General features: G+C 52.9%; 2 protein-coding genes across 4 annotated transcripts in view; both read left to right on the forward strand.

The window, feature by feature from the left end:
* Positions 1–10,000: 10,000 nt before the first annotated feature.
* On the forward strand, positions 10,001–43,097 carry FGD3 (FYVE, RhoGEF and PH domain containing 3). Its single transcript, XM_033123689.1, is given in 19 exon segments — positions 10,001–10,164; positions 14,587–14,763; positions 15,096–15,234; positions 15,631–16,189; positions 21,600–21,689; positions 22,378–22,514; positions 24,187–24,343; positions 28,283–28,421; positions 29,173–29,231; positions 32,115–32,261; positions 32,421–32,513; positions 34,345–34,424; positions 35,806–35,836; positions 37,047–37,154; positions 37,993–38,055; positions 39,646–39,768; positions 40,026–40,169; positions 42,144–42,219; positions 42,222–43,097. Coding segments are annotated over 17 exon segments (2,286 nt in total). The 5' UTR covers positions 10,001–10,164; positions 14,587–14,763; positions 15,096–15,106; the 3' UTR covers positions 42,374–43,097.
* A 14,088-nt stretch (positions 43,098–57,185) lies between these two features.
* Positions 57,186–70,233, forward strand: part of SUSD3 (sushi domain containing 3) — a 24,436-nt gene continuing 11,388 nt past the window's right edge. The window contains exon 1 of one of the 3 annotated variants that reach the window (XM_033124025.1): positions 57,186–57,603. In XM_033124025.1, coding sequence (XP_032979916.1) covers positions 57,453–57,603 — 151 coding nt within the window. In that variant the 5' untranslated portion in view covers positions 57,186–57,452. Of the gene's footprint in view, positions 57,604–57,727; positions 57,854–70,233 lie in introns of those variants that run through there. The other 2 variants (XM_033124024.1, XM_033124026.1) reach the window with 2 other exon arrangements.

Below are 70,233 nucleotides of genomic sequence, written 5' to 3' on the forward strand. Positions count from 1 at the left end.
CCTCTGTCTGGGACATGTTCCCTCTGTCTATAATGCTGTTCCCTCTGTCTGGGACATGTTCCCTCTGTCTTGGACGCTGTTCCCTCTGTCTGGGACATGTTCCCTCTGTCTTGGACGCTGTTCCTTCTGTCTGGGACATGTTCCCTCTGTCTTGGATGCTGTTCCCTCTGTCTGGGACATGTTCCCTCTGTCTATAATGCTGTTCCCTCTGTCTGGGACATGTTCCCTCTATCTGAGGTGCTGTCTCTCTGTCTGGGACATGTTCCCTCTGTCTATAATGCTGTTCCCTCTGTCTGGGACATGTTCCCTCTGTCGTGGACGCTGTTCCCTCTGTCTGGGACATGTTCCCTCTGTCTTGGACGCTGTTCCTTCTGTCTGGGACATGTTTCCTCTGTCTGAGGTGCTGTTCTCTCTGTCTGGGACATGTTCCCTCTGTCTGCATGCTGTTCTCTCTGTCTGGGACATGTTCCTTCTGTCTATAATGCTGTTCCCTCTGTCTGGGACATGTTCCCTGTCTTGGACGCTGTTCCTTCTGTCTGGGACATGTTCCCTCTGTCTGAGGTGCTGTTCTCTCTGTCTGGGACATATTCCCTCTGTCTTGGATGCTGTTCCTTCTGTCTGGGACATGTTTCCTCTGTCTGAGGTGCTGTTCTCTCTGTCTGGGACATGTTCCCTCTGTCTATAATGCTGTTCCCTCTGTCTGGGACATGTTCCCCCTGTCTTGGACGCTGTTCCTTCTGTCTGGGACATGTTTCCTCTGTCTGAGGTGCTGTTCTCTCTGTCTGGGACATGTTCCTTCTGTCTATAATGCTGTTCCGTCTGTCTGGGACATGTTCCCTCTGTCTATAATGCTGTTCCCTCTGTCTGGGACATGTTCCCTCTGTCTGCATGCTGTTCCCTCTGTCTGGGACATGTTCCCTGTCTTGGACGCTGTTCCTTCTGTCTGGGACATGTTCCCTCTGTCTGAGGTGCTGTTCTCTCTGTCTGGGACATATTCCCTCTGTCTTGGATGCTGTTCCTTCTGTCTGGGACATGTTTCCTCTGTCTGAGGTGCTGTTCTCTCTGTCTGGGACATATTCCCTCTGTCTTGGATGCTGTTCCCTCTGTCTGGGACATGTTCCTTCTGTCTATAATGCTGTTCCCTCTGTCTGGGACATGTTCCCTCTGTCTTGGACGCTGTTCCTTCTGTCTGGGACATGTTTCCTCTGTCTGAGGTGCTGTTCTCTCTGTCTGGGACATATTCCCTCTGTCTTGGATGCTGTTCCCTCTGTCTGGGACATGTTCCTTCTGTCTATAATGCTGTTCCCTCTGTCTGGGACATGTTCCCTCTGTCTTGGACGCTGTTCCCTCTGTCTGGGACATGTTCCCTCTGTCTGAGGTGCTGTTCCCTCTGTCTGGGACATGTTCCTTCTGTCTATAATGCTGTTCCCTCTGTCTGGGACATGTTCCCTCTGTCTTGGACGCTGTTCCCTCTGTCTGGGACATGTTCCCTCTGTCTTGGACGCTGTTCCTTCTGTCTGGGACATGTTTCCTCTGTCTGAGGTGCTGTTCTCTCTGTCTGGGACATATTCCCTCTGTCTTGGATGCTGTTCCCTCTGTCTGGGACATGTTCCTTCTGTCTATAATGCTGTTCCCTCTGTCTGGGACATGTTCCCTCTGTCTTGGACGCTGTTCCTTCTGTCTGGGACATGTTTCCTCTGTCTGAGGTGCTGTTCTCTCTGTCTGGGACATATTCCCTCTGTCTTGGATGCTGTTCCCTCTGTCTGGGACATGTTCCCTCTGTCTTGGACGCTGTTCCCTCTGTCTGGGACATGTTCCCTCTGTCTGAGTTGCTGTTCTCTCTGTCTGGGACATGTTCCTTCTGTCTATAATGCTGTTCCCTCTGTCTGGGACATGTTCCTTCTGTCTATGATGATGTTCCCTCTGTCTGGGACATGTTCCCTCTGTCTTGGACGCTCTTCCCTCTGTCTGGGACATGTTCCTTCTGTCTATAATGCTGTTCCCTCTGTCTGGGACATGTTCCCACTGTCTTGGACGCTGTTCCCTCTGTCTGGGACATGTTCCCTCTGTCTGAGGTGCTGTTCTCTCTGTCTGGGACATGTTCCCTCTGTCTTGGATGCTGTTCCCTCTGTCTGGGACATGTTCCTTCTGTCTATAATGCTGTTCCCTCTGTCTGGGACATGTTCCCTCTGTCTTGGATGCTGTTCCCTCTGTCTGGGACATGTTCCCTCTGTCTAAGGTGCTGTTCCCTCTGTCTGGGACATGTTCCCTCTGTCTTGGACGCTGTTCCCTCTGTCTGGGACATGTTCCCTCCGTCTTGGACGCTGTTCCTTCTGTCTGGGACATGTTCCCTCTGTGTATAATGCTGTTCTCTCTGTCTGGGACATGTTCCCTCTGTCTTGGACGCTGTTCCCTCTGTCTGGGACATGTTCCCTCTGTCTATAATGCTGTTCCCTCTGTCTGGGACATGTTCCCTCTGTCTATAATGCTGTTCCCTCTGTCTGGGACATGTTCCCTCTGTCTTGGACGCTGTTCCCTCTGTCTGGGACATGTTCCCTCTGTCTTGGACGCTGTTCCTTCTGTCTGGGACATGTTCCCTCTGTCTTGGATGCTGTTCCCTCTGTCTGGGACATGTTCCCTCTTTCTATAATGCTGTTCCCTCTGTCTGGGACATGTTCCCTCTGTCTGAGGTGCTGTTCTCTCTGTCTGGGACATGTTCCCTCTGTCTTGGATGCTGTTCCCAGTGTCTGGGACATGTTCCCTCTGTCTATAATGCTGTTCTCTCTGTCTGGGACATGTTCCCTCTCTCTTGGATGCTGTTCCCTCTGTCTGGGACATGTTCCTTCTGTCTATAATGCTGTTCCCTCTGTCTGGGACATGTTCCCTCTGTCTTGGACGCTGTTCCCTCTGTCTGGGACATGTTCCCTCTGTCTGAGGTGCTGTTCCCTCTGTCTGGGACATGTTCCCTCTGTCTTGGACGCTGTTCCCTCTGTCTGGGACATGTTCCCTCCGTCTTGGACGCTGTTCCTTCTGTGTGGGACATGTTCCCTCTGTCTATAATGCTGTTCTCTCTGTCTGGGACATGTTCCCTCTGTCTTGGACGCTGTTCCCTCTGTCTGGGACATGTTCCCTCTGTCTTGGATGCTGTTCCCTCTGTCTGGGACATGTTCCCTCTGTCTATAATGCTGTTCCCTCTGTCTGGGACATGTTCCCTGTGTCTTGGACGCTGTTCCCTCTGTCTGGGACATGTTCCCTCTGTCTTGGACGCTGTTCCTTCTGTCTGGGACATGTTCCCTGTGTCTGAGGTGCTGTTCTCTCTGTCTGGGACATGTTCCCTCTGTCTTGGATGCTGTTCCCTCTGTCTGGGACATGTTCCCTCTGTCTATAATGCTGTTCCCTCTGTCTGGGACATGTTCCCTCTGTCTTGGACCCTGTTCCCTCTGTCTGGGACATGTTCCCTCTGTCTTGGACGCTGTTCCTTCTGTCTGGGACATGTTCCCTCTGTCTGAGGTGCTGTTCTCTCTGTCTGGGACATGTTCCCTCTGTCTTGGATGCTGTTCTCTCTGTGTGGGACATGTTCCTTCTGTCTATAATGCTGTTCCCTATGTCTGGGACATGTTCCCTCTGTCTTGGACGCTGTTCCCTCTGTCTGGGACATGTTCCTTCTGTCTATAATGCTGTTCCCTCTGTCTGGGACATGTTCCCTCTGTCTGAGGTGCTGTTCTCTCTGTCTGGGACATGTTCCCTCTGACTTGGATGCTGTTCCCTCTGTCTGGGACATGTTCCCTCTGTCTGAGGTGCTGTTCTCTCTGTCTGGGACATGTTCCCTCTGTCTTGGACGCTGTTCCCTCTGTCTGGGACATGTTCCCTCCGTCTTGGACGCTGTTCCTTCTGTCTGGGACATGTTCCCTCTGTCTATAATGCTGTTCTCTCTGTCTGGGACATGTTCCCTCTGTCTTGGACGGTGTTCCCTCTGTCTGGGACATGTTCCCTCTGTCTATAATGCTGTTCCCTCTGTCTGGGACATGTTCCCTCTGTCTATAATGCTGTTCCCTCTGTCTGGGACATGTTCCCTCTGTCTTGGACGCTGTTCCCTCTGTCTGGGACATGTTCCCTCTGTCTTGGACGCTGTTCCTTCTGTCTGGGACATGTTCCCTCTGTCTTGGATGCTTTTCCCTCTGTCTGGGACATGTTCCCTCTGTCTATAATGCTGTTCCCTCTGTCTGGGACATGTTCCCTCTGTCTGAGGTGCTGTTCTCTCTGTCTGGGACATGTTCCCTCTGTCTATAATGCTGTTCCCTCTGTCTGGGACATGTTCCCTCTGTCTTGGACGCTGTTCCCTCTGTCTGGGACATGTTCCCTCTGTCTTGGACGCTGTTCCTTCTGTCTGGGACATGTTCCCTCTGTCTGAGGTGCTGTTCTCTCTGTCTGGGACATGTTCCCTCTGTCTTGGATGCTGTTCTCTCTGTCTGGGACATGTTCCCTCTGTCTGAGGTGCTGTTCTCTCTGTCTGGGACATGTTCCTTCTGTCTATAATGCTGTTCCGTCTGTCTGGGACATGTTCCTTCTGTCTATAATGCTGTTCCCTCTGTCTGGGACATGTTCCCTCTGTCTTGGACGCTGTTCCCTCTGTCTGGGACATGTTCCTTCTGTCTATAATGCTGTTCCCTTTGTCTGGGACATGTTCCCTCTGTCTGAGGTGCTGTTCTCTCTGTCTGGGACATGTTCCCTCTGTCTTGGATGCTGTTCCCTCTGTCTGGGACATGTTCCCTCTGTCTTGGATGCTGTTCTCTCTGTCTGGGACATGTTCCCTCTGTCTATAATGCTGTTCCCTTTGTCTGGGACATGTTCCCTCTGTCTGAGGTGCTGTTCTCTCTGTCTGGGACATGTTCCCTCTGTCTTGGATGCTGTTCCCTCTGTCTGGGACATGTTCCCTCTGTCTGAGGTGCTGTTCTCTCTGTCTGGGACATGTTCCCTCTGTCTTGGATGCTGTTCCCTCTGTCTGGGACATGTTCCTTCTGTCTATAATGCTGTTCCCTCTGTCTGGGACATGTTCCCTCTGTCTTGGACGCTGTTCCCTCTGTCTGGGACATGTTCCCTCTGTCTATAATGCTGTTCTCTCTGTCTGGGACATGTTCCCTTGTCTGAGGTGCTGTTCCCTCTGTCTGGGACATGTTCCCTCTGTCTGAGGTGCTGTTCTCTCTGTCTGGGACATGTTCCCTCTGTCTTGGATGCTGTTCCCTCTGTCTGGGACATGTTCCTTCTGTCTATAATGCTGTTCCCTCTGTCTGGGACATGTTCCCTCTGTCTTGGACGCTGTTCCCTCTGTCTGGGACATGTTCCTTCTGTCTATAATGCTGTTCCCTCTGTCTGGGACATGTTCCCTCTGTCTGAGGTGCTGTTCTCTCTGTCTGGGACATGTTCCCTCTGTCTTGGATGCTGTTCCCTCTGTCTGGGACATGTTCCCTCTGTCTGAGGTGCTGTTCTCTCTGTCTGGGACATGTTCCTTCTGTCTATAATGCTGTTCCCTCTGTCTGGGACATGTTCCTTCTGTCTATAATGCTGTTCCCTCTGTCTGGGACATGTTCCCTCTGTCTTGGACGCTGTTCCCTCTGTCTGGGACATGTTCCTTCTGTCTATAATGCTGTTCCCTCTGTCTGGGACATGTTCCCTCTGTCTGAGGTGCTGTTCTCTCTGTCTGGGACATGTTCCCTCTGTCTTGGATGCTGTTCCCTCTGTCTGGGACATGTTCCCTCTGTCTGAGGTGCTGTTCTCTCTGTCTGGGACATGTTCCCTCTGTCTTGGATGCTGTTCTCTCTGTCTGGGACATGTTCCCTCTGTCTTGGATGCTGTTCCCTCTGTCTGGGACATGTTCCTTCTGTTTATAATGCTGTTCTCTCTGTCTGGGACATGTTCCTTCTGTCTATAATGCTGTTCCCTTTGTCTGGGACATGTTCCCTCTGTCTTGGACGCTGTTCCCTCTGTCTGGGACATGTTCCTTCTGTCTATAATGCTGTTCCCTCTGTCTGGGACATGTTCCCTCTGTCTGAGGTGCTGTTCTCTCTGTCTGGGACATGTTCCCTCTGTCTTGGATGCTGTTCCCTCTGTCTGGGACATGTTCCTTCTGTCTATAATGCTGTTCCCTCTGTCTGGGACATGTTCCCTCTGTCTTGGACGCTGTTCCCTCTGTCTGGGACATGTTCCCTCTGTCTATAATGCTGTTCTCTCTGTCTGGGACATGTTCCCTCTGTCTGAGGTGCTGTTCCCTCTGTCTGGGACATGTTCCCTCTGTCTGAGGTGCTGTTCCCTCTGTCTGGGACATGTTCCCTGTGTCTGAGGTGCTGTTCTCTCTGTCTGGGACATGTTCCCTCTGTCTTGGATGCTGTTCCCTCTGTCTGGGACATGTTCCCTCTGTCTATAATGCTGTTCTCTCTGTCTGGGACATGTTCCCTCTGTCTTGGATGCTGTTCCCTCTGTCTGGGACATGTTCCTTCTGTCTATAATGCTGTTCCCTCTGTCTGGGACATGTTCCCTCTGTCTATTATGCTGTTCCCTCTGTCTGGGACAAGTTCCCTCTGTCTTGGACGCTGTTCCCTCTGTCTGGGACATGTTCCCTCTGTCTATAATGCTGTTCTCTCTGTCTGGGACATGTTCCCTCTGTCTGAGGTGCTGTTCCCTCTGTCTGGGACATGTTCCCTCTGTCTGAGGTGCTGTTCCCTCTGTCTGGGACATGTTCCCTCTGTCTGTAATGCTGTTCTCTCTGTCTGGGACATGTTACCTCTGTCTTGGATGCTGTTCCCTCTGTCTGGGACATGTTCCTTCTGTCTATAATGCTGTTCCCTCTGTCTGGGACATGTTCCCTCTGTCTTGGACGCTGTTCCCTCTGTCTGGGACATGTTCCCTCTGTTTATAATGCTGTTCTCTCTGTCTGGGACATGTTCCCTCTGTCTGAGGTGCTGTTCCCTCTGTCTTGGACATGTTCCCTCTGTCTTAGATGCTGTTCCATTTGTCTATAATGCTGTTCCCTCTGTCTGGGACATGTTCCCTCTGTCTTAGATGCTGTTCCATTTGTCTATAATGCTGTTCCCTCTGTCTTAGATGCTTTTCCCTTTGTCTAGGACACTATTTCCCCTGTCTGAGCTCCCATGTGTGGTGGTGATGACTGGTCATCCTGGCCTACAGTGAGGTGGATGGTGACCAATGGTACAAGTGTGCCCTGGGGACTTAGAGGCCCACACGGAAGCTGTCAGCGCCTCGGACACAAGACTCATTCAGTGCAAGTGTGTGGCTTTGGGAGAGTGAATTGCCCTCTGGCCTCCCTTTCACTGTAATAACTTGGTGGGGTGCCATACAGTTAAATGAGACGTCCTGGGGCAGCCAGGCCAGACTCTAGAAGGTGGGGTTTGACCTTCCATAATCTACATTTGGATATTTTATTTTCAAAATTTGGACTCAGCAGTGCAAGTTTTTGTATGTGTATGAAAAGTACACTTTAGAAGGGAAATAAAGGCTGTGTGACATGTTGATTCAATTCATTGATTCATTTATTCACCAAAATGCTTACTGGGTCCTGTGTGGGGACCATGTGAAGGAAGCGAGGTTTCCATCGGTGTGGCCAACGTCCCGGTGGGGAGTGGAGTAGACAGGCGTGGGTGCCCTGGGGAGCAGGGCGTGTAAGGTAGCACATGCCCGTGGCCAGGCTGTTCCCTGAGATGGCTCCTGAGAAGCCTGAGCCCTGGCGTGTGTGAGGGAGTGGCAGATTTCAGTGTCGACTGAAGCTTTCGGAAGGTTCCCGTTTGTTTCATTTCATTACTTTTTTTTTAATGTATAAAAATATCCAACATAATCAAAAATAGACAGAATTATGTAGTGAGCCCAGGGTGGCTAACAGGGGAGGTCGGGCTGGACTCCTGGAAAGAATGGACCGAGGGGCCTCCCTCCTCTCCGCCTCAAGTGTGGGTGCTACAGGGGTAAAGTTTTCCCCAAAACTTTATTATAAACAAATTTCAAATATACAGCAAAACTCTAGGAATTTTGCAGTGCCCACCCCTAAAATTTGGCTTGATTTGTCACACATCTAGCTACTTGGACCAGGAAGGATTTGTTTTTTTATTTTAAAGGTTGTGATTTTATTTTTCTAGTTGCTTTTTTTTTATATGGCAATGGACAGTGACTACAGTGTTTATACTCCTTCTAGATGAAAGGACAATAAAAACAAACAAAACAAAATAAGTATAAGAAATTTAAAACTAGAAAGTAAAAATAGGTAGTAAAAGAAAAATATTAAGTAAATATGTAAGTAAAAGAATTAGGTAGGAGCAGTGGGCGGGCTCCCGAGCACCCCAGCCCTTCCAGCAATGTGCCAGGCCTCCTTGTCACAGCGCCCCCAGTGCCTTCATGGCCTTGTCACCTGGGAGCTTCTGTTGCTGCAGCCTTGGGCACCAGTGCCCATTACTGCGGGGAGCTGACCAGGCCCTGTGACAGGGACCTTGGAACTTCGGGCAACACTAAGGGCCATGTTTCTCTTTACACAGGACGTGGCCCTGGAGGGGGGTGCAGTGCTGTGCGCTGCATGGGGCTTTAGGGACTTCACAGGAATGTTGTGTCCATTTTACGGACAAGCAAACAGAGACTTGTTGAGAGTGAGCTTACCTGGGTGCCCAGCTGTAAGAGGTAGAAACCGATCAGCTGGACGCACAGCCTTGGGCCACTGCACTGCTTCCTCCCCAGATTCAGGAAGGAGGGCTTGTAATTTGTTGTGCAGTCCGTGGGGGCTGTTGTGCCTGAGGGACCCAGGGGACAGCCTGAGGCCAGAGCAGGGAGGAGTCCAGGCTCCAGGCTGGGTCTCCTCTGGGGCAGGAGGGGTCTCCATGCATCCCCTCTTCCTGCTGGAGTGCCACCTAGAGAGGCGCCAGAGTCTCTGGGATGCAGTCAACCAGGAAATCATCCTATATTTGTTACAGGCAGTGCCAGATCCAGGCCAGGCTGTGTGCTCCAGGTGGGTGTGTGGAGAAAAGGCCCAGGTTGAGGCCCAGGGGCCAGAGGCGTGGGAGGGGGAGTAATTTTTAGGTGCTTTTGAGTCACTGTCATCTTGGCGCTAACTCACAGAACTTCTGATGAGAAGCTTTCCACAATGCTTTTTTTTTTAAAAGCTTTTAAAAATTGTAGTAAAATGCACATAACAAAATTTACCATCTAAACCATTTTTAAATGTCCCATTCAGTGGCATTAAATTCATTCACTTTGTTGTGCAACCATCCCCACCACCCATCTCCAGAACTTTCTCATTTTCCCCAACAGAAACTCTGTCCCTTTAAGCAATAACTACCCCCGCTTTCCCTCCACCAGCCCCAGCAGCCACCGTTTAACTTTCTGTCTCTAGGATTTCACTAATCTAGGGACCTCATATAAGTAGAATCATGCAGTATTTGTCCTGTGACTGGCTTATTTCACCAGGCATGTCTTCAGCGTTCATCCAGGGTGTAGCGTGCATCAGAATGTCCTTCCTTTCTAAGGCTGAATAATATTCCATTGTGTTATAGACCTCACTTGCTTATCCTTTCATTGTTGATGGCACATGGGTTGCTTCCACCTCTTGGCTGCTGTGAATAGTGCTGCTGTGAAAACAGGTGTACATGTATTTATTTAAGTCTTTGCTTTCAATTCTTCTGGAAGAAATGCCTTCTTGAGGACAGTGACTACATATTGGGATTTGGTGTTGAAACAAATGCAGCTTCTCAAAGCAAAGCTGCAGCACACCTGGGAGTGTTAGGACCCCCACCTGACTGTCTGGCCTGCAGGCATCTGCCCATTCACAGGCACGACAGCAATTTGAAAAATTTTCCTTTTTTCATAATTCCTACGTTTTCTAAAAAGGACCCATCACTGATACAGTTTTCAAAGTAACAGTAACTTTTGAAAGTGATGGTGTGAGCTGTTCGGGGGTCCCAGTAAGCAGAAAGGTTGCTGTGTTGATCCATCTCCTTTCTTCCCCACTCAGCTTGCCCCGGTGCCCCTTCCCACGCTGGGGTCCCACTGACCTCCATCCCGAAGCATGTGGCCCCTCGCAGCACCTGCGTCCATGTCCGAGTTCTCAGCACACAGGATGGACACCCCGGGCCACAGAGGCTGCAGCCAGAGCACTTTGCAGGCTGAGGCCCCAAGGCAAGTATCATGCTTCCAGATCCTGACAGTGGAGGGAGGGTGCCTCTGGATCACTGAGTGGCTTTGCTAACGGGCTATTGGCCATTCCATCTGGCATGGCCTTTCTCACTGCTGACATGGCCTCGGTTTCTGTAGCCTCAGCTCCCACTATGTGACCTGTATGCAGATGTGTGCCACACGGGGCTTCCTGGTGTTGTCCTGTGGCACTTGCGGAATTATTTAATTACCTCCTAACTTGAACCACCTGAACTTGGTGGAGTAAAGAGCAATCCACTGAGCGTTGTCATCTCTTACAATTCTGGGGCTGGCAGGGCACAGCTGGGCGTCTCTCACTCGGGGCTTCTCTGGGGCTATTGCCAGACAGTGCTGGGACAGTTCCAAAGGCTTCCTCTCTCAGGCTCACACCTCTGGCAGCTGCTGTGGGCCGTCAGCTGGGGCACCGTGTGCCAGGGCACTCAGGACATATCAGTGACCAGATAGGGGAGGTCCCTGCCTGTGTGGGACTTCCAGGGTGCCAGATGACAGGTAGCAAGTGAGACGGGTATGATGGCGGTTTTAACAGGGCTCCTGCACTGCTCCCGAGGAGACGTCTGGCAGAATGTGGAGCTGGGTGGTGGGAGGCTCGTGGCCCATCTTTAGGACCAGCCTGTCCTGACTCCGGCTGCCACCAGCAGTGCAGGGTCTCCAGGGTAGAGAACACAGCATTCACCTTACTCCGTCTGCTGCTGCTGCGTATGGAGCCACTTAAATGGTCCACGGTGCCCTGGAGAGTGGGGCAAATTTAATTTCTCCATACTCTGCAGTCCTTGCACTTCCCCCAGTCCCAGTGCTGGGCCTCTGATGCTGGGTGACGGCAGCCTCAGGCGCTGAGGGCCCCGGGCCCTGGCTGAATCCTGCAGCAGGCACAGCTCACGCGGGGTTGGTTCACCTGGGGTAGGCAGTGGCCAGCCTCACTCAGCTCAGGCTGCTCAGGGCTTCTAAAGGGAGAGCTGACTGTCCAGGTAGAGAGAACTGATAACTCTTTGGCACCTGCGTGGTGACAGGTCCCCAGCCCTGGGAGTGTCATATGAGCCCGGAGCCCAGTCAAGGGGTTGAGAGAGGCATCTCTGAGGGGCCCAGGGCCCAGGGGCTGTTTCCCTGCAGTGTAGTGTGTGGCCAGGACCAGCCTCAGTGCCCTCGTCTGAAGCATAACGTCACCCACTTCAGTGACTGTGACTGGACAATGGCCCAAAAGTGCTCAGCCTTCCTCCTGGCACATGGTGTGTGTGTGTGCGTGACTGTGCGTTTCTATGGACTTGGATGTGTGCAATGTGTGTGTTGTGGAGGCATGTGCATATGTGTGTTTGTGTGAACATTTGTGCACAGCCCCGCCTCTCCTGAGCAGTGTGGAGGAGAGGCTGGAACTGGACTGGCCCTGCCTTGGTGCTTACGCTGGCCTGGGAAAGGGAGCTGGGAGACCAGCCCTGAGCTGAGGGAGGCCACGGGCTGCATCCCTCAGCTGCCTGAACCGTATCTGGGTGGTCTCGGCCGTTCCCCCTCCAAGACCTCCTCAACCCTGTGTTCTGCTCCCTGAGCCCTGGGCTCTCCTGTCTGGCCAAGCATTGTTTGGCTGCCCTTGCACGAAAGCCCTTGGAAGATGAAATGGTCAGGGCTTCAGGGCCTCCAGTGGTAGTGTGCACCCCTCTCCTCTGCCCTGCTCGTGCCTCCCCAGGTTGTGGGCCTGCCACACACCTAACCACCATCCTCTGCGTGATTCATTGTCCCTTCTGTAATAAGAAAAATGATACTGGGGAATGTCAGCAACTCTCCAAGTTCACACAACTCAAATGTATCACCTTCTATGAGGCATAAGTGACACCCAATAACTGCGTGTTTAAAGTGTATAATCTGATGTTTTGATATATGTGACAATGTGAAACTATCACCACCGTCAGAATCGTAAGCACTTTTGTCACCCCTGGAAAGCTTCCTGTGCTCCATTGTAAACCCCACACCTCACCGTGTCCACCCGTCCTTCCAGGCAACTGCTCTGCTTTCTGACACCAGATTAGCGTGAATTTCCTAAAATTCTATGTAAATGGGAAACAAGTAGGTACTTTCTCTTTTGTCTGTCTCCTTTCACTCGGCATCATAATTTCTAGATTAATCCATATTGTTGGGAAGCATTCTTTTTTTTCTTGAATGTTCTGAAAAGGTTTGTGTACAGTTGGCATCATTTTTTCCTCAAATGTTTGATAGGATTCACCAGTGAAGCCGTGTAAGCCTGGAGTTTTCTGTGGAAATATGTTTAAATATAAACATTTCTTGTGCTTGGTATTTACTGAGCTTCTTAGATCTGTGGATTTATAGTTTCCATCAAATATGGAAAAACTTTGATTATTATTTCCTCAAATATTTTTCTAGCTCACTTCTTTTTTGAGACTTCAGTTACATATGGCGACTCTGATCACACATATTATACTGCTTGAAGTTTCCCTGTGTCACTAATATTGTCTGTCTCTGTCCCTGAGTCTCTCTCGCTCTCTCTTCTTGGAGACCTCCTATTGTCTATCCTAATTCAATAAATCCTCCAAAGCGTTTCATCTATCATCAGTCCCTTCCGGTGGGTCTTGATCTCACATTTCGTGGGTTTCACTTCTAGAAGTTAGGTGTGCATCTTTTCATATCCTCCACGTCTCTGCTGACCTTTTGAACATGATGGAATGTGGGTACCATGGCTACCTTAACATCCAAGTTCAGTGTCAGCTGAAGGACAGTGTCACCTCACTGACTCTTCCTCCTCACTGTGGTTGTGTATCCCTGTCCTCTGTGTGCCTGGTAATTTTTCACTGGGTGCCAGACACTGTAAATCTCACCTTGTTGGGCGCTCAATATGTTTGTGTTCCTATAATTGTTCATGAGCATGGTTCAGGGGTGCAGTTGAGTTGCTCGTAAACAGATGGGCTTCCTGTTAAGATTCGTCAACATCAGTTAGGTAGGGCTGGATCAGAGATCACTGTAGGGCGAATTGTTCCCCACCCTGAGGCAAGAGCCGTGCAGGTTCTCTAACGCCCTGTGAATCCTGGGCTTTCCCACCTGGCCCTTCCCGGTGGGGACAGGCATGTGTCCTATCTGTGTGAAGGCCAGCTGGTGTTCCCTCCACCCTCAAAGGAGTTTCTTTCTCCAGGCTTGTGGTTTCTGCACACCTGTGCTGAGCCATCCCGAGGGCCCTACTCAACTCTCTTCTCTCTGTGCCGTGCTCTCTGCCCCAGTGCTCTGCCCTGTGACCTCCAGCTGTCTGGGTCTTCCTGGATTCTCAGCTCTGTGTCTGCACTCAGGTGTCTACCTGGGGTCCCCTTCCCCGAGAAGAAAGCTGGGGAGACAGAGGGTACACTACACTGGTTACCATCTCTTAGGAGCACGGGGATTTTCTGTCTAGTGTAGAGTATCTCTCAAGCTGTTGTTTTATATGTTTTATCCAGGTTTGGGTTATTTTAGGCAAGAGACTAACTCTGGTTTCTGTTACTGCCCCTTGACCAGAAAAGTAGGAGAGTCTGAGGTGAAGTGGGGTTGCCGCAGGCTCTGCCTGGTGCCAGCCGCCTGCATTTGGACGCACTGAAGCTGAGTGCACGGCCCACATTCCAGCTGGCATATTTTTACTGCTCTGTCATGTCTGATTTCTGGAAACTTGAGTTTATCTCCTGTGCTATGAGAAGAATGCAGCAAACCATGTATTTTCTGTTTAGAAATCTTAATATTTCTCCCCATTAAGCTTGTTAAGAATGTGGCAGTGGCCAATGATACACGCATATCCTGCAGTGGTTTGGGTGTCGCTTAGAGAAGGGTCTGCTCAGAAGTAGCCTGGCCACAGGAGAGGGGAGGAGGCTGTCGCAGAAGCTGGAGTTGGTGCTCGGCCACCTGGGCTCCTGCTTCACTTCCCTCTGAGCTCTGCCCGGAGGCGTTTCTGCCGGTGACGTGATGTGTGAGTGGCAGGCTCTGGGACACCTGTTGGTTTGTGTGTGTGAGACTTGCATCTCCATAGAGTGAGGAGGGGAGTGTGTGAAGCAGCTACTGGTAGCACAGAGGGAGTGTGTCTGGGGGGGGGCGTCAGCGAGGTGTGCAGGGTGTGCACTGGGAGGTGCGTGGCGGTGCCCGCCGGCTCTCCGTACACTCGGTGGGCTCTGCCTCCCTGGTGTGGGCACTGTGTGACCAGGGACAAGCTCGGTTCTGGGCCCAGAGCTTCAAGCCAGGGCCCTAGGAGCTGCCGCACACTGCCAGCCGTTGCCAGGGAAGCAGCGTGCTGCCTCCACCCACAGGCCCTGTCACCTGCCTGGGGTCCGCCACGCCCTCCCACCCTCTGTATTTAGAACTGGGCCGGTCGCCCTGGCTGCTGCAAGTGCCAGTGGAGAAGGTGGCTTTCATTTTCCTTTCATGTTCTTGTAGAACCTCCTGAACTACTCTGCTTCAAACCTGCTGGACAAGAAAGAGATTTTCAGCGAATCCCTTCAATCCCCGAGAGTGGTCTTGGACGGCCAATTGAAACCCTTGGAACTTGGCCGTCAGGGAGCCAGGCACCCTCCCTCCAGCTCAGCAACCTCACTGGGTGCCTGTGGGCATCAGGTAAATGGCCTGTCCCTCAGGAATAAGTGACTGTCACTCTTGGTCCCTGTCCTCCAGGGCTGCACTGCAGGTTTAAGAGGAAGATGTCAGGGAATGTCAGTCTCACGCTGGTCCACTCTTGACCCGTGTAGGCTGACCTGTGCATTCTCTGTGCACCTAGAATTACACTTGCACTTGCCTCTCCTCAGAGAGGGCTTCCACGTGAGGCAGGTTTGAAGGCATGTCCTCCAGTGCACGTGGGGAGGAGGAATTTGAGGCAAAGCCCCTCTGGCCCCGGGTACTCTAGAAACCCGGTCACCAGTGTGACAGATCGTGGCAGCGATGTTTTCCAGGAGGTGTTCTGATGGGGGTCCTGCCACACCTCAGAGCCACATCACAGCATAACAAGCAGTGTGGATGTCGCAGCACATTAGAGACCCGATCCACCGTGCCCCTATTGTGCACATGTATTTTGAATTCATTGAGCAGCAGGTAGCATCGTACTATAGGATCCCTCCCTCTCCACTGCTCCCTCCTTCCCACTCCTCCTCCCCTCCTCCCCCTCCCTCCGTTTCCCCTGCCTCCATCCTTCTCCCCTCTTTCCTCCCTCCCTCCTCCCTCCCTTCCTCACTCTCTCATTTTCTCCCTCCCTCTCTCTCTTCCTTCCTTCATTTTTTTAATGTAGAAGAAATTTTTATTAAAATGCAGTGCTTTCCATTAGCCATTGCCCAAAAGTCTGACTAGATAGGAGCAGCTGAAGCTGGCTGGGCACTTCACTTCACACAAGGCCTAGCTCACCTCCTTCATGTTGACTTTCTCTGGGGAGGCACACCTGTGGGCTGGTCCACGGCCTAGCTGGCATTGACTGTGCTCATTTCTCCCTGACAGGAAGCACCCCCAACCTGGCCATCCCTCCCCTTCCCCTTCCCCACAGAGCTCAGAGAGCTCAGCTTTGAGGATGGAGTCAGGAGGAGGGTCTTCAACAGCCCTGGGCCCCGTGGCCGCCCTGGGTGGGGCAGGTGCTGGGCCTGGCTGCTCCTCCCTGGATCTGCCCAGCACAGATCCAGGGAAGCTCCGAGTACTGCCCATCAGGCCTGGAGCCCACAGTGAGGACCATACCTCTGAGAGCCCTAGTGGTCAGGCTGCTGTGGGGGACGGCCCCCCAGACCTGGGCTCCATGGGGGAGCCGAGCTGCGATGCTAAGATCCCTAACCGGGACAGCGGGATTGACAGCCCATCCTGTAGCATGGCCTGTGAGCCCTTCCCCCGCAAAGGAGACAGTGAGGCAGGCCTGGGCCCCACCGTCCTGCAGCTGCACCCAGAGATGGCCCCAGACAGCAAAGCCTCCGGGGAAGAGGCCGACAGCGATGTGGGTGAGGACAGCAGTGAGGAGCCCGAGCCGGAGAACAGCTCCCCAAGTGCCAGCGCAGACCTGGCCCCAGCCAAGGTAGGCTGCCCTCCTGCCTGGCGAGGCAGGGCTCCTCTGGGGGTCGGGGGGTGAGGTTTGTAGTGCTAGTTATCTGGTGCCCACACAGACACCACGCTTGGAGAGGCCCCTTCGCTGGGTTGGTGGGCAGGACCTGGGGCAGGACCATGCAAGCTGGCACCCTGACATCTCTCAACAACCTCCCTCCTGCGCCTGCTTTCCACGGCTGCCCAGCGGCACAGGAACCGCACCCCAGGGTGGCCTGGCCATCAGTCTGAATGGTAACAGTGCCGATATCAGTACCCCTTGCCCAAGCTTGCTGCTCACCTTGCAGAACCCCTTTGAGGAAGGTAGAGTGAGGGTCACCCGTTTTATGAAGGGTTTCACCCCAGAGTTGTCCACAGGGTGGGCAGAGGCAGGAAGAGAGCCTGGGCACATGCGTGGAGCCCTAGGCATGCGTCCAGGAGAGCACCTGGGTCCGAGGTGTGCTGGATTGGCCCTGACAGAAAGCTCATATGCATCCCTTTAGCATCCTGGGCTCTGGACAGGGAAATAAAGCAGATGGCCCCTGGCTCAGAGAGACCACCTGTGCGTGGGGAGAACACCCTGGATAAGCTGCAATGACTGGGTCCCAAGATGAACCAGGTGGTGATAGATGGGTCAGGCCTGCAGGCTCCTGGGTGGAGAGGTTGCTGGCTAACATGGCAACAGGAGGAGATAGGCTGGGAGGTGAAGGGTAGCTGTGTGCCTGCACGTTGTGAGCCAACTTCCTGGGGCTGGGCTGGGTTCAGTTTTAATCTAGGTTTATCATTATTTGAGTGTGGTGAGGCCAACAGGTCAGGAGAGGATGGCCACTGAGAGCTGGTCACTCACAGTTCCCCAGAGGAGGGTCATGCCACCCCCCAGAGCCAGGTGGGGAAGCACAGCGTGAGACAGGAGGCCGAGTAGGTGGGGGAACGGAGGGCAAGAGCCTTTGCTGTGGTTTCTGATGGAAGGTATAGGTGGGGCAGCCGAGCAAAATTAGGATTGGCCAGTCTGAGTAACTTCAGCAGGCTCTGCTCTGGCATCCAGACCTGGGTGATTAGAGCAGGAGGATGGGGACTAGCAAATATGGAGGTAGTTGGCATGTGGGCCCTGGATGGGTTGGTTTGCATATGAAAGACCTGCCTGCAGGCAGGTCCTTTACATCCAGGAATCAGCTGTCTATGGAAGTGATAGGCCCTCCAGGCTAAGCAAGGTCCCTAGAAGTCAAAACATCATAAAAAATAAAATAAATGAATAAGCGATGTGTCTACTACGGGCCCCACCATCCTTGATTCTCAAGGTGTGCTCCAGGGAAGCTGGCTGCCTCAGTCTGCCAGGTCCTGGGGGCGAGTGCAGACCCAAGACCTGGCCCCATCCTGCCCACACAGGCTCTGGGATGCTCCCAGGACTAGAGGCTTGCTGGGGAAGGCCCTAGTCTTTGTGTCGGTAACATGAAAGGGTCATCATATTACTCTGCCACTGGTGGGAACGGGTCTCTCTTCTCCGTCATGGGGTTCATCACGCACTGGCCCAGTTCTCGGGGTGAGGCTCTGGACCAGAAGCCCAGGGACCTTGTACATCATGTCCTCCACCAAGGTAGAATGGCAGGGTGCTGACATAGGGAGGTGATGCAGGTATACACACATGTCAAATTGGCCTTTGTTATGTAGAGTTAGTTTCCTTTTTCTACTGCTAGTTTGTTGACTGTTCTTATCATGAAAGGATGTTGAATCTAGTCAGATGCTTTTTCTGTATCAATTGAGATGCTCATGTATTTTTCCCCCCTTCATTCTGTTAATGTTGGGTATTACACTGATTGATATTCATATATTGAACCATTCTTGCATTCCAGATATAAATTCCTTTATTTATTGGACATGGTATATGATCTTTTTAATGTGCTATTGAATTCAATTTGCTAGTATTTTGTTGAGGATTTTTGCATCAATATTCATCAGGAATATTGGCCTATGGTTTTCTTGTAATATCTTAGTCTAGCTTTGGTATTAAGGTAATGATGGCCCCATAGAATAAGCTTGGAAATGTTCTCTCCTCTTCAATCTTTTGGAAGCATTAATTCTCTAGTGAAGCCACCAGTTTTTTTGCTGTTGTTGGGAGTTTTAAATTGCTTATTCAATCTCCTTACTCAATATTAGTCTGTTCAGATTTTCCATTTCTTTGTGATTCAGTCTTGGTAGGTTGTATATTTCTACAAATTTATCCATTTCTTCTATGGTATCGAATTGTTCATAGTATTCTCTTATAATTTTTTATTTTTTATTTTTGTGGCATCAATTGTCATGTTTTCTCTTTCATTTCTGATATTGAGTCTTCTCTTTTTTTTAGTTAATTTTAACAAAGGGTTTGTCAATGTCATTGAACTTTTCAAAAAATAATTCTTAGTTGATTTTCCATTGTTTCTCTGTTCTCTATTTCATTTATCTCTGCTCTAATCTCTGTTGTTTCCTTCTTTCTGATTGCTTTGTGTTTAGTTCTTATTTTTCTGGTTTCTTGAGTTATAGTTAGGTTGTTGATTTGAAATCTTTCTTCCTTTTTCATGTATGCATTTACAGCTAAAAACGTCCCTATCAGCACTGCTTTTGCTGCATTCCACAAATTTAGTATATTGTGTTTTCATTTTCATTTTCTCACAGTATTTTCTAATTTCCTTCATGACTTGGACTCTTGTTTAAAAGTGTGTTGTCTCATTTCCACATATCTGTGGATTTCCCAGTTTTCCTTGTGCTATTGATGTCTAGTTTTATTCTATTGTGATTAGCAAAGATGCTTTATATGATTTCAGTCTTCTTGAATTTGATAATACTTGTTTTGTGGTTTAACATGGTCTGTCCTGCAAAATGTGTCACATGCATTTGAGAAGAAAGTATATTTTGCTGTGTTCTATATATAGCTGCTAGATCCCTTTGGCTTCAGTGTTGTTGAAGTCCTCTGTTTCCTTACTGATATTCTGTCTGCATGTTTTATCCAGGATTGAAAGTAAAGTATTGAAGTCTCTTACTGTTATTTTGTTACTGTCTGTTTCTCCCTTCAATTCTGTCAAAGTTTGCTTCATATATTTAGGATCTGTGAGGGTTGGTGCATAAATACTTATGATTATTATATCTTCTTGGTGAATTGGTCCTTTTATCATTATATAATGTTCTTCTTTGTATCTTGTAACAGTTTTTTATTTAAAGTCTATTTTGTCTGACATAAGCAGGGCCACTCTTGTTCTCTTGTTGGGTTACCATTTGCATGAAATATCTTTTTCCATCATTTCACTTTTAGCCTATGTGTGACCTTAAATCTAAAGTAAGTTTCTTGTGGATAGCATATAGTTGGATGTTATTTTTTAAATCTATTCAGCCAATTCATGTCTTGATTGGGGGGTTTAACCAATTTACATTTAAAGTAATTCGCATTTTATTTTGAACTGATAACTTCAACTGCATATAAAAACTATGTCTTTACAGCTCCCCCTCTTGTCCACTCTGTTACTGATGTCACAGATCACATATTTATATATTCTATGCTAATTAACAAATATTTATAGTTTTTAAATGTTTTTATCATTTAAATTTAATGTATCAAAATTACAACTGTACACTTACTGTATTTGTCCATGCATTTACTTTTATCAGAGAACCTTATATTTTTATATAGCTTATGTTACTGTCTACCATTTCACAACTTGAAGAACTACCTTTAACATTTCTTGTAGAGCAAGTCTAGTGGTAATGAACTCTTCAACTTTAGTAAAGTCTTTAGAAAAGTCTTAATTTCTTCATTTTAGAAGGACAGCTTTCCTTGGTACAGTATTCTTGGTTAACAGTTTTCTTCCTTTTAATATACTAAATATATCATCCCCCTCTTTAAAAAAAAATATTATAATGGATCTCAGTGTGGTCCTTTTTAGATTTATCCTAGTTGGAGTTATTTGAGCTTCTTGAATTTGTATATCCATTTCTTTATTCAGATTTGGGAAGTTTTCAACCATTATTCCCTGAAATAAGCTCTTTGCCCCCTTCACTCTCTTTTCCTGCTAGGACTCCCATAATGTGTATATTGGTCTACTTATTAGTACCCCACAAGTCCCTTAGTTTCTCTTTGCTTTTATTCATTCTTTTTTTCCTTTTGCTCCTCTGACTCGATGATTTCAAATGATCTATCTTCAAGTTTACTGACGTCTTCTTCTGCCTAATCAAATCTGGAGATAAATTCCTCTCGTGAGTTTTTTAGTTCATTTATTGTATTTTTCAGCTGTGTAATTTTTGTTTGGGTCTTTTAAAAAATAGTTTCTATCTATTTGTTGATATTCTCATTTTGTACATGCATCATTTTTCTGATTTTGTTTAGTTATCCATCTGTGTTTTCTTTTAACTCATTGAGCATCTATATGACAAGTTTTTGTTTGTTTGTTTTTCTTTTGTTTTGTTTTTGCCAGACAGCTCATAGATCTGTTTGTCTTTAGGGTTGGTTTCTGGAGTTTTCGGTTTTTTGTTTGTTTGTTTGTTTACCTTTGATTGAGTCATGTTTCCCTGTTTCTTTGTAATTTTTGCTGGACTTTGGGCATTTGGAAAACAACCACCTCTCCAGTCTTTTCATGCTTGCTTTGTACAGGCAAAGACCACCAGTCAACCTGGCTGGAGATCCTAGTACCTCTTAAACCTTTTCTGATTTCTCATTCTTCTGGCACCTGCCAGCAGAACATCAGCTCTTGCCTCTGTTTTCAGTGGCTTTTAAACTCTGGCACTGGTCATGTCAACACTCCAAGTCATACAAAATAGAAACTGGTCCCTCAGGCAGCCCCCAGACAAGTCAGAACACTGGATGCACAGTTCACTCTTCTGTTTCCATCCTGAGGGAGGAGCCCCCATATAGGGGGTTTCTTTCCACTTGTGCCATGCTATGCTACATGAGAAGGACATGAAAGGGATTCCAAATGCTGCCAGTTTTCCTACCCATTTGTGGGAATCTCTTCTTGACTTGGGAGCTGTAGCTTCTCTTCTGGTCTCTAGAGTTCTCATAGAGGTATTCTGGTCCATATATCCATGTCTCTGTGGAGGAAGGAGGGCCAGTGGCTTTTCAGTTGGCCATCTTGCTGGCATCACTCCACAATATATTTGATGTGGCTGCTGCAGCTGTTCTGTCATCAAAGCGGCAGGAAGATAAAGTCATCTCTGGACTGCAGAAGCTTTTGGGGGATTGGCAGGGACTGTTGTGCCTTCCCCAGAAATTCTCTAGGCATTCCATCTTTGAGAACTGAGCCCCCACATTCCAGTCCCAGCAGCCTCCTCTGGCCCCTCTCCACCCCTAGTTATCCCTGATGCACAGTGTGTAGCCCTTGACAGACTTGCCTGTTCAAGGCTCATCTTCCCCAGGTGAGGTGTGGCTCTTCTCTCCCCAGTGCTCTGAGCCCCAGAAGCTGCTCCACATCGCCCAGGAGCTCCTGCACACCGAGGAGACCTACGTGAGGCGGCTGCACCTGCTAGACCAGGTAGCCCTCCTGGCTGGGGCACATCTTGGTCCACTTCCAGAGTTTCAGTGGGCAGTTTCACTGGCAAACTCCCTATCTTAGCATTGGCTAGGCCATATAGTTGAAACACCAATGACTGTACTAAAACTCAGACAAATAGAGTATCCTCCAGACACATGTAATTTTTGCTTTCAGAGCTTGTGGCTCTGGGGCAAAGGTCCTGTCCAGTCCCCTCAGGGACCTTTCTTCCTAGTGGTCACATTATCTGAGCATGTCAGTGGCCTCTGGACATCTTTCTGCATGAGTAGTTGGGAATGTGGGTGGCACTATCTCCATTCATATGTCAACATGGGGTTTATGAGCACAAGAAGTAAGACTCCAAAGGAAACCAGGGTGTTGAAAGGTGTTGCTTCTGTTTGTAGCTCACAAAGCAGAGAAAGAAAATGAGGAACTTCCATTTCCCATGAGAGGTAGATGGAGGAAAGATGGCTTGTCCCCATCTGGAGGGAACTGTCCTTGCCTCAACCCCAATCCTTAGCCATAAGTAAGTTTGCTGTAAGACCATAAGGTTGTTTGAGCCACTTTGATGAACTGGGAGATTTATCAGGGGAAGAGGAAGTGGTCACAGTCTCTCCTGAACATTCCCACCCGCAGCAGAAGCACGATCCCATCTGTGGTGACCCATACTCAGTGACCATTGTGTGCCCAGGTTTTCTGCACCCGGTTGACGGAAGCAGGGATTCCTTCAGAAGTCACCACAGGCATCTTCTCTAACATCTCCTCCATCTATCGTTTCCACGGGCAGTTCCTCCTGCCTGAGCTTCAAACGCGGATCACAGAGGAGTGGTGAGTGTGGCTCACAGCACCCAGGAAGTGGGGGGCTGGTGTTGCCAGGGAATTTGGCTCCAATGCTGTTGGTTGTTGAGGATCCTGGTGATTCAGTCATGGCAATTTTTTCAAATTATGTTTGCCAAGTGGCCTCTAAATCTGGATTTTGTTTTCCTTAAGTCTAGGCAGACACGTGGGAGGCCTGTCTCATGGTGCCCTGGGCTCCTTCTCCACCAGGTCCTGGGCCAACCTGACCCCACTAGTCCCACTGCTACTTAGTGTCTCCTAGCCTTAGCTTCTTTGTCTGAAAATCAAAGGGACTTTAATACCTGCTCAGGGCTTTGTGGGATTTAAACGAGTTAGATGTCTGCAAGCACCAAACAGCTAGCAAACATTTCTGGTCAGTTCATTTTCCCTGCTAATGGATACTCCACCTTTGCTTTAAAAATTGGATTTGCCCCCTCAACAGCACACCTTGGATCCTCCCGCTGCCCAGGGGGTCTGTCCTCCTGTCCTCCTGCTCCTGTTCATTCTTAGTAGAGTGCTGGCTTGGCTGCATGTCATGCTGATTGACACCACAGGCGTGGCACTGCATGACCACTCACTCCTTACGTGTTTCCTGCTAGTTCTGGGCACTGTGGCAGCTTTGCTTTGTGGCTGCTGCTGTCTCCCCTGTTTGCGGATCTGGCTTGATCCAGCTGCCATTCCCCTGCGGCATCAGCAGCATCGGGAGCCTGGCTCCTCCAAACTGCAGCCCGGCCAGAGAGAGCATGGGGCTGCGCTGGCCAGGGTGTGTCCCTCACCTGCAAGTCTCAGCCATGCACTGCATCAGTTTGTAAATCTTTAGAGGGACCAGCTGCACCTGCAGAGCAGGTTATACTGTGTCCCCAAGGCCATCGGATTAAAGCTCAGGACTGGACTGGCCTCATGGATGACAGTCCACAGCGGCTAGAAACGGGTCTTCTACTCCGGCCCTACCTAGACTGTTAGTGCACAGATGCCCGTGTGGCACCTGGTTTAATCACACACAGGAGCCCAGTGGCTTGCCTGCCCACCTTCACAGGTGGTGGGCCTTTGAGTTAAATACCTGAGCACACAATTCTAGTAACGTGGCAGTGATAGCTCTGTGTGTGTGCCTTTTTCCTTTCTGTTCGGTGATTTATTAAGGATAATACCCCCATAGTTCTCAGGCCAGATTATTAATATATTTTTATGCTTCTTGAAACTTACTTCCAAATCCCTGTTGAGACCATTATCAGAGTACACAGTGCAGCTTTCCCTTGATGGTACCAGCCTTGTATAGTCTCGTTGTTCCTAACTTTTGCTAATTTGAAAGGAGTAAATGGACTTTCCTTGCTTCTGTTCGATAACTGTGACCAATCATTTGAGTGGCTCCATTCCTGACACCTCCTGTTTTTGAGCACTGGTTCTGTGCCTGCACTACTGAAGTTACATGGTCTCTTGTCTACCTCCCAGTAACCCACTATTTCCTACCCCATGTAATGTGTGTGTGTGTTGGGGGGGGGGGGCGGGCGGGGAACTAAGTCTCAGAGTGTGACCAGTTTGCTCTCATCACATAGAACTAAGAGTCAGGTCTCCACCCCGTAGCCTCCTGGAGAAGTCCCATCCCACCCAGCTCCTCACCTGAGTTGTTTCTCAGATGATCTCACTGCCCCCCCCCCCCACAAAGGGACATGAATCCCCGGCTTGGGGACATCCTGCAGAAGCTGGCCCCATTCCTCAAGATGTATGGAGAGTACGTCAAGAACTTTGACCGGGCCATGGAACTGGTGAGCGCCTGGACCCAGCGCTCACTGCTGTTCAGGGATGTCGTGCACAGCATCCAGGTAGGGCCCTGCCCCAGCTCAGGGGCACGGCACTGGGCTCGTGGGTTCACACAGCATCCAGGTAGGGCCCGGTCCCGGCTCAGGAGCACGGCACTTGGCTCGTGGGTTCATGTGGGGAAAATTATTACCCTTATAGGATGTGTCCAGCTGCTCTACTGATGCTTTGAGTCTTAACATAACTCCCAGAGACAAATCATCATTCTCATTTCACTGGTGGGAGAATCACAGCTCAGAGAGGCTGTATGATCTGTGTTGTCACAAACCATTATTTGTATTATTTGATAGAAGCTGGATCCGAATGCCAGTTCTTCCTCCACAGTGCCCCTCAATGGCTAGTGCAGGCTTTTAGGAAAAGTTGCATTGCTCTTTTCTTTTCCTTTGTCTGCAAACAGCCTGTTCACATCGGGCGGCTCTTGTGTTCTGTGATGTTGCCCTTTTTCTTATTAATTCACAAGGTTTTTATTTATTAGGAATGTTAGCCGTTACTGTCATATGTGTTACAATTATTTTTTCTCATTGATCTTTCGTTTTTTATAGAAAATTTTTGGTTTTTAATTAGCCACATTCACCACCTTTTCTTTTTTTTAATAGTTGCAGGTGCACATTCGCCAACTTTTAAATAAAGTCATGCTTTAAAAAATCTATATGCATTATGCTTATAAATGCATTTTTTCACTTCCCCAAATTATATAAATTATGTTTTTTTCTAAAGTATGATTTCATTTTAAAAATTAAAAATGTTATCCCAGAAGAGCGTCCAGCTGGATTATGGTATGAGGTACGAATCTAGTTTTATTTTTGTGATTAGTTAGCCACTTGTCCCAACATCACTAGCACACACACACACATACACACACACACATACATGCATACAGACACGTGCACACACACATTCCTCAATGTACCCATGGGCACTGAGTCACTGTGCCGAGTGTTTGGAGGCCAAGCCTGGATTTGGGGTGACCCCTCGATAACATTCTGTGTTTTGCCAGATCCACTGTCCTCAGGTCAGCCGTGCTTTCCGAGTGTGCAGCCCTGGATCCCCCAATGTGCCCAGCACCCTTGTACCTCCCCAGGGAGGACAGCTCTGACACTGAGTCCTCCCTTCTCCCTGCTGCCCACACCCCCGGAGCCCTTGCCCGCTCACTCACATCTTGGCGCTCCCAGCTTTCCCCATGGAACAGTTTCCTCCAAGCTGTGCCTGTGGCTGACCCACAGCCCTGAGTGACCAGAGACTGGGGGCGCATGATCCCCAAATCTGCAGGGTCTGGTCACTCAGCTGCAGGGCAGCCCCGAGCAGGGCATCATCCTAAGTATGGAGATTTAGGCTGGTGTGGGCACTGTGGTTCTGCACTCCTGTCGAGGGTGGCAGAGGGAGGAAAACAAAGCCTCGTTTCCCAGGACCCGAGCTACAGCATGGCCTCCTTTCCTAAGAAGCGTGTGCCCTGTGCGGCTTTATTAGAGGTCATTGTCTGGTTGGCCGCTGCCCTTAGAGTGGCACCGTAATTGTCAGGAAGGCTCGTGGGCTCACCCCCAGTGCCTCACAGACCCAAACTGCCCCTGGCCCAGCTATCCTTCTCAGCTGAGATGCCTGCATTTGTTATTTTTCTTTTCTCCCCCTACATCTCCTCTCCTTCATAATAATAATAATAATAATAATAACAGTAAAGCTATAGTTGAGGAAGTTGAAATCTAATTTTCATTGGCCATTTGGTATCTGATTTGGTTATTCTGAGAATAAGAGAAGAAAAGATAAATCAGGATTCATTGCGTGTGCATCCCCATGCGCCAGCCAGGGACAACTCTCTAGACTCCAGGATGAAGGGGGCCTCTTCTGGGGACCTGCTGCCTCTCGTTGGAGTGACTATGATGCTAATATTCACACAGCCCCCAACCTGATGAGGTGCTGGGCTGTGAGCTTCCTCCTGACATTTGTGACACAGGCTACGTTCTCTGCCCACACCTGGCAGACCAGATCCTCGGGTCTACAGGCCCTTATGACCCCCCCCCCCCGCCTTGGGCGTGGGGATGACTAGTGTGTTGCCGTGGGCAGGCATGGCACAAGTCACAGTCAGCTACTGGCAAGCACAGCCCCACACCCGGGGCAGACCTGGGGCTCTGGGTCAGGTGTGCAGTGGGAAGGGCTCCATCCCCGGGCTCAGCACAGCCCACAGCCCTCAGCAGGCCACCCTGCCCCCAGAGACCCCTCCACAGTGGGCACAGGCACAGGATATAGCTGAATGGCTCATGAGCACAGGCTAGCCCCCACCCCAAGGAGTTCTCTGAGACCCCCAGCATGGACACACCGGGGATGGTGCAGCCTTTGGGGTTTCTTTGGCTCTATCCAAAGCATATTCTAAATTTTTGGAACTTCTATTTTGAAATAATTTCAAACATTGACAAGAAAGTTGCTAAAATGGGGAACTGTTAACATTTTGTCTTTTTTACTTTATTACTTTCTCCAAACACACGCACATATGATTATTATTTTTGAACCTTTGAGACTGAGTAGTAGAGGTAGCCCAGTGTCACTGAATGAGGACAAGGACACTCTCCTGCTTAACCAGCAGTGGGATCAAAGGCAGGAAGCTTCACGTTGGCGCAGTAGCACTTACCTCGTCCCAGCCTTATTTAGGTATCACCAGTTGTCCCAATGTGGTTTTCTTTTGTTTTTCTCTGGTCCACACTCAAACCCAGGACCACACATTGCCTTCATGATCATGTTTGTCTCCTTTCCTCTTTGTCTTCCATGCCCTTGTCACCTCTGAGGAGAACAGGCCAGTCTCTTGATTTGAGTTTGTCCGCAGTTTCTCCACCACTCAATTCAGGTTGTGCATCTTTGCAGAAATTTCGCGGGAGTGAGGCCGTGTCCTCACCTGTCCTGACTGTGCTGCGTAGCTTCCTATGGTCCTACTTCTGGAGGATGCGTATGTGACTCAGGGAGTGTCTGGCAGACCTCTCCATGGTGAAGTCACTTTTTTCCCCGTTAATAAGTTTCTGGGAGAGAGATGCTTTAAAATGATGTAAATGTCCTGCTCCTCACCTCCCTTAATATTTCTTGCCTGAAATGACTGTTTTTATGGCGGCTGCAGACCAGTGCTCTTCCAGACCTTCTGTGTCCAACGCATCCTGAGCTCATTTCAGTTAGAAGCTGTTTTGTGCTGGGCCCTGAGTTGGGCGAGGGTGGCAGGTGGGTGGGGGAGGCAGATGGCCTGTGCGACACCCTGGATGACTGCAGCTACCAGGCAGGCGCAGGGAGGGTGGATGCTGTGCTCGGCCTATCAACCGAGACATGGGCGGGGGGAATCCTCAGGAGAGGGGGAGAGGGCAGCAGAGGCGGGCACCGACTGGTGAGCACCGAAGTGGTGGGTGATGGCATCTTTCAGCATGTGTAGTCTAGGGTGCAGATGCCCGTCGGGTCTGGACGAGGTGCTGAGGGGCCAGAAATAGGACGGGAGCCCAGGAGCAGTGCTGGGCCAGGGGTCCTGGGAGGGTTTCAGCCCCCACACCCGACACTCAATGTCATGTTTCTAGGAGAAGAATAGATAGCACTTAGAGCAGTGTGTAGGTACGACCCCCGGGCTCCCCCATAGGGGGTGGAGAAGTTTCTACCTTCCCAGCGCGGGGAAGCACTCAGGTCAGGCCCCCGGCGGAATGTGAGTGGGGAAGTTACTCGTGAGGGAAGGAGGTGGTCTTTGTCCAGGCTTTTATTTCCTTCTACAAAGATGTGTATAAACGACCAGCACTGTGTCTAGAGCTGGCCCAGCAAGGGTCTGGGTCCTGGCTCCACTGCTCAGTCTCCCCAAGGCTCAGTTTCCCCTGCTGTAAAATGTGTTCTGCAGGCAGAAGGTGCAGGTGCTCTGGACAGGCTCCTGGAGGTAAGGTGGGCCCGGTTCACGCACGTGTCCGTGATGCCCAAGCTGTCTGTCTCCCCTACAGAAGCAGGAGGTGTGCGGGAACCTGACGCTGCAGCACCACATGCTGGAACCCGTTCAGAGGGTCCCCCGCTATGAGCTGCTGCTCACGGACTATCTGAAGCGGCTGCCAGTGGATGCCCCAGACCGGAAGGATGCAGAGAGTAAGCATAGCTACCACCAGGCTGACCGACTCCTGGGAAGGGGGAGCGGGGGCACCTGCCGCAAACCCATGTGGAGAGGGAGACGGGGGAGGGGAGAGGGGCAGGGGGGATGGGGGGTGGAGAGAGAGAGAGAGAGAGAGAGAGAGAGAGAGAGAGAGACAGAGGGATGGGGGAGCAGACAGACAGAGACAGAGGGATGGGGGCGGACAGAGAGAGAGACTGAGACAGAGACAGAATGACAGAGATGGAGAGATACAGACAAATAGAGAAACTGAGATAAAGAGATATAGAGAGACGGAGGGAGGGAGAGAGAGAGAGAGAGAGAGAGAGAGAGAGAGAGAGAGAGAGAGATCCGAGTGCCCCCTAGACTTGTCTTGGGAAGACGCCCCCATTCCCACTGCAGTGTAAGGGGCACACTGGTTCCGGGGAAGCGGCTACTAAGTGCTGGCAATGCTTAGGCCCCAGGAAGGGCCTCGCTGGTTGGCAGGGGTTGCTCCAGGCCCAAGGGCAGTAGCCAGCAGGCAGCACAGGGCTGAGGTCTACTCAGGGAGCAGGGTGCTACCCCCCCACAGGTCCTAGTAAATGAAGTATGTCTGCAGGTTCGCATCCCCAAGCAGCCAGGTCTCCCAAGTAGCCCCAGACACCATGGGAAATGGCAGAGCAGAGCAAACCTAACCCTCAGCATTGCGGGGCCAGGACGTGTGTGGAGCCACCAGGCACCCTGTAGCCTGACTAAATCTTCCTCCTGCAGGGTCCTTGGAGCTCATCTCCACAGCTGCCAACCACTCCAACGCCGCTATTCGGAAAATGGTGAGTTGGAAGGCTCCTGCGGGATGTCTGAGGGTCCCACAATGTGATGCAGAAAAAGTGTGGGTCGGGCCAGGTGCCATCGGTGTGCACACGCAACCACCTGTCCCCTGATGGGCTCCATTGGCACACATACACACCTGTCCCCAGGTGGACACATTTGATGTGCGCATGGACCCACCTGTCCCCTGATGGGCTCCACTGGCGTTCACACACACACACACACACACACACACACACACACACCCCTACACCTCTACCCAGGTGGACTTCGTCAGCGTGCACACGCACCCACCTCTCCCCCAGGGCAGACTGAATCTCCACTGAGAATTAGACAGGCCTGCCCCATACTAACTTGGTGATTGTTGGTTGGCACTCTGTGCCTCACTTTCTCCATCTGTAAAACAGAGTTACTGACAGAGTCTGTCTCATTGGGCAGTTGTAGGATGAAAGCACTCTACATAAAGTACTCATCATGATGCTAGCTCTCAGTGTTCCCACTATTTAAAATTTTTTTAAAACTTGTTATTAGTTTCAGGTGTACAAAACAACATAATGATTAGACATTTTCACACAGTGATAACCCCAACACTCCCATCGTTCGTTCATTCATTCATTCATCCATTCATTCATTTATTCATGCTGTCTCAGTCACCTCAGGCCGCTGTAACAAAAGACAGGCAGCGTTGGTCCTGGTTCGCAGGTAGCTGCTTTCTCGCTGATGTTCACGGCGGAGAAAGCAACAAAGTTCTCTGGGCCTGGGATCATCATGAGGACCCTGCCCTCATGACCCTGATCTCATCTAAACTTAATCACCTGCGAGGCCCCGCCTCCAGGTACAGCCCACAGGTAGAGGAGACACTTCTCCTTGTTGAGCTAACACCTCTGTGTAATGGGATCTGTGCATCAGGCAGGCCTCCTTGAGCCCACACTGATGTCCTGTGACCTAGGTGGCTCTGTCTTGTTTGGCCTGCATGCTGCCCCACCCTCCAGGCCACCACAGTCCCCACCCAGCCCCGCTGTCTCCCAATCCTGAGACCTATTTACCTTTACACGGGCACTGTTGTTTTTTGAGAGGAAAAAGAAAGTGAAATATTTTTTTATTCCACATCTCTCAGAGAAATGCAAGGTAGGGGCTTGTTTGGGGATAGCTCTTGCTACATGTGGTCCACATCCAGTGTCCTCTATCCACCTGTCCCCAGGCCTGGGTCTGGGGCCCCTGGACCAGACTGACCTGAGGTCAGATTCTCTCTTGGGCACCCATGGCAACCTTAAACAGGCCACATTTCACTCTGGTCTTTTTAATATGATTTCCTCCCCCCTTTCTTCCTCCCCAAGACTTCATGTAATGAAAGAGGGAAAGCTGCTTCACAGAATTCCATGGTCACGAGCTCACACAGAGGACACTGGGGAGAGCCCCCATGAGCATACCCGTCTGAGGGGTGCCGACAAAGCCTGGGACCTCCTACCCAGGTGGATTCTTGTCTCATCTGTAATATGTCTGCTTTGTGGCAGTCCTCTCCCTAAGTCCAGGTGTGGCAGGTGGGAGGCTCCAGGGAGCACCCTGGGGGCGGCCCTAAGGAATGACCAGTGTGTGCTCCCTGGAGCCTCTTCATGCTTCCATCCATCCCCACCAACCTCAGCCTCTGCCTCCACAAGCCACCAGTCTCCCTGGCCTCTGATCCATCCTTTTCCACCGCAGGGCTTTCTAAGGGGTACCTATTTTGTCACTCCTTGTTCAGAACCCTCCTGGTTTGCAACTGCCTCCTGAGTACAAACCAGCTCTCCTGTACACCAAGTACATGCCCAGTCCCTGGCACACACCATGTGCACACCCAGCCCCCACAATACAAACCAGGAGTACACCCAGCCCCTCAGTACATACAGAAGACATGTCCAGCCCCCCAGTACACACCAGGTGCACCCGAACACCCCCAATACAATCCAGGTGCACGCCAAGCCCCCTAGTAAGCACCAGGTACACACCCTGACCCCCCAGTATATACCAGGTGTACCCCAGCCCCCCAGTAACACCAGGTGCTCCCTCAGCCCCTCAGTACACACCAGGTGTACTCCAGCCCACCAGTACATACCAGGTGCACCCCAGTCCCCCAGTACTCTTCATCAGGGTTCCTGCAGGCTCAGCTCAGCCTCTGCTGCATTCATTCCTTCGCTCCCAGCTGAGGCCCCCAGTGGTGGCGGTGACAGGTGTGGGCCCATGTCCTCTAGGCTCAGAGCTGGGACCACAGCTGCTGACAGTCCCCCATCACACCCCAAGGCCACTGGTTGGCCATGTGACCACCCAACCAGTCGTGAGGCCAGAGAGAGATGAGCTGCAGATTGGCAGAGGTGCAGTCTCATGATGGGCCTTGTGGAGTAGAAAACTGGGCAAGGCTATCAGAGGAGAGGGTAACATCCGGGTAAAACCTGCAGCTGCCCGACGTGTCTCTCTGAAGGCCCCCATAGAAGGCCTAGCTGGTGTGTGGCACAGAGGCTGAGAGGGCCGCTCCCAGTCCTCTAGCTAAAACACTTCCAGAAACTCCTTGACTGCTCCGTACCTCAGTTTCCTTGTCTGTAAATTGGGGATAATAATGGCATCCACCCGAGAGCGTCAGTGGTAGAACTGAATGAGTTAACACCTACAATGTGTGTGGAATACTGCCTGGCACATAGCAAACAGTGTTAGCCATTGTTATTTACTGTTTTCTGCAGAGTGAACTTCTGTTCATCCTTCAATGCCCGACTCAAGTGTCATCCTGTGTTTTCCCTCCTACCCCTTTGTCCGCAGGCTCATTGCGCCGTCCAGACCACACTTGCATGGTGGGGCTCTGCTCACCCCTGGGTCCTTGTGGTCGCACAGCTGCTTGAGCCCTGTGTCTCTTGCAGGAGAAAATGCACAAGCTCTTGGAGGTGTATGAGCGACTAGGGGGTGAGGAGGACATTGTCAACCCCACCAACGAGCTGATCAAGGAGGGCCACATCCAGAAGCTGTCAGCCAAGAATGGCACAGCCCAGGACCGCCACCTCATCCTGGTGAGACGCACCCCCAGCCCCTACAGGCCACACTCAGCCCTGCCGGGCCCCCCACCGCCAAGCCCCAGGGCCACTCACACCGCCCTGGGATGCCTCCCTATGGGGTCTCCTGCCTGGCTGCCCGTCTGCCCCTCATCCCGCCCTACCCTCATCATACAGTTCAACAGCATGATCCTTTACTGTGTGCCCAAACTGCGGCTCATGGGCCAGAAGTTCAGTATCCGGGAGAAGATGGACATTTCGGACCTCCAGGTAGGTGACCTCTCCTCGCCTCCCCACTCCCCTGGGAGGGCACAGAGCAGGGATAAGGACATGGGCTCTGGTCCCTGCTGCACACGTAGTTGCACACCTGGCCACTGACCCACTTCTCTGAGCCTCTGCTCTGTCGGTGACCCAGGCAAGGCCAGACGGTCTCTGAGGGTGCCTTGGCCTGGCATCCCGGGCTGGGTGGGCAGGATCCCCTGCCTCTCTACTTGACCCATCAGCTAGGGCACTGCCGGCCTCATGCTCCTAAGATAAGGATGGCACCAACTCCTGAGATAAGGATGGCACCAACTCCAGAGATAAGGATGGCACCAGGACCTGGGCCGGCCCCTGTCCCATGTGAGGTTGGAGCTCAGGGCCCCATTTATAGACCTGAAGGTGAAACTTGGGGTGAACACCTGACCCCGTCCCCGCTCTCTCCTCTCCCATACCACCTCGGAGCCCGAACGAAGTCCACAGGCACCTGTGCCCAAGGTGCAGCCCACCTGCTGTCCTTGCTGCCCCAGTTCCCTGAGCTGTCAGTGTCTCCTGGTTGGGCTGGGTAGGCTCACTGGCTCGGTGTCCGCTGCTGTGTGAACTGAATGTCTTTGACCTGAAATTTTAGCAGATGCCTTCTTTTCCTAAACTGGGTAACCTTGCAATGTGTTTTTATTTATTCATTGTATTTATTTATTTGTGGTTTAAAATGTAACAGTACTAAGGGGAGGTCAATGAACATTAAACCTCTGCCCAGCTAGTCCTTGCTCCAGTGGACATTTTTAACTATCTCTTCAATATCCTTCCAGAATTTCTGTGCTCATACATATGCACCTGTTTTTAAAATCATAGATGGCCATTACTGTATAGCCTATTCTGCATCTTGCCTTTTTCACTTAGCTTGTCAGAAATCATCTTATATCCTGGCTGCAGGAGCTGGAATCGCCTGTGGGGGAAGGCTCTGAATTAATGGACACTCCAAAAAATACTGACTGAATCGAAGTTTTTAATTAGTTGTAGAAAGTGAAAGTTTGCCTTAGTGATACACAGAAAAAAAAATCCCTTCTTACCTTGAAATCCACTGAATCCAGGTTTAAGACATACCATTAAAAGTAACAACTAACTAGAGAAAAAAAACGCTTTCTCCCATAGCTAGAAGAAACCATTTTTTTAGTGTTTCTCAAAAACAAAACAAAAAAAATCTATGTAATTAACTGGATGTGTTAAAGCAGAGTTTCTTGACCTTAAAACGTTGGGAAAGTCCTGCTGTGAGGCCCCATGGAAGATTCTGGGCAGGCCAAGTCCCTAACACCAGGTCCTGGTTCTGACAGCAGCTGGCGTGAGGGCCACATCCAGACAAGGGCCTTGGGGGTGGGGTGCTGGGGAGATGAGGGACAGCTCCCCATAACAGGGGCCTGCTGATCTGAGATACCTGCCCGTAGGGCTCAGGTAACCCTGCAGAGCGGTGGAGACTGTCCTGTCCTCTCCTAAGATTCCCATCCCTCTGGCAGGAGTCGTGCTGGTGGATGGCATAGTGGGGAAAGGCACAGCTTGTCCAAGGGCTGGCGGCCGACTTCCCAGGAATCCCAGGGGCCAGGAGGATTTGGCAGATGCGATGTCCTAGGCGTGCCTGGGCAGGACAGTCCACCGTCCCCCGCAGACCTGCTCACACAACAGACATCCCTCAACCGTGACCTTGATCTGGGCACTCTCCCTGCAGACCCGCTGGGTCCCCACTGCACCCTCCCCAGGAAGGACCTCCTTGTCTGAGAGAGTGAGGCCAAATCTCAGGGCCTGCTAAGTGATTGGCTGTTGTGCTTTGCCCTTGGTCGTGTGCCTTTAGGTGCAGGATATCACCAAGCCACATGCAGCCCACACATTCATCATAACGGGAAAGAAGAGGTCCTTGGAGCTGCAAACCCGGTAGGCTCGCTGGCTCGGTGTCTGCTGCTGTGTGAATGGAATGTCTTTGACCTGAAAGTTTAGCAGGTGGCTTTTTATTCTAAACTGGGTAAACTTGCAATATGTTTTTATTTATCACTGTATTTATTTGTGGTTTAAAATGTAACAGTACAAGGGGAGGTCAATGAACATTAAACCTCTGCCCACCTATTCCTTGCTCCAGTGGACATTCTTAACTATCTCTTCAATATCCTTCTAGAATTTCTGTTCTCATACATATATACCTGTTTCTAAAATCACAGATGGCCTTGTACTATATAGCCTGTTGTGCATCTTGCCCTTTTCACTAGATTTGTCAGAAATCGTCCTGTACCCGAGCACCATTTCCTAAAGCAGTGTAATTCTCCATCATAACCCCTCTCTGGTTCTCACTAACGGGCAGTTTCGTCCAGGGTCTTGCTGCTGTCGCAAAGCGTGCTGCACACAGCAGCCTCGTCCCAGGCTTTGTGCATCTGTGTTGTTATATCCATCGGATGGATTTCTGAAGTGGAATTGCTGGCCATAGGGGTAGCACATCTGCTGGTGTCACGCCACCTTATGAGGTGCCAGGCTTGTGCTCTGACTGGTGGCAGTGTGTGGGATATCCCTCCTCTCACTTCCACTAATGACCTTTGTAATGACCCACTGTGGTCCAGAGAGGCATTAATTTACATCCATTATAGAGGACTCTGCACACCACACCTGCCCACACCTAACCATATGTGACCCCATGTGGCCACACCGACCCCACCTGACCCAGTGTTACCATACCTAACTCATCTAGCGACACTTGACCCCATATGGCCACACCAAACTCCACTTGTCCACACCTGACCCCACCTGGACACACCTGACCCCACCTGGACACACATGACCCCACCCGACACACCTGACCCTACCTGAACACACATGACTCCACCTGGACACACCTGACCCCACCCAGACACACATGACTCCACCTGGACACACATGACTCTACCTGGACACACCTGACCCCACCTGGACACACATGACTCCACCTGGACACACATGACTCCACCTAGACACATATGACCCCACCTGGACACACATGACCCCACCTGGACACACATGACCCCACCTGGACACACATGACTCCACCTGGACACACCTAACCCCACCCGGACACACATGACCCCACGTGAACACACATGACCCCACCTGGACACACCTGACCCTACCTGGCTGCAGTGTTCTGGAGCCCCCGAAGCCAGTCTTCCAAGCCTTGATTTGTACTGCAAGGTAGTGAGAAGTTCAGGCATGTGCAGCGGGCTGGGAGGGGGCTGGTGGTTTACAGTAAGTATCCGAGACTGAATTCATTCAATACTGTTTCTGTTTTTCACAGGACGGAAGAGGAGAAGAAAGAATGGATTCAGGTGAAGCTTCTAAATTTTTGTTTTTTTTAAAGATTTTATTAGGGAAGGGGAACAGGACTTTTATTGGGGAACAATGTGTATTTCCAGGACTTTTTATTGGGGAACAGTAGTGTGTTTTTCCCAGGACTCATCAGCTCCATCCAAGTCAAGTTATTATCCTTTCAATCTTAGTTGTGGAGGGCGCAGCTCAGCTCCAGGTCCAGTTGCCGTTGTTAGTTGCAGGGGGCGCAGCCCACCATCCCTTGGGGGGATTGAACCAGCAACCTTGTGGTTGAGAGGACGCGCTCCAACCAACTGAGCCACCGTATGGCCAGAAGCTCCTAAAGTTTTAAAGTAACCAAATGACCAAATTCTTGAGCCCCAGGCATCACCTACCGATCTGACTGCCTGAAAATGATAGAATGACTGTGTTTATAAGCATCTTCAGACACCACGAGCCTTTCAATCCACTCACTCGTTTGCCCCCAGTAAATAAATAAACACAAAGGGCCTGGAGGTTGGCAGGCAGGGAGATGCCCTCACCCCGGGGGGATCTCTACCCCGGGCGCTCCAAAGGGAGCCCAGTTGCCCTCTCTCCGCAGCTGATAGGATGAGCAGAGTGACTTATAGGACAGAGCCTTGCTTCAGGGACAGGCCCAGCGGGGAGGCAGGCAGCGTGCTGGGGCAGCAAGAGCAAGTTGCTTAGGACCGGCCACAGTGGGGACGCAGGGGGCAGACAAGCCTGTGCAGACCGAAGGTCAGGAGCACTGCGGCAGAGCCCAGCATGGCCACAGCCAGGCCAAACACTGAGTGTTAGGTCCTGTGGCTCCCCAAATTCATAGAACAGATATCTGGGTAAGAAGAGAAAAAGGAAATTCAAGCAGAGATCAAGTGGAAGTGGTGATGCAGGAAATGAAAACATGGCCTCGAATCCACATAGAACATTCCCAGAAAGCATCAGCCCTCGACATGGAGCTCCGTGAGAGGGAACCTGGCCTCTTGCGGTGTGGCACTGGGACCCATGAGCTGGGGTATGAGGACCTGGTTGGCCACTGGGCATAACCCCAAGCCACGTTTCCTGATCTCAGAGTGGGGCTTTTGCCAATGTCTGATGTCGCTGGTCAGGGGGAAGTGTGGTGACTACAGGACCCAGTCCTCGGGGACAGAGGCACAATTCCTGCCTTCCCACACCGCGTGCTGAGGGCTCTTGTTCTTTGTGGTCTGGTTTCAGGTCATCGAGGCCACCATCGAGAAGCACAAACAGAACAGCCAGACCTTCAAGGCCTTCAGCGGCACCTTGGGCCAGGACGAGGACCCCTCCCTCCCTCCAGACCCTCCTGTGAGCACCAGAGCCCCTGGGGTCCATGGGAGGCATCTCCTGGCTGCAGGACTGGGTGCCTACTGCAGGCAGCCCAGGCCTGTTGCACAGGGGCTGGTATCTGGGAGGGAAGCTGCCCCCCACACCCCGAGTTCTCCTCATGTCTCACATGAACCTTGGTGCTATGATCTTATCAGTGGGGCAGCTCGTCTGTCTTTTCCCAGAGGCTCTGCCTGGGACCTGTTGGGGGGGGATAGTCAGGGCTGCAGCCATCTGTCAGCGGCCTCCTGGGGCCCTGGCCACCTCCTCGGTCTAAGCTTCGGAGTGAGGCTCCCTCACTCTGTGCTTCCCGTCAGGGGAGTCCCTGAAGCCGAGGAATGCCTAGCCCAGCCTGGCCCAGCAGCTCCGAGTCCCAGACACCAGGCCTGGCTGGCCTTCCTAGGGCCTAGCTGGGTCTTTGGCCTGCAGGCCACTTATTATTCACTTAATATTTGCATCAAATCTACTTGATTTTTTCTGCTTTCTGGACTATTTGAAAGAACACTGCATCTCTCCTGGGCAAGAAAAGCACTACTGTCCCCTGCCTTGAAAGGAGGCGACCTGGAGACAACACACCCCTTTAACACGCCATTGCAGTCAGCACAGAGGCAAAGCCCAACCATAGAGGGAAGGCCCAGAGCTCTCCACTAGGACATGTGAGGAAGGAGCTACAGGCAGGGCTGCCTCACTGCCGAGGTGTGATAAGTCTTTCCCCCACCCTGTGGTCAGATGGAGGGCTGCGGTGTGCCCAGCCCTGCACTGGACACTAGTGTGTGGCCATGGAACCTCTGGTCATGCCAGCTGTCTCTGTCCCTTTCAGATGGTGACTACCAGCTCTGAGGAACCTGCAGTGGCAACCGACAGTGGAGGGGGTATTGCAGGGGTGAGTGACTCCCAGCAGGGGTGAGACATAGAAGGTTGGGTGAGACTAGGGTGCTTGAAGGGTGAGGCCAGACAAGGGAGACCTGAGGATGAGAGCAGACCAGGCTGACCTGTGTGACCCAGACCCCCACAGTGAGGACCCTGAGGCTTTTTGGTGGGTTGTGGGGGGAGCCTGCTGGGACTCAAATGTACCGCTGCTCCACCACAGCTTCTCCTCCATCCCACAAAGGGTGGCCCTGACCCCCGTTCCTTGGGGACCACCTCTGGGCCCCCACGGTCTCCCTGTGTTCTCAGCAGCTGTGCAGTGCTGCCCACAGGGGCCCGAGAGCTTCGATTCTGCCCTGGGGCTGAGGCACATGTCTGGCCTCACAGGCAGGACAGCGGGTCTAGCCATTCTGCTGCCGGCCACTCCCACCTCTGGGGCTGTCAGTGTCCTCACCTGGAAAACAGGGACAGTGGGGTCACCCTGAAGTTTGGTGGAGGGTGGGGGCTGCCTGGCCACAGCAGACCCCCGGATGGCCTTGTCTGTCCCCTCCTTCCCTTCCCTGGTCCCCACGAGCCTCTTCTCCCCTTTCTCCTTGTGTCTGGCCCTCAGCATTCCTGAGAGATAGTCTCCAGGCAAAGAGCTCTGAGTGAGGTGAGGGGCAGCCAAAGCCAGAGGTGGCCTTGGTGACAACACACGGCCATGGAGAGTGTCAGTTTCGCTTATGGGGACTGTGACGCCCATTCTCCCCATGGCAGGGCCCCGTGGTCCTGAGCTCTGTGGGATAAACTGAGAGGGGCCCCAGGGCTGTCTTACACCCAGTGTCCACAGGACAGGAGGTCATGAGATGGAGGAGGAGCCAGGGCCTTGGGCAGAGCAAACATCCCCCTCGGAGGCTGACCCTGGGCTCCTCGTCCAGACTGGTGCAGGCTTCACAGTGGTGGGGCCCACGAGGAGGGTGGGGCTTAGTGCAGGCTACATGGCTGGGAGGTTCAGGACAGAATTTGCACCAACAAGTCAGTATTAGTCAGCTCGGACTGCTGTAACAAAATACCACCGACCAGGTGACTTAGGTGACAGACATTTGTTCTCTCTCATTCTGGAGGCTGGACATCCACTCCTCGGCCCCAGGAGAGCACTCTCACGTGTGTGAGGGTGGACTGAGTGCATGGCCCTGAGTGCCCAGTGTGGAGTAGGTGCCAAGCCCCAGGGCCCAGTGAACGACAGTGTAGGAGCGAGGGCTGCATGGCCTGACGCTGGGTGCAGACACCCCAGGCCCTGGCTCTGGGCCTCTAAGCAGATCAGCCGCCATCTCCCACAGCGTGGGCTCCAATCACTATCTTTTCAGACACATCAGGCTAAATCACTGGCCTCTGTGTAGGGACAGTCATCCCGGGCCTAGAGTTCTGGCTCCACTTAGCAGCTCACTCCATGTGACAGCAGGGTAGCCCCTGGGGAGCGGGGCTGGGCAGGCCATGGCCGACGGGGCTTCCACTTCATTCCCTTGTCCACATCCAGCTGTTTGCCTTGTGTGTGCATCACCCGTGTATCACACAACCGCCGCTCCAGCGGGCTGAGAAACTGACTGCTACCATTTGCCTTCCGTAGCTCGAGCCCAGAAGAGGGTCCTCTAAGACCAGGCGTGACAAGGAGAAACAGGGCTGCAGGGGCTGTGGTGAGACCTTCAACTCCATCACCAAGAGGAAGCACCACTGCAAGCTGTGTGGAGCAGTGAGTGGGGGCGGGGGGCTGGCCCCAGCGGTCTGTGCTCTTGGTGCCTCATCCATCTTCTTTCCGGGCACGCAGATGCCTGGATCCTGGGCCCTCCTTGCTTCAGGGCCTCCGCCCTCCAGCAGGGATCCTGGACCCCACGGCCTACAGGGAAACCCTTCCCCTCTGCCCACTGTGTTCCTGTGGCCCTTCCAGCCTCTTCCAGGACAGTCTTCTGTCCCGGGAAGGTAGGGTCACAGTTGCCCTCTGTCTGGCAGGTGATCTGTGGCAAGTGCTCCGAATTCAAGGCCGAGAATGGCAGGCAGAGCCGAGTCTGCCGAGAATGTTTCCTGGCACAGCCATTGGTCCCTGGAAGCCCCAGCTCCGAGGTTCCCGCTGAGCCCAAGCAGAGCACTGAGGAGGTGGGTGTCCTGTGAGCCTCCCAGACACGAGCTCCCCACCCCGGCAGCCTCTGCAGACTGTGCTCCTAGAGCTGTCAACTTCCCTGGGAGCAGGACTGATTAGCTTCCATGGGGTCCACAGGCCGCTGGGAGCAGCTGGCAGTGGAATGCTTAATATCACACATGTGTGTGTTGGGCTTCTCAGGGTCTGGTCAGCACCGAGGGTTTGGGAGCCACTTGGACCCAGGAATTAGATGATGTGTTAGTCAGCTCAGGTTGTGTGACAAATGCAGAGATTTATCTCATAATCTTGGAGGCTAGAAGTCCAAGATCAAGGTGTGGGCAGGGCTGGTTTCTCCGGAGGCCTCTCTCCTTGGCTTGCAGACGGCCATCTCCTCCCTGTGTCCTCACAGGGTCGTCCCTCTGTGCGTGTCTGTGTTCCAATCTCCTTATAAGAACATGAGTCATATTGGATTAGGGTCTATCCTATGACTTTATTTTGACTTAATTACCTCCTTAGGGGCCCCATTTTCAAACACAGTCACACAGAGGGTTAGGACTTCAACACATGGGTTTGGGGTCACACGATTCAGCCCACAGCAGATGACAACAAGTGTCATCTGCACTCATGGTCACCCTGATTGGACCTGGAGGGGCGATGCACCCGTGCCTTGCTAGAGCCGTTGGGGGTGGGGAGCAGGGAGGGCACCAGCCCCTCCTTGCCTCCTGCCCCTCTGAGGATGGCCACTCCTTCAAGGGCACAGTCCCTGTTTTATGGGATGGCAAGAAAGTTGGAAAAGAGAAAATGTGGCTTTCCAAAAAAGCTCATTTCTCCATTCTCTCTGTGTAACTCAGCTCATGGTTCTGAAGCCAGATGTATGCTGGGGTCTCCCAGGAAGCTGTTTGTAATATTGGCTTCCCTCCACCAACTGTTGTAGGGCTTGGTCTGAGTGGGCCAGGGCTGCGGCTGGAGCCCTGCCTGAGTGTCTGTCTTAGAGATCAAATTTGTAAGTGTATTAGAACCGAGTACAGAACCATCTCGGCAGTTAAGCCCCTCTCATGGCCCTGCACTTTCAGCACTGAGTGTCTGGAAGGCCCAGGTCTGAGCAGGGACCAGATCTCCAGGTGTGTCTGAGGGCTTCCTGATCGCTCAGGCAGTGTGTCCACGGCTGCTCTATGCACGTCAGAGAGAGGAGGGGTATGTGTGTATGTGTGGTGCGTGTGTGTGTGTGCACAGTATGTGTGTGTGTGTGAGTGTGCGTGGTGCATGTGTGTGCGCACACGTGGGAGTGTGCACGTGCATGTAGTCTATGTGAATGTAACTAAATACCTGAATCCCTCACAGCCCTTCCCCGTGAGCCGCAGTCTGGCTGCAGCTATTCCGTTTGTTCCTGTTTTATCTTATATCTATCCTGACCCCACTGGTGACTGCATTCCCTAGGGAGTCCAGCCCAATCCAAGTGGCCTTGCAGTGCCCTGGGGAGGATCAGCTGGCCTTTGTCCAGTTCATCTGTCCCCACCCCCTCATTCCCCGGAAGCAAGGCACACCCCCCATGAGAGTGATGCCCACAGAGAGACTGCACCCAACTTGACCTCTGTGTCCCCAAAAGCCAGTCTCTGCAGATCCCCTGCCCAGCCTGCTTTGCAGCCCTCTGTGGGTGTTAGACAGTGGCTTGTCCTAGAGTGAGGTATGGGCTGCCATCGCCACGTCAGACCCCTTGGAACTGGAGCTTCACCAGCAAGGAGCCAGTCACGTGTGTCCCCTGTACACCAGGCTGTGCTAGGGGTCTGCTTGCCCCTGCAGCCCCGAGCCTTAGGCCCATGTGCCCAGAGAGGCCCGGGTCACACTGCCTAGGAACAACCTCTCGGGGTGGCTCACGTGGCCCCGGGGCCCCCATTTCCTGGCTGCCCAGAATCACCCCTCTGCTGCGATGGTATTTGGCAATTCTAGGACTCCAAAGGCTGGGGTGCTGACTTTCGTCTACTTTGCTGCAGGACAGTGGGCCACCATGTGCCATCCCCCTTTCTGGCTGTACGGGGAGTGTGCCGGACCTGGCAGAGAGGCTGGATGCTGGCATGTGTGGCGACTGCAGCAGGCCCCGAAGTCCTTGTACCTGAGTGCCCCATCCGCCGAGCTGGAGATCCTGCATGTGGCCACCTGCAGGGACCCAACCCAGGCCAGCCCAGGGCCCCAGAGTCCCAGATCCCGGAGACACATGAACTAAGTCTTGGCCATATCCTTGGCTCTGCAGCCATCAGAGGGGCCTCTGCTTACTTGGGAGGTGGCCACAGAGGCCACATTTAAAAGTGAAGGGTGCCCGACTGCTGAGGGGCCAGTAGGCCACAGGACACTTGGCTCTGGAAGGTTCCTCTGCTTCAGAGAGGAGGACACTGAGGCGCGGAAAGGCCACCTATCCAGGGTCACCCAGCAAATCTCAGGGAAGAGCCCAGCCTCTGCCCTCAGACCCAGCAGTATGGCTTGGAGTGGCACACAGGTGACTGTCACGTAAACCCCATTGGTGTGGCCGTGTGGGGGCTCTGAGAGGCAGAAGGAGTGTGGTGGACGGTGCCCAGGAACAGCTGGTGGACGTCTGCAGTCGCACTGGCCCTCCCGGTCCCTGTCCTCCTGTCTACACTGTGTGAGCTGAGCCATGACTGGCCCCCAGACTCCACCTCCTTCTCTGCCCACTCCTGGCTGCCAGGTGCCCCCCGCCCCAGCCCCGATGTTGCCTCACAGACCACCAGCCCGTGCAGAGCCACGCACGGGACAGGGCAGGTGGTGAGCCTGGGCTGGCCAGATACACTCATGGTTCCTGGATAACCTCACTGAGAAACTCCACGGGAGCCCCTCTCCCACCCCCAATGTCACGTGGGGGCCTGCGAGTTGTGCCTGTCTCCCCTGATGGATGGCCAGCAGTTCTTATCTGCATAAATAAATCCTGGCAGACAGTCGGTGGGCACAGCCTGGGGTGTAAGCCCCCTCGGTGGGCCCACTGGTGGTTGGGTGAGGGACGAGGGTGACAGAAGAGCACAGTGACCCAGGCCTGTGGGGACCCCAGGATGAAAGGGCGTCAGACAGCTGGGCCTCAGACCAAGTGCAACACCTGGAGACCTGTTCTGCGTCCCTGGTCATGGTAGTGAGGGGACAGGGACATGTGCCCACGTAGGAACAGGAGCATGGGGTGTGGGCATTCACAGAGAAGTTTGGAAGGTCACGGGGAGGGGTTGCTGCTTGCACCAGAGCCCACAGACCTCAGGAGAGAGAGGAGGGATTCAAGGACCGATGACTGAAGGGTTTCCAGTCCCTGGGGACACCCCCATTCCTGTAACAGCCACGCAGCACCCGGGGTGATGCCTGTCACTGCCCAGCCATGGTCAGACTCTTAGAACGTCCACATGGAGAGCTGACAAATGGGCTTCTGGTCGCAGGTGAGGTGGGGTGGGACACAGGGGAGGCAGAGGCCCAGATAAAGTGAGGGTAGGGCCCAGGGCAGGTGGGGATGGAACCCAGACGAAAGGGGGAAGGTGCAAGTGAGGGGGCGTACAAGTGAGGGAGGCAGGGCACAGACGGGTGGGGAGACAGCCCAGGTGAGGTGGGCGTAGCCTAGGTGAGCTTATGCTTCAGCCAGTGCTAGCCCTGTGGGCCCACCCAGCTGTGTCGGATGCTGCTGCAGCTGTCTACCCGCTGTGTGCCTGGGCCTCAGTCCTGAGTCTGAGCAGTCACCACCATGCAGTGGCTATTCTGGCCCCACTTGACATCAGGGACTTGCCCAGTGGGAGACGGAGGCCAGTCCCTTCCAGCCTGCTTGGGGCCCTGGCCAGGCTCCTACCAATGCAGCAAAGCCGCTCGCCCACAGGCTGGAGCAAGGACAGTGGATGACTGAAGCTCACACTGGGCCAGTCTCACCAAAACCCCAGGATGTTCCCACTTGATGCTGAGGAAACTGAGCCACAGAGAAGACCGTGAGAGTCGCACAGCTCCAGACAGAGGAGGAAGCCGGATTTGACCCACTGGGCAGGGCAGCACTCAGCTGGGGTCTGGGAGGAGACACTGGGTGCCCCACCAAAGGTCCACACAGCATGTCTCCCAGCGAGCTCTCTGCATGAGGGCAGCGCCAGCCCTCTCCAGCCCATCTTCCCACCCCGCATATGGGTTTCCACTGTGATCTCGGAATCCTTTGCTCCAGCACGTGGGAGAGGGGCAGGTGGGGTATTCTGCCCTCACAGCTCTCGACCCACCAGGATGTTGTATTCCATTGGGGTCCACAGAGCCTGTCCCACCCGGGGCCAGCTTCAAGGGTTGGGGCAGGAGGTGTCCCCAGCAACTATGGCTGCAGCAGGATGAGGAAACATGCCCTCCTGCCCATTTCAGACAGTGCTGGGCGCCTAGCTGCTGCCCATCTTGTGGGGAGACGCTGAGAAGGAACTGTGGGGCCTCAGGAAACAGTGCCTGGGTTTGGGAGGAACAGAGAAGGGAAGGGAAGGGGGCACAACAAGGGGCAGAGGTCCCTGAGGATTCTCCCTAGGACTCCCCAGGGCAGGTGTCCCAAGAAGGGCACTCAGGCCAGAGCAGGGCCATCAAGGCCTGGAGGGGCAGCAGGGGGAGCACTGCGGGCTGCGGGAAGATGGGGCCTGGTCGTGGGGTCTCCACGGGGTCTCTCCTTTGGCGTGACCCCTGGGAGGCAGGAGCAAGGGCAGCGAGTTGACTGTGAGCACCGGGTGGGCTTGGGGCTGAGACTGAGACAGGTCCCTGCATTCACGCGGGTACTGGTGCAGACCCCTGTGACAGGCACTTAGAGGCCAGCAGCTACAGCACTGTGGACAGCCACCAACTGTCCTCCTCAGGCAGGGACCAGCTTTTCAAGAGATGAAGGAAACAAAGAGGTTCTTATGAAATAACCTGACAGAGATTAGCAACTATTTCAGAATCTGAAATCTTGGGGTGAGCTGCTGGTGCACAGCTGGGAAGTGGGGGCAGGGCACTCAGTCCAAGGGCCCACACTCGCAGACAGCCAAGATCTGAACTCATTTTGGTTGCAGGCTGTCATCCCCACTTTTGCCAGAAGTGGAAGCTGAGGTGCGGAGGGCTTCAGCCGCACAAAGCTCTGTGTGCACCCTTTGGGGGCTGGCCTTCCTAGAGTCTGGCCCCGGGGACCCCTGGCTGGAGGCATCTGCCCTAGCCCACCCCGCTGCCCACCCAGGGGCTCCACACACTGCCCATCCCATCGGCCTTGCTCGTCCTGCACCCGCAAGTGTCAGGGTCCCGAGGCAGGGGTCTTCTGTGCCCCGGGGTAGCCTGATAGCAGGCCCAGGGACTGTGGTTGGGCACCATGCACACCTCAGCAGAAGGGTTCCCACAGGAGCAAGAGTAGAGACAAAAGAAAGGAGAAAATGGGACAGTGAGTGAATTGGGGCCTCTTGGCTGAGGTTGGTGATCGGAGCCCCAGCTCCTGCCATGGGTTCCAGGCAGCCGCTGACTGACCTGCCATGGAAAACACTCTGCCCAGAAGGGGTGCTAGCTGTGTCCACTGCAGTCCTGGCAAGAGAAATGAGCCAGCGTCCAGTTGGGCCCGCTGCAGCCATGCGCATGTCCCAGCACCCCCTTTCCCCCAGAAAGAATTACAACCCAGAGGGCGTCTTAGCAGTAGTGAAACTCAGGCCCAGAGAGGGAAACACACGTGCCCGAGATCACACAGTGAGTTAGGGACCCAACAGGAGTCACTCATTCACTCTTCATACGTTTGTTCAAGTAGCAGACACTGGGGGTCTGGCGACTTGGATTTCTGGGACCAGTGGGTCGGGTGATGCCCTGTAGCCTCTGACCCTGCCACACGTCCAGCCTGGTTTTCTAGTACACCCCTCCCACCAAGGTCCCCAGGTTCCAGCCAGTGGACCTTCAGAACACATTAGCTCCTGCCTGACTCAGGGCCCTCACACATGCTGTTCCTCTGTTCTTCCTGTATGTCTTTGTAAGACTGCTTTGTGCCACCGCTGTAGAGTCCTTGCCCCAGTCTCTACTTTGTGTTTGGGTATTTGTCCTCTTGTTTAACGTCTTCCCTCTAGAACAGAAGCTCCGAGGGCAAGACACAGCACCAACGACAGCGCCTGGCACATAGAAGGTGCTCAGTTAATATCTGTCAACAGCCTCATGCAGCCCCTGTGCACTTTATGTCTAGAGGATTTTGACCCATTTTACAGATGAGAAATTGAGGCTCAGAGAGAGAGAGACAGTGGCTGCCTGGGATTGTAAAGGTCCAGTGTTCTCCTGATCCCCCGAGGTCCCTAGGTTTCAGGGACACAGAGCCAGTTCCTCCTCAGATGTCTGGTCCCATTGCAGAAACCAGCACAATGAGACCCAGAGGGACCCCCAAGCCCCATTACACCAGCAGAGGAGCATTTGGACCCCAGAGGGTCCAACGTACAGCTGCGCCCCTCCCCCACCCTTCCAGGGGACAGAAGGACCCCACTGTGCACAGGATCAGCCTTCTAAAGTCCTGGCTTACTCCAGGCCCCAGAGCCCAGGCTTGGGGGGCTCCAGCCTTTGCCCCTCCCACAGCTGCTTTAGGGGCCTCCCCACTCCTGGGGTCTGACAGGGCCTGCGAACCCAAGCCCCTCTGAGCAGCCAGTCCTGGTGCTGGGCGTCCAGGAATGAGGGACGGCTCACCTTAGCCCAGAGCTGCTTGGAATGTGTCTGCAGGCAGGCTCCATCTGCGTGATCCGCCTGGGGACCATCCGTGAGTCCTGAGGGGCTCCAGGTCATCCCCCAGGTTTCCAGGTGGACCCAAGGGGCTCCAACTGGTCCCTGAGGGGTTCCAGATGCTCCCAGAGGCTCCAAGCGGTCCTGAGGAAGTCTGATGCTCCCTGTCCATACACTTTCTCCCACCAACACCACTTTCTCATTTACAAGGGGAAAACCTGCAGGCTGGGGGTGTAGGGGTGTTGGAAGTGGGCAGGGCCAGGCCAGGCTCGGGGAGCAGCGCTAGCTCACATTCTGCACACTCCTTCCTGGAAAGCCTGTTCTGACCGCAGGACCCACCCTCCTCCCTGACCCGATGGACTTCTGGGCTCCCTGCCCCGCTCACAGGTGCAACGCTCTGAGGGAGGTCCTGCAGCCTGGGAAGTGTGGTCCCTTGGCACGGGTGCCGCCTCTTGATTTGTGGGTTCCTCTCCCTCAAAGCCCAGGTGTGCTCAGATCCCTGCGTGCTGGGCCTCGGTGGCACCCTGGTGAGGATGGTGGCACACCCATGCTTTTCCCTCAGTCTCTCCCACACTCCTGATGCCCACACCCCACGCCCTCGCCCCATGCTGACCCCAACTTGGATTCGGCCCTTTCTGACTGGCAGGGCTGCAGACAAGGCTGTGCCTGGGGAATTCCCTGCAGAGAAGAGCTGGCGGCTGGGGTGCATCACCTGGCTCCCAAGATCCTGGAAAGGAAAGGTGTTCAGGGAAGGGACTCCACCTCAGCCTCCTGCATCACAAGCTCGCTGTCCAGTTCTCCAAGTCCCTGTGCCAGGGTTGGCCTAGGATTCCTGTGTGACCCAAGACAGCCCACAGCCACGAGGGTAGAGAGGGCCCACACTGCTGTGCTCAGGGGGCCATTCTGGAACCAGATGGAAGAGCCCCCCCGGGGACCCAAACCAGGACATGTGAGTAGAGGCAGGAAGAAAACCATCTCTGACTTCACCTGAAGCAGGCGTGTGACAATGAAGCAAGTGTGGAGTCAGATTTCCTCTTCACTGTGGCACTGCTGCACCCCAGCCGCCATTTGCAGGAACCAGCCTGCACCCTCCAAACGTCCTGCCTTGGCACTATCTCCCCACCTGAATCCAGGGTGGCAGTATGTCTGAGAAGGACAAACCCTCCTCTCTCCTGCCAGGGCCAGGCCTGCCTGGGAGCCCAGTGCTCAGTGCCCCAGCTGCAACCCTGTAAATGTGCACACAAACACCCCTGCACCTATCCTTGACATCAAGAGCTCTGCTTCTCAGTGCCTTATCAAAGCTCCGAGAGCAAATGACACCTCCAAAACAACGTCTGCCACCAAAGGGGAATCAGAAAAGTGCTGACAACTGAGCAGGACTTCTACTTCTAGGAAAAATAAAATTGGAATCGATCCCAAGTCCTCCACTTCCCAGAGGCAGGGGGTGGCATTGGCCGTGTGTGGTGCTGAGCCCAGAGCCCTCCAGCGTTCTCTCCTCTGTCCTCCCAAAACCGCAGAGAGGAGGGCTACTGTCCTCACCCGTCTCACGGCGGGGAAGCACTGCAGCTCAGCATCAAGGGGCTCTGTCTTAGGTGGGCCCCTAGCACCTTAGAACAGGGGGCTCGTGCCTTGGGTGGGTCCCCAGTAGTTCAGAACAGCGTGGGGCTTGTGTCTTAGGTGAGTTCCCAGAAGTTCACCTACTATGAGACCCGGGGGTGCGGGTCTCATATCTTAGGTAGTTCCACAGTAGCTTAGAGCAGGGGTTATGTCTGATGTGGCTTCCCAGTAGCTAAGAGCGGGGGGGGGGGGCTTGTGTCAGGTGGGGTTCCCAGTATTGAAGAAGGGGACCTGTGTCTTAGGTGGGTCCCCAGTAGCTCAGAGTGGGGGTTGTATCTTTGGTGCTTCCCTAGTAGCCAAGAGCAAGGGGTTTATGTCTGAGGTGGGTTCTCAGTAACGCAGTGGGGAGAGGCGTGCCTTACGTGGGTCCAGTAGCTCTGAGTGGAATGGAGTGTCTTAGGTGAGTCACCTGTAGTCAGAGCGGGTGTGTGTCTTAGTTGGGTCCCCAGTACTTCAGAAAGGGGGGCTACAGCTTAGGGGGGTCCCCAGTAGCTTAGAAAGAGGGACCTATGTGTAGGTGTGTCTTTGGTAGATCAGCGCAGAGGGCCTGTTCCTAGGTGGTTCTTCAGTAGCTTAAAGCAGGGGGACTGGATTTAGGAAGGGTTCTCTCAGTAGTGGGGACTGCTGCATGTACGGAACGAAAGTTTATTTGGGAGGTGACCCAGAAAAAGTAGGGTCGTGGAGAGTGAGACGGAGAAGGCAGAATGCCAACATAGGTGTCCGGGTTGAATGGTGTCACCCCAACATTCATGTCGACCTGGAACCTCAGAATATGACGTTATGTGGAAATAAGGCCTTTGCAGATGTAGTCAGTTAAACTGAAGATAGCATGGGCCCTAAAACCAATGACTGGTGTGCTTAGAAGAGGAGAGGACACATGGGGAGGCCAAAGGGTGATGGGGGCTGAGATCGGCACAAGCAGCTGTGAGCCAGGGGCTGCCCGAGATCACCGGGAGTGAGGCATGGACGCTCCTCTTCGAACCTCCGGAGGGAGCACAGCCCTGCCGACACCTTGGTTTTGGATTCCTGGCCTCCAGAGCTGAGAGGATTACTTTCTGTGTTTGAAGCCATTAAAACATTCGAAACTGGAGGAAGGCCATCCTTATAAAGTGGCAGAAACTCAGCTGAATAGTGTTCTAGTGCTGGGGAGAAAGTAGAAATTTTAAGGGATGACTATTTGGCTGAGGAAATTTCCAAGCCAAGTACAGAGAGTGTGGCCTGGGTTGTCCCTGCCACATGCAGAAAAATCTGAGTGGAAAGAAATAAATTGGGGAAGGAACTGTTGAGCAAAAAGGAACTGGCAGTTGATGATTTGGGAAGTCTTCAGCCTGTCCAGATTGTTAAAATTAGAAAATTCACTGTTCAGAAAGTACGGTCTGAAGAGAACGCCAAAGGTGTTGTGGGAGAACCTACAGTTGAAGAGATTGTGTGTGTGTCATGGGTCCACTCCACCATCTCAGTGGAATGCAGAAACAGACGTGGGGATACCCAGGAAAGATCTGTGCTGCTCTTGTCTGATGGTGTGAATTACACAGGAGACCAGCAGGTTTTGGAGAATGTTACATCAGCAGAAACCCTGCCAGCCTAGATTGAGAGGCAGAGATAGATGAAGTGAAGGAAGAATGACTTAGAGGGCAGAGCCATGGATGCAGAGGCAGACAAGGGGGGCTGAAGCTGCTGCCAAGGCCGCAGAGAGCAGGGCACCACCATGCACTCAGAGGACAGGGCATCGAGCCCCAGAGGATTTTTCTCAGGCCTTGAAATCTAATGGAACTTGCACTGCTGGGTTTCAGACGTGCTTTGGACCAGTGACTCCTTCATTCCTTCCACTTTCTTCCCTTTGGAATGAGTTAAGACTTTGGGAGATGTTGAGATGGGGTGGATGTATTTTGAAGGTGGGACCAAAGTGAATTTTGAGGGGGTCAGAGGGCAGACTGTAGTGGGTTGAATAGTGTTCCCCCAAAACTCATGTCCCCCTGGAATGTCAGAATGTGACACTATTTGGAAATAAGGTCTTTGCAGGTATAATTAGTAAAGATGAGGTCACACTGCATTAGGGTGGTCTCTACATGCAGTGACTGGTGATCTTGTAAGAAGAAGGAGAGGACACAGAGATGTGTGGAGTCAGAGGGTGGAGGGAGAGAGTACAGTGGTATAGCTACAAGCCAAGGAGCCCTGAGGACTCGTCTGCTATTTTAAGGCCCCTGGTTTGTGGTACTTTCTGCGGTGGTTCCAAGACACAGATACACAGAATGTGCTTAAGCAACTTAGGTGTGGAGGCAACGGGAGCTTGGCTGCAGGGAAGACTGGGTGCCCCCACCAACACCCAGCAGAGCCCTGGGAGCTTGCCTACAGTTCACAATGCTTGGTTTTCGACCTGCTGCAGTGAGGGGAAGCATCCAGTGTGTGCACGAGTGATGTTGGAAGGACTGGAGGGGGTTTGAGGGAGCCTGGATGAGATGCTCTCAGGAAGTGGGGCTCATTCTAGGCTCATCAGTACATTTTCTTAGAAAGAGGGGAGAATGAAGGGAGGCAGAAGCTGTAGTTCGTGATGAAGCAGCAGCCTCTCATATTCCAGGATAGGGGACACCCAGTGTATTCGGCAAGTGACTGTTTTCTGTGCCTCACCAAGATGATGAAGTGGTGGTGGTTTTTTTTTGTATCAGAGTAATGTTGTCTGAGGTGTTTCTGTTCAACAGGAGAAGCCACAGCCCAGCCTTCACACAGTGTAGGACCATCACCTCAGAGCTACCGTGCCCGCAGGCGAGGCCAGGCACAATCTGACCACTGGGGGGAGACAAGTACAGGGTGTACCCCAGCCCAGCCTGGGTAGGCAGGGAGTCCTTCCTGGCGGCAGTGGCACCTGAGCCAAGTGCCGAGCACCAGCAGAGCCACAGCACTGGGCAGAATGGGAGGCAAGTCAGCTTTACTGAGGGCTTCACGCCTGGGCTCTGTGGACTTGAGAGAGAACAGAGGCCGGCAGCATGGGGCCCAGAGCCAAGAGCGTGAGCAGCCACCTCAGTATTGGATGACAGGGTGGAATAAAATGGGCACAAGGAAGAGCTGAGCAGGGACCTTTTAGCATACTCACCCCTTTCAGTCTGTCTTTGAGGGGTGATGGCTATCAGCCAAGGAAGGCAGTCTGTGGCTGCCCTCTGCAGGACGGATGCGTGCGTCCCAGCCCTCTGAAGGCTGCAGTGACACTCTCCCCTGCCAGGATCGCAGTGTTCAGTTGAGCAGGTGTGCACTGCTCAGAAGCCCAGGGAGTATGCAGGTACAGTGAGATCCAGCCTGTGCTTTATCTTCAGGGCCTGGGCCTTTAGAGAATGGTTTGGCCTCAGCCTACCTACCTTAGCCCTGTGTGAGGAGCCGAGGACAAGATGGTCTCCAGGAGGGCTTGGGATCATGGGGGTGCAAGGGACAGGGGACGAAAGAGTCAGTGAGACCTTGGATGGCCACACAAGCTTGGACCCACCTAGACTGAGCCGGGCCCTGAGAAGAAGGAATAACCATGTGTACCATTGTCGGGACTCCACGTGTGCTCGAGGAGGGCTCCTTGAGAGATGACCTCTTCTCTTTCACTACTGTGCCCCTGGCACAGCCCTGGGCTAGACGAATGAGGTGTACCTTCTTCTGAACAGCCCAGAAAATATGGATAAGCACCAAGAACACAGACATTACCTGTATCCTCCAGCACTAACACCGTGCACGAGTGCCCATCTGCCCTCAATCTGCTCATGCATATCTGTGTTTTATCAAAACTCAGTGGGCTCACACCTACCTGCAAGGTACAATCAAAAATGTTTAAATTTTTTAAATTTATGACAGTAAAGGACACGTTGCCATTAATACCCCTCAAAATGCTCCCCCTCGCGTTGAACACACTTATCCTATCGTTCTTGCCACTTTCTGAAAGTCCTCTTTCCTGCGTGTCTTTAATTGTGCTGTTGTGGCTGCCTCGATGTCCTGAATCATTTTGACTTTGGGGAAGAGCCAGAAGTCACATGGTGCCAGATCTGGTGAATAAGGTGGATGAGGACCCATGGTAATATTTTATTTGACAGAAATTGCCGTATACCAGAAGCGATGTGTGACATGGAGCGTTGTCATGATGGGGGATGGTTTACGGCACACTTTAAAACACACCTTCTCTCAACCGCAGCTCACACCTGACTGATTGCACTTAACAAGTTGAAACCTGTCACACAGTGTTACTAAGTTTCGATGCACTGCTTCCTTATTGAAGATCCCTGCCTTTCCATTGGATGGCACTCGGCAGCAGCAATCACTGTATTTTGTGATCACGACAGAAAACAGCCACTCAGAAAAGAGGCCCGAGCCTCAGTTTCTCGTCTGTAAAATGAGGATAACAGAGTGCTCATGATTACTAGAAAAATGCAGCTGTCAGTGCAGGGAGTGAGGGGGCCAGAGTAGGTGAGCAGCCCCTTTCTGCTCCACTGCCCTGCAGACTCACCCCCCAGTGACAGCACAAAGCCCCTCTTACCAGCCCTGACAGTGGGCTTCACACACTGGATATGCCGGTGGGCACTGCACGTTTCGTCCTTCTTTCAGCCCTGGTAGGAGCTAGCATGCTCATTTTGCAGTTGTGAAAACTGAGAGGTGCAGAGCGCCAGACCATCAGGCCCCAGAGCCCAGGCCGTGGGGACGAGGTCTTGGATGAGCTGTGTTGCTAGGGGCAGATCCTTCCCCTGGGCCTCAGTCTCCCCAGCTATGAAACAGGAGCCCTCCAAGCACTTGTCCCAGCCAGGTCTCTGATCTGTCCATTTGGCAACAGGGAGCATGGGGAGACAGGGTTACGGGGAGGCAGGCTTCCACCGTGCTGGCTGGGCAGCTGCAGGGCATCAAAGAAGCTTACCTGGCTCTTCAGTACTAAGCCTCTGGATTGCCCTTGACAATCTGTGCCCTTACTGAGGGCTTACCTGGGAGCAGCTCGGGCTGTGGAAACACACCGCTGCCCCCAGCAGGCGGCCCAAATCCTATCATTACGAATGAGCCCTCAGACTACAGCAATGAGGCATAATCCTAGCAGGCAAGTGACCTCAGACAGGACAATTCCCCCTCTCTGATCCTCAGTTTCCCCATCTGTAATGAGGGGTCAGTCTACGTCTTTTCTTACAGGTGGAATTCAGAACTGTCCTATGAATGAGTACAATCATTTACATGTACCTCCCCCCCTTAAAATCTGTGTTAGTTTCCTGTTTTCTGATTAGAGAATAGACTTATGCTTGTGTAGAAAATACAGACACTGAACAGTCAAGAGACAGGAAAACATAACCCAGAGTCTGGCTGCCCAGAAGCAATGGAGGAGGAGCCCCAGGGAGCAGCCAGTCAGGCTTTGTCCCTCCCAGGCCAGCGTGCCCTAGCTGCTGAGCAGTCCTGGCACACAGGAGGGGCTGCACAGATCTATTCTGTGTGTTTGTCACCCGCTTTTACCCTCCAGGGAAGTACACAGCTCATGTGCCTTGCTTCATGTCTCTGAGCTGTCAGTGCCAACCTGTGGGCAGTGGCTCAATGTCACCTGTGGTGACTCACCTGTCTCCCCCCTGAAAGCCAAGGCAAGTCTCGCGTGGGCAGGCCCGTGGCCAGGGAAGACAGCCCCACAGGCAGATTCTGGGCCCTTGCGGCGAGTGGGCACTGGGCAGGGGCTCCTTGCATGAGGGGGTTGGCTCTTGCCGTGCAGTGGATGGAAGACCTGTGTGCATGGCGGGTGCCAAATGACCTGGTAGAAAACGTTTGGGGGAAAATTCTTTTCTCCCCGAATACCCAGCTTATTGGAGCTACAAGCTCAGATTACTTTTTTTAATGCTTTTAATTTCAAAAGATTTAAAAAAAGAGGCGAAGTCCATGAAGTCACCTGCTTACATGACTTGTCTCACAATGGAACTTTCTGGACTTGGTCCATTGTGAGAGGTTTTTAGGATGAAAATCTCATTTGACTATTGAGTGGATGTAAAAATGAAGAATATTTAAACAAAAAGCATTTTACAATTCTACAGTTATTATCTGATTTGAGGGAAACACACCAATAACTACCTCCCAGCCAGGCTTATGCACGGTCTCCCCCAGGGTACCAGTGCCTCTGGACATGGACACTGTGCCAGGTGAATCAAGGGTTGTGGAAGGCTCCCCAGGGCAGGCAATGCCTGAGCTAAGCCCTGCAGGGAAAGGAGATCACCAGGCCAGACCCTCACCATCCCCTGTAAATCTCTGGCAGCACATGTGTAAGTCCATTTTACAGAGCAGAACACTGAGGTCCAGGGCTTTCAGATTCTTCCCCATCCCAGCCTCCCTGGTTCCTTCCCCCATACTGTGTACTCCTGGCTGCAAACCCAGATAGGGGAGCAAGTAATGGGGAGGGGCTAGACTCCCAAATGCCGGGAGGCCAAGGCTATAGTTAGTTCCTCGGGTGTCTGTGCCTCCCCTGCCATCTGCTCACATGTTGCCTCCACTGAGGAAGCCATATGGCCTCCCTGATTCAGAGACACGGTATAAGTCTTGAGGTCACACAGCACAGAACGGCTCTGTCAAGGCAGGGCATCACAGAGGGCTCCCTGGAGGAGGTGCCTAAGGCCTGAGGGCAAGCAGACACCAGTCTGGCATAGTCCAGGCACTGCTCCCAGTCTGGGCCAGGACGCAGAGAGCCTGGGCAGCTAGGAGGGGGGCAGGTGGCAGGGTGCTCAAGTACAAACGCTGACAGGTCCCACAAGGCCTAGCTTCATGGTGCTGCCCCATCTCTGACTGTGTCATGGTCTCGCTTGCCTCCGGAGGATGGCAAAACCTTCTCTATCCCTCAGATGAGAACATCAAGCCTACAGGTCTATAGGGAGGCTTGTCAGAGCCATGGTCTCTGCCATGGATAGGGGGAGAGGTGGTGGGGCAAGGGTGTGGCCCAGTGGTCTGTCGTGTGTGGTGGGCCGAGTCCTTCCCATCCCTGGCCTCAGTTATCCTCCCTGCACATACACAGTCAGCGTTGCTGGCACTCTCCGGGATTGTGCCATTCCAAGATGCCCTGGAAAAGGTGGTGGCCCAGATTAAGGTTCACATCAGCAGAGGTTTCACCTCCAGAACCAACCCCAGTGACTCCTGCTGCTTTTGAAGATGGCCTAGGCAGCAAGTGGGTGTTCTGAAGCGTGACAAGGCATATGGTTTCCTGTAGCACATGACAGAGGTCTCAGGCCACCCCCAGCTCCCTAAGGGTACAAATGGAGGTTGGTATCACATGCTTGAACACCAAGAACATGTCACCAACCACAGATGGCCAAGAAAATATACTGTCTCCTGCTTGACACTGTCTGTGATGAGCTGAACTGTGTCTCCCCACCAAATTCAAGTGCTTAAGTCCTAACCCCCAGTACCTCGGAACATGACCACTTTTGGAGATAGTCGCAGTCGAGTTAAAGTGAAGTCATTAGCGTGGCCCTAATACAATAGGGCTGGTGTCGTTATGAAAAGGGGAAATTTGGACACAGAGACAGAAATGCACAAAGGGACAAAATGGCCATGTGAAGACTGGAGTGATGATACCACAACCAAGGACACACAGGACGCTGGAGAGAGGCCTGAGCAGACCCTTCCGAGTGCGCCTGGAGGGAACACAGCCCTGCTGCCACCTTGAGCTTAGACTTCTGGCCTCCAGAACCCCCGAGACAACACATTTCTGCAGTCCTCAGGCCCTAAGTCTGAGGTACCTTGTTACGGCAGTCCCAGGAAACATACCCACCCTAAAAAGCCAGGCTTCAGTCCCGCATTTCGGGCTCCTGAGGCCTGGGGCAGAACGCGGTGGTGTGGGCAGCCCGCAGCCAGCTCCCAGCAGCCTCATCCTGCAATTAAAGAGCCACTCCAACCTCCTGTCCCCGAGCCCACAGGCAGCTGCCCTCAGCACATGAGTGTGCACAGGGGCCAGACCCAGCGAGAAGGTCACCAGGTCCCCCAGGTGGGCATGGGGCCATTTGGCAGGGAATTCTGGGGTCCCGGGTCCCTGAGTGTGGTCTGGAGGGGCCCTGCAGGTTCACCTGCTTCCTGATGTGGCAGATGGGAAGCACATGCTTGGTTTTACATCAAGGCAATTGAGCAAAGTCATCCGCTGTGGCCCACAAAGTCTGAAGTGGGAACAAGATACTATGGGGTGAAACCAACCCTGATCCAGGGAAGGGGGAGGATCCTTCACCTGTCTTACTGAACCTCATCTTCTATTTGGCTCAAGAAGCAGAGGAGGGAGCACTGCCCTGCTGGAACAGGGCTCCATGGTCCCACGAGAACACCCACCTCTTCACTGCCTTAGGCCAGGCCTTCCAGAGCCAGTCCTGTCCACAGGACTGGGCCACCTCCTGGGCCAGCCACACTGGTCTATCTCTCAAACTTTCAAAGTGTTCAGACCTCAGGGCCTTTGCATCTGCCAGTTCTCTTTGCAAGGACCACCTCCCCCAGTTCTGCCTAGGATAGGGGGTCACCTGCTCAGGAGCCACCCTGCACGGCCCGCCCTGCCCTGGCTCAGGTGTCTGCGGCTTGAGATCCCCCTCGGTGGTGTCTTGGGCAGGGTGCTGTGCTTGGGCTGGTTGGGGTCAGGGAGAGGAAGGGGCGGGCCTCGGCAGACAGAGCAGGAGGGGAGGAGCCAGGGTCCCCGGGTGTGTGCGCGTGGGCCCTTTGCCGGACTCCGAGTGTCTGAATCCTGCCCCCATTACCCCGGGGTCCATCAGTGAGTACCTACAATATCTACACCCACCTCGGAGGGCCTGGCCCACAGTGACACAGATGGAGTCCACCTGCGTTGCTCACCAAGGATACCTGGGCTGGGGAGACGGGGCTTGTCGGAGAGGCGGAAGCAGAGGGCACCACCTGTGCAAGGCCCTGGAGCGAGACATCTGGCCCCGCTGGCTTCGACCCCTTGGGGATTAGGGCTCCGGCGAGGCTGGCCCCGCCCCCAGACTCCCGGGGAGGGTGGTACTCTGGGGGGGGGGGGCGTGCCCAGGATGCCCGCCCGGCCGGCAGCTGTCGGGGCAGTCCCGCAGACCGCCATGGAGCGTGCAGTGATGCGTCGTCCCACGGCCACGACCAGCCGCGGCAGGGGGAGGCCCGGGGGCCTCTCCGGGGACGCCACGCTCGCCCCGGGGAACAGTACAGGTGAGAGCTGGGGCTGCGAGCGGGGCTCTGCCCTTTTACCAGGGGCGGAGGGGGAGGCGCACTGCCTGGGGGTGTACTGCCCGGGGGCAAGGGGGTGCACAGCTAGGGAATTGGGGTGGGGTGGGAGGATGGTTCACAGCAGGAGACCCACCCGAGAGCGAACCTCCCCGACACTCTCCGTCCGACGGGCGCCCCTGGGAAGCGGAAGCCCGGCGGTGAGCGGACTGAAACCAGGCGCCCGCCGGTCCAGGTGCGCGCCCTTCGCGGTGGGGGCCGCTGGCTCCGCAGGCGCGCTTCGCCTCGGCCCTGGGGGAAGTCGGTGAACGTGGGGAAATCGGAACTGGCCTCGTCTTGCAGGGAGGTGCTCCAGTTGCTTGGCTAGCTCCCCAGCCCCTCTTCACTGGTGGGGAAACTGAACCTAGAGAGAGGAGCGACTGCCCAAGGTCCCGCGGCAGCCGGGCCTCGAGTTGAGGCACCGGAAATCTCCGGAAGGAGGGGAGGGCTAGCTATTTTACTTTTCGTTTGATTTCCATAGTGTTTTGAAGAGAGTTCACCTTTGTGTCTTGGCTCTGGTGTAGAAAACGCGTCTGAAGCCCCAGTTCCTACGCCGACTTTGTTCCACGAATGCACCTAACATCTAATCCTTTTAAAAACAGAAGCAAACCCAGACCGGGTGCTCTAGATGTCCTGCAGGCTCACTTGAATGGACACTTAAGTGAGGGTCTCGGCACCTGTGCCCCAGGCCAGGCATAGGTGGAAGCTGGGCCTGGGGTAGGGGTGGGTGGACTGGTCCAGGTCCTCACCCCCGCGGGTGGGGGTGGTTTTAATCAGCCAGTCCTGATTAAAACAATGTTGCCTGCCATCTGGATGCACTTGGGGCCTGGCTTCTTCTCAAATGAGGAAACTGAGGCCCAGGGAGTTAAGTCACGCAGTGGGAGCTGAGATCTGCTCCACTTGGTGGGTGCGTTTATTTTGTTGGACACCTCAGGGCAGCCTGATGCACAGTCTTGAACTGGATGCTGTGCCCTGTGCGTGCGTGTAAGAAGGACAGTGTGTGACTGCTGCAACTGCCCGTACATGCTGGGGATGTGAGTGGTGGGACTTGCCCAAAGTTAGCCAAGGACAAGGGGAGAGGCTCTGGCATATTTGCCTACAAAAGAACTCTCCTGGAGGAAAGAGGGGCTCAGAGCCCCATCCCTGCCCTCTGGCCTGCCCCACCCAACCCCCGCCTCTGACCCCTGCGACTCAGCCTCCTTCCACTGATGAACCCTGGGGTCCCAGCCCATGAGCCCTGCCCTGAAATTTGAGGTTGGAATCCCCCCTTTGACCTGGGGTGTGTCTTTGACTCTGTGCCTCAGTTTCCACGTGTGCTACGTGGTGGGCACTGTCTACCTGCCCCCAGGCTGTTGGACACGCCCAGTAGAGCCACCCCGCTGGCTATGGTTATTCTGCTCTGGGGTAACTGCTCCCCCAGACTCCACTATTTACTCTCTTGCCCTGTGGCCCCAGTCTCTTGGACGGTGAAATGGGCGCCCACCTCTCCTTGTGGGGCTATGAAGGTGATACCGTGCTAAGGTCCACCTGCCTGCCTCTTGCAAAAGTTAAAAATCGAGAGACAAGATTGGTAGAAAGAAAAGCAGGTTTATTCAGAATGCTGGTATTCTGGGAGGATGGCAGGATGGTGGACTCCTGTCCAGAAGATTTTATAGGCAGGTAAATGGCAAAGAACAAAGGAAAGCAGGCCTCAGGGCTAATAGTTGAGAAGTTGTCTGCTGGGGTCTTCTGAGGTCTCAGGTCTGTCTCAGGTTGTCTTAAATCTCATTGTCCGCAGCCATCTGCGAAAAACTGTTAGGGAGTTGTGATCTTACATCCTGAGGATTAAAGAAGCTGCTCTTTTCAAGTTAGGATGTTTATTAATTAACAAGGTATAGTAGCCTTGGAAAAGGGAACAGAGTTCTTCATTTAATCAGTGGGAGGAGAAATAAAGAGGAAACAGCTGAATATCAGGATGGATCAAACTGCAAACTAGCTAAGTTTAATTACATTATTGATCTACCAAATTTCACCCTTACAAGGGATGGGTGTGGAGGTCTTTTGGAGAGTTTAGCTCTGTCCAAAATGTAGCAACAGGGTGTGTGTTTTTCCTGCAGTCTGTAAAATGAGCGCATTTTTCTGCTCTTCCTGAAAGTCCAGCCAGATGGACCCAGCGACCTGAGGTCTGTGTCCTTCTCTCATCTCCCATGCGTGGCTGGTGAGGAGCAGGTCAGGGGAGGCTGGCTCAAACAAGATTTTAAGTGTTTGGTGAATGGCTGACTGGGAGAGGCTAGGTGCCCAGCCCACCATGGAGGCCCCCTTTTACTGCCTGCAGGCCCCTGGTCCTGTTCCCACGGCAGCTCCCTGATTGCAGACATTGTCCTGGAATGTGGCTGGTTGGGAGGAGGAATTTGGGTTCCAGCAGCTAGGGGTGACCCCCCCCACACACACACACACTGTGTACCCTGGAATGACTGCGGGGCAAGGGCCCAGAAAAGGGCAGCAGGAGGACCACCGGATGGTGAGGGCATGCTTTGGGCATCCTCTCAGCTTCACTCCTGCAGCCCTGCCACACAGCCGTCCTGGGCCCATTTCACAGAGGAGACACCAAGGCCCAGACGGAGCAGTGGAAACCAATTGAAGCCTATGTGCCCCCGAGGCTGGCTCTGGCCTCCTGCCTGGGTACAGGGAGACCTGCTGACTGAAAGCAGCTGCTGGAGCCTCTGTTGTCCCCTGAGAGATTTGCAGGTACACTCTTCCTGGGTTGGAATTAGCCTGGTTCTGTTTTGGAGGAGAACGTTATCCATGGGTATGAGCTGACCTATCATTAGGGGAGTGCCTGGGAGACTTGGGTCTGGGCTGTGGCCAAAGTCCAGGCCGGCAGTGGCTCTGAGCTCGTGCCTGCCCTCCATGGGGAGAGGAGATGGGCTCAGCGAGGGCAAGTGTCTTGCCAGAGGACACACAACCAGAGCTGGGGGCTTCCTGCATATGGCTGTCCCCACTGCAGGGGTCTTGGAGGTTCCACTCTATAGCCCACCTGTGTGTGCACATGTCACCCTTTCGAGCTGTCTGAGAAATTCTTCCTGAGGCTTCTTTCCATTTGGGAAAATGGACTCAGAAGGAGGAAGTAACTCTGATCACACAAGGACCGGGCCGGGCCGTCCCTGGGTGGGCTGGCCAGTGGCCTGCCTCTCCCTAATGATGGCCAGTGTAAAAGGTAACTTATTTTCTTGGCCCCTGGCTAATGAGGTCAAGGTTTGGGAGCTGTGTGGGCTCGGAAGAAGGACGGGAGGAACAGGCCCTGGTCCAGGTTTTCAGATAAAAGATTAACAAGCAAGACTTGTTCTCATTCCTGCTGGCCAGGCTGGCTGGGGGGGTTGGGGGGGCTGGGGAGTGAGATGGGGTGTTGGGTACGCCAGGGTGGCCCCGGTGGGCAGGTCTGCCCTCTTCACTGTCCAGTGAGCCCATAAGGGTTGTTTTTGGTTTCTCTTGTTTACATCAAAATCTGTTCCCTTCGTTTTTTCTGTTTCCTCTCATTTGAGATTTATTTGCACATAGTGAAAAAGAGGGGTCATAAAGCGTGCTGAGGAAAAATATACCCAATATTGAGGAGTGCATCGGTCCAGCCCAGGAATGGCTGGGGAAATGCAGCATCCAGTGTCCTGTTGTGCGGGGCTGCAGGTGGATGGGCCAGGCCATGCCCAGGCTGGAGGGGGAAAGGATGGGGTGGGGGGTGGGGCTGGGAAGATTGTCCTGGGGCAGCTGGGTTTCTGTGAGGGTTTGCAGAAAGAGAGGGAGAAGGTGTGGTTTGTTTCTTAGGCACCAAGTGTGGGGAGGGGCTATTGGGAGCCAGCAAAGGGTGTCTAGGGGGCCAGGGGTCTCCAGGCTGGGGGGGGCAGTGAGGGATGTCCAGGGAGCCGGGGTAGATGTGGCTGAAGCCCCCATAGGGGCTGTGGGGACAGAGTCCCAGAGAGCAGTTTCCAGGCTCTCGGCCTCACGTGGAGGGGTGCTGGCTCGGGTAGTAAATGGCCAGCAGCTGTGGCTAGTTGGCCGTCAGCTGTAACCAGTGAGCCATTGGCCACTAATATAACTGCCGTGGCTACGCTAGCAGAAAATGGGGGCTAGCAAGAAGATGGTGGCTGAGCTAGCAAGAGCGGATTGCAGTTAGGACGGCAGGTTGCGAACAGTGTGGCTCCTGCTTCCTGTGTCTCCAACCCAGCCTCCAGCAAGAATATAGTGGTGTGACTCCCCTATCTGTGGCTCTGTGGGTGTTCCTTTTTGGCTTCACCATGTCCTGCGTTCTTATGTGGGGAGCGGGACCAGAGACTCCGCATGCCACCCCGCGTGACAACCACCTCCTTACCCACCCTGACGTGGATCACCAGTCCTGTGGAAAGGTCTGATGGAGGCGCTGCCAGGGTGCACCTGAGGCCTTGGGCAGGTCTGTGGGCCTGAGTTTCCTCATTTACAAAATGGGCTCGGCCTTGGGGAGTTCTTGCTGGCCTTCCAGGCCCAGGGAGAGATGCAGGAGACCCCGTCAGGGCTTGGGGGGGCAGGTGGAGGTCTCCCAGATACTGTGGACTGGGAGGTTGGGACATGTCCATAAGCCCCTCCTGGGGAGCGTTCCTGAGCTCTAAGGTCTCCATGAGGTGGTCTCACTCCTCCCATGACCCTAGAGGGGGCAGGTCACCCATTTTGCAGGTGGGAAAATTGAGTCTGAGCAAAGTGAGGGCTGGGTCCAGGACCTGGGGCCAGAAAGTGGTGGAGCAGGGTCAGATGGGCACAGAGGGGGCAGGGGCGTTCTGAGCAGGGGTTGACTTCTGGTCTTTCAGGTGGGAGAAGGTTCCAGGAGGTCACACTCACTAGAGTGGCCCTAAGCAAGCGTTCCTCTTTCCCCCCACCCTTCCTTACAAAGGTCATTTCATTAGACCTTCCATTGTCCGTTTTGAGGGAAGACCTGTTCAAACAGCACACCCCTGCTAGGAGCAGGAGGGTCTCCTTGGCTCTGGCGGAAGTGCAGAGGAGGGGGAATGGGACCACCCTAGAAACCCCCTGCACTTCTGGGTCTCTGGGAGGGACTGTGCCCCAGCCCCACAGTGGCATAGTCAGGGAGCTGCCTTTCCCTGGGCTTGTGGCCCACTGAAGTTCTTTGTGCCTTTTCCACATCACCCCTCACCCTCCCACCTTTAAGAGGCTCCAGGGCATCTTGGGAAGGTGTTAGTTCTGTCCTTGCAGATGTGTGACCCCGTGGGTGGTGAAACCCCCTGTAGTGCCGCCTGGACCACAGCGCTCCCCACTGCCTTGGATACTGCAGGCACTCTTTCAGGGGTGGTTTCTTGGCTGGGGCTGCATGTCATCTTGGTCAGTCCCTGTCCCACCTTGCCCACTGCAGCATTTCCAGGTGGGTCACAGGTCCATAGTGGCACAGTGACAGGGTCACCAGCAGGCACGTGTGGCTGCAGAGCTGGGGTGCTTCCTGAAGCCTCTGCTCCTGTCTGACTTGGGTAGAAGGGGCTGTAAGTGTGGGTGGCACAAGCTCAGCAGAGGTAGGCGGGGTCTGGTCTGGGCCCTGGTGGGCGTGGGCTGACTGGTGGTTAGTGGCATACAGCAGGGAGGCTCAGGGTTTTGTCCCCACAGTTTTGTAACCATGCCCCCCAACTCGATTCTACCCCTAACGTGTCACTAGACCTGCCTCTCCACGTCTCTTGCCATCTCTTTGTGCATCCCTCACGGCTTCTTACTTTGTTGATGAAGTGCTAGTTCTATCTTTAAAAGATGAACATGAATTTGTCCCTTCCTCCTGTCATTCATTAGGTGCTGGTGTGTGTCCTGGGCAGACAGCTGCAAGTGCCCCCAGAGCCCTCACTCTTGCTCACCCTCTCCTCCATGGGGTCTCCCTTCCCTGAGGGCCACATGGGACTGAGGAGAAAGAAAGAAGGTGCTTACCTCCGGAAAAATGGAGAAGTCACAGCTCTAAATTGAGGATTAGGAAGTACTGTCTGCCTGGCGATCCTGGGGAAAGGACCATGTGGCCAGTCTGTGGCTTCCCTGCTATGTCTACCCAGTTTCAAAACCCCATGTCCACCTCCCAGCACATGTCCAGGTCCACAGATCCTGGAGAAGAAAAGAGATTCTTCCTGGGGAGGTGCAGATTAGCTGTCGTCTGTTAGGACATCCATCCATCCATCCACCCACCCGCCCACCCACATATCGATCCATCCCTGCTCTGGCGCCTCTGGAGACAGAGCATGCTGCTTACTTAGTTAAGAACCCAGACTGTACTCAGAGTTGGCATCTACTGTACCACTGAACTCTGGGTGACCCAAGGCCTGCGAGGGTAACTGTGGGGTTCTGGGAAATGTCTATATGGGGGCACGCAATCTCCTCAGCCTCCCTCTCTGGGGCTCCCAGCTCAGCCCCCTGCTATAGGGCGAGACAGCCTCTTAGGCCCGCCCTGCCCCACACCCCAGGGGTGTGTGCTCCTCCCCACAACCATCACCAACCTGGTGAGCTGTTTGTCTTTTTTATCTTGACTAAGCTAAGAGGCCCAAAACAGTATTTTAGGTTTCAAATTTGCATTTCTTTGACAAATATTTCCCCTGAATTTTTCTGATTGCTTTATGGAGGTATAATTCATGTACTGTATGATTCACCTGTTTAAATTGTACATTTAACTCAATGTATATTTAACTCAATTGTACAACTCGATGGCTTTTAGTACATTCATGGATATTTGCAACCATCACCACCATCAATTTTAGGGCATTTTCATCACCACAGAAAGAAGCCCTGCACCACTTAGCAACTACCATTCCCCCTCCTCCCAGCTACTACTAATCCACTTTCTGTCTCTATGGATTTGCCTGTTCTGGACGTTTCACATGAATGGGATCATACAGTACATGGTCTTTTGTGACTGGCTTCATGCACTGAGCATAATGTTTTGAAGGTTCATCCATGTAGTGTGTGTCAGTGCTTCATTTTTGTGTCCAAATAACATTCCCTTGCTTGGACGGACCACATCTTATCTATCCATTCATCAATTGATGGACATTTGGGTTGTTTCTGCTTCTTGGCTGTTACGAATCATGCTGCTGTGAGCATTTGTATACAAATTTTTGTGTGGACGTGTGTTTTCATTTCCCTTGGTTATTTAGCTAGGAGGGGCATTGCTACGTCCTGTGGGAAGGCCCCGTGTAACTGTCGGGGGGATCATCAAAGCAGCTGCCAGGGTGCTGTTCCCGCCGCCTGCAGGCGTGAGGCCTCGGGTCTCTGCACGTCCTGAGCGCACCTGTCTTTTTCGAGGGTGAAGAAGGCCTCCCTGTAGGTTGGATTTGCACGTATTTCCCTGCAGCTGGTGATGCTGAGCTTCTCCTCACATGCGGGTTGGTGGCCATCAGTAAATCTTGAGAGAAATGTCTCTTCATTCAGCTCTGTTGCCCATTTTTAAGTTGGGTTATTTGTGTTTTTGTAATTCAGTTGTCATAATTTATATATTCTAGATACAAGTCCCTTATCAGATACATGATTTGCAAATATTTTCTCTCATTCTATAAACCTTTTTACTTTCTTGATTGTGTTCTTTGAAGTTCCAATGTTTTTAACTTTGATGAAGTTCAGTTTTTTTTTTTCTTTTGTTTTTTGGCTGTTTGTATCATGTCTAAGAAACCATTGCCTAATCCAAGGTCAGAAAGATTTATCCCTATGCTTCTTCTAAGCGTTTAAATAATTTTATCTTTTATATTTATATCTTTGATTCATTTTCAGTTAATTTTTGTATCTGTAAAGAGAGGTCCAACTTTATTCTTTTGCATGTAAATATTGTCCTACCACCAATTGTTGAAAATTGATTCCCTTCCCATTGAATTGTCTTGGCACCCTTGTCAAAGATCAAGTAACTGTAAATAAAGTTAATTTCTGACTGTCAACGCTGTTCCGTTGGCCCTATGTCTGTCTCTATGTCAGGACCAATCTGTTTTGATCCCCATAGCTTTGTGGTAAGTTTTGAAAAAGGGAAGTGTGAGTCTTCCAACTTTGTTCTTCTTTTTCAAGATTGTTTTTGTTTTGACTATTCCAGGTCTTTTGCATTTCCTTATAAATTTTTTTTTTGGGGGAAAGGAAATGTTTATTTTTCATTAATCTTTTGGATGCAACCACCATAGTTTTTCTGGTTAAATTTAGTGGCAAACTTAATTAATAACACTTCCAGGAGTTCATAATTTCAAGGCTAAGGTTCCAATTAAGGTAATATGGTCATCACTTTAAAAAGGCTAAAAACGGTCTGACCTCCTAAAGGAAAATATAAATGACCCAGACTTTAGTCTTAGTGGCATAAGGACACTCCAGGACTGCAAGGGTGGAGAGAAAGATCTTCATTGAAGCCCTGAAAGAAGCACCGCTGTTTTCTTCTGCAACACATGTGTTTTGGTGGCTACACGCTGGTATGAATGGGGCAGTGTGACAGCACTGACATACACGGTGCGTGCCGCGAGCTGTGCTGAAGGAGGTGGTGGTGGCTGTGCAGGCACGGGCAGGGGTGGCTGCCAGGTGGCACCTCGGTCATCTCCACAGAGCAGCAGGAGGGCTTGCTTAAAGTCCCCAAATGTCCCCCCTTAATCATGGAATAAAGAGGGGTGGCCAATTCTTCCTGAACTCCCTCCTAAGATTAAACAGGTCAGTCTCACTCCTGGAAACCGTCTGTCCAGCTCCTTTATAGCATTGTAGGCCGTTCCTGCAAGGTAGGCAGGCATGCCTCAAGTAGATTTCACAACAGCAAGGAGTAGTTGCTCCAAATTACCAGAAGTCTCTTGGTCACTGGTTTCCTCAATTTGAAATCCTGGTGTAGTCATGTATTTGTCAAACACCTTCCTCACACGAGACACACTTCATTTTGCAGAGATGGGGATAAACTTTTCTTCATCGTCCCCCATTCAGTTCTCCAGCCTGAAAGAAAGCCTGAGCATCTTGTTCTACCTGTGCCTCCTCAATGCCAGCGTCAGGGTCTCTGTTAGCCTAAGGAGAACCACCAGCATGCCCTGGTGGTACCCCAGGTGGCCCTCACCACGTCACCTCCCAGGCTTCAGCCGTATTCTCCTACATAAACTAGCTTTACGGCTGTCAGTTCTTCAGGGGTCTGAGAGGCAGTAGTTTCTGTTAGTACTTTTTCATTTATCCCAGCTCCCTTAAGAGCATGCTTCAGTTCACAGGCGTCACAAAGCCAAGAAGTTTTGACAGGGTAGGTAGGAAGGTAGAAATGAGCAGAGGGGGGAGCTAGCCGGGGTGGGGGGTCCCGGGCAGCTGTTCTCAGTTGGGGCACAAACACCTGGCTTGCTCACCAGGATATGAAGAAGGAAAAACGCCAAGAGGGAGAGAAACCATTCTGCTCATCAGAATATTCTCATCAGCTTCTCAGGACGATTTTAATGAGCTTCTCAAATAAATCATGAGAAATTAACGGTTGCACGCTTACACCCTGAGAAACAACCTTGGGAACAAGAAGGGAGCATGGGACACCTCGGCAGAGAGAGAGGAAGATAACAGAGGAAGAAGGGGAGACAGTTCTACCCACAGAGATCAAAGTCCTCACAGATGTAAGGAGAGCCTGCGTCCCTCTCTTGGGTCAGCCTGCTCCATGTCTCAGAGTGTACTTGATTTTACTAATAAACTTCTGGCTGTTCTGTGCTGCACAGATTGTCTCTTGACTGAATTCTTTCCTTCAAGAAGATAAGAATCGAGATACAAATGTCATTCCCAGTAACGATTTCATCAGAGCCACGATCAATTTTTCAAATTCTCCAGTTAGTTCCGATTTGAGGTCACCCAGAAGGTCCCTGCCAAATGGCATTGTAAAGCTGCAGCAGTTTCCTGGAGCGTTCCTTCAGGCTGTCAGCAGTCAGGAGGCTCTCTTCATGGGCGCCCAGGCCATTGCACGGCCTCCCCAGGAGTTCTGTGTCAGCCCGCCCAGCACATCCTGGGAAGTCCGTCAGCGTGCCTGCCCTTGAGAACCTGTGCCGTGGCGAGTGCTCCGGTCAATAGGAGGGATGTGGGCCCGACGGATGGGACGTGGGCGCACAGGGCCTCTTCGTGGATCTTGAGGAGCAGTTTGTCCATTTCTGCAGAGGCAGCAGCTGGGACTGTGCGAGGGCCGTGCTGCATCTAGACAGCAGCCCAGCAGAGCTCTGTCCACTGACTCCTGGCCACGGGCCGTTGCCATTTAGTAGGTCTTTAACATCTCTCTACAATGCTTTGTCGTTTTCAGAGTTTGTCTCATACTTCCTTTTTAAATCTATTCCTAAGTAATGTATTTTCTTGATGCCCTTGTAAACTGAATTGCTTTCTTAGTTTCCTTTTCAGTTTGTTCCTCACCACTGTTCTGAAGTAGCATGGGTTTGCAGGTGTTGACCTTGTTACCTGCAACCTTGCTGGACTGGTTTCCTAATTCCCATAGATTTTTAGGAGGTTCCTGGGGATTTTCAGTCATCTGATAGAGAGGTTTTGCTTCTTCCTTTCTGATATGGATGCCCTTTACTTACTTTTCTTAACTAGTTGCCTTGCCCCCTGGTTTTTGGGCCATTTGTCTTTCCTAACTTAACCTTTTTTCTGTTGTCATGTCTTATTAATACATGAGTGCTGTTTACACGTATGTTGCAAGTACCCGCACACCTGTAGTGGGCTGCAGTGCCCCCAAACCCACGCCTTGTCCGCTGTCATATTAGGAATCTTAAGTGCTGCATCCACTTGTGGCTGCTCCCCTCTGACTTGGGCACTAGGCATGTGAGCTGCTTCTCGGTGCTTGTTTCCTCGTGTCGAAATGAGGCTAATAATGATTTCTTCCTTGACGGCCTCCACGATGGTCTTGAGTGCTGCACGAGGTCAGGAGTGTCGGTGCTTCTTGACCAGAGCATTCTGTCATATGTGCCTGGCTGCTGTGAACAGTGATGCTGATGACGGGCAGACACCTGCAGAGGGGGGGCCAGACCCCCCGCCACAGGTGCGCTGGGACGTGCAGCTTCCACCTCACCACCTTCCTGCTGGTGACCCTCAGCGTATCGTCCAGCCTTGCTGTGCCTCAGTGTCCCCATCTGTAAGAAGCAGGTGGCTGCCTTCCTCACAAGGCTGTAACACAGCAAAGCACCCATGAGGTATCCAGTGTGGTTGTGCTGATCCAGAAGGCAGTCCCCCACAAGGGACCCCCAGGCTCACACTCTGCCCCACATTGCAGCCTGGTGAGGGCCCCCCCACAGCTTCTTGGTGGGGCAGAGCTAGGGTGTGGACTAAATGCAGCTTGGCAAAGCACAGCCGAAGGCTGGCCCTTCACTACCCGCCGTGAGGAGCTTCAGCAGCCTGTGCCTCCCTGAGGGCAGATTGCACCGCCGAGGCTGAGCCTGGCTCTGCTGCTGCCCGTTAACACGCTCTCCCTGAGTGGGGCAGGGCCATGTGGCCAGGCCAGTGGTGGCTTGGCCTCCCTAAGCTTTGGGCTGGTGTCTGCCAGCCTGTGGAGCACTGACATGGGGTATGTGAAAGCACATGTGCAGCCATCCAGAGTGACAGCTGCTGCTCTGGGCAGTTCTGGGTGTGCTCTGTCGCCACACCTGTGCGAAACGGGGTGCTGTGCATTCCACAATAGAGCCCCCCATGGTTGCTTCCAGGTGGACCTGGATTTTGGAGGACACTCCAGCCCACTAAGATGTCCTAGGTATATGTTTTGAAAGCAGGTTTGTTGGTTGTGGATTGATAAAGAGTCCAGGTAAGTTCTAAGATTTGGGACTGAAATAAAAGAGGAGACTAACATCAGAGTTAACGTGGGGAAGGCCAAGGACCAGCAGGTTGGGAGCACAGGAGCTTGGCTGGGTTGTGGCGGGCCGGCCGAGTGGGCAGGAGGCCACCCGTGTCCGGCATGCCATGCAGGGGTCCTGTCTGGAGGACAGGTAAAGGGTCATCTCCGATGGGTATGCAGTACCGGGGTTCTCCACATCCCTCCTCCCGGTTGCTCTGGCCTTGGCCGCTGTCTGCTCAGGATGGTGGCTGCCGGGCCCCCACAGGCACATCCCACTGAGTGTGTCCACTAGCACAGGCCAGACAGCGCGCACACCCACTGTCTGTTCTCCGAGACTGAACGCTCTGTCTTCATGCACCAGTAGTACAGTCAGTGCTCAAATTCAGAACATTCCGGAAAAGCAGGAAGAAGGGCCTTTCCTACACTTGGGCTGGGGAGGCATGCTGGGTCCATCCATAGCAGCTTCATTCCGAATTCTCCAACACGAGAAACAGTTCATTCGCATCAGCAGGGAAACAGAAGCAAATAGGGCACATATACGTAGCACAGTGCCTCCCACGTTGTGCCACGTGGGGGAAACCAAACAGAAAGGCTACATGGCATGTGTGCCCATGTGTCGGTGTGTGTTTGTACATGTGCACACGTCTGTGGGCGTGTGTGTTGAGAAGGTAGGCTGTAGCTACCTTGCCTTGTTCTGAATTTCTACCCTACAGCATACAAGCTGTATGACCTCAGGAAGTGACCTAACTATTCTGTGCCTCACTTTGTTCACCTGTCAAGTGGGGAGGATGATGGTTCTCCCTCAGAAGGGGCTATGCAGA

The sequence above is a fragment of the Rhinolophus ferrumequinum genome, chromosome 12, assembly GCF_004115265.2.
Source record: "Rhinolophus ferrumequinum isolate MPI-CBG mRhiFer1 chromosome 12, mRhiFer1_v1.p, whole genome shotgun sequence".
Classification (NCBI taxonomy): Eukaryota; Metazoa; Chordata; class Mammalia; order Chiroptera; family Rhinolophidae; genus Rhinolophus; species Rhinolophus ferrumequinum.